Below are 72,089 nucleotides of genomic sequence, written 5' to 3'. Positions count from 1 at the left end.
AGGATATTGGTGAATTCTACACTTGAGTTTCATTCTATTTCCTATTAATATTTTACATTGAAGTATATAATGCTGAAATTGTACTAACTTGCTCTTTGAGAGAGTATACTTGTACGCAGATTTTATCTTGTGTTTCTTGTAGTTCATTGATATTCCAAGGTATTTGGATCATTGGCTAAGCAAGGGGATATTGCTTAGAGAGGCGGACTCTAGCCTATGTAAGGAGTGATCGAACGAGGGAATATTGTTTGGAGAAGGCGCGCTCTAGCCTTAACCAAGGAATGTTGTAATTGGTTTTGTTCCACCCGTCAATGGAACAGGTTTAGTGAATCCTTTGGTGGTTTGCTAAAGGCGAGGACATAGGCTGGGTATAAGCTGAACCTCGTAAAAATCTCCGTCTCACTCTCTCTTTCCCTATTCTTTATTTTCAGTTCATATACAACTGCGTGGATGATTTAAATATCTAAATTATACATACTACGCATATTTGGAAATCAAGTAAACTTAAAGTCTAATTTTGATTTGGGTTGCAGAAACTGAAAGGGAGTACGTTGGTTACACCATATCTTGCGAAAACCATACAGGAGTACGTTACTTGGTTAACACCCTAAAGATAAATTTACCAAGAGTTTATTTGAATTCTAAATATTTGGAAAGAGTGATTGGATTTATTTATACAGGTCTTTACTTCAGCAAGCATAAATTATAATTCATAATCACAGGGCTTATATAAACAAACAAACTATCTTAAGATCTTATATTACCAAAGTGCTGAATACTTTATATCTTGGTTTGGTTGTTTGTTGTTTAACTTATACTTGGCAAATAAATTGATTGTTTGAAGATTGTGTTTAATTGATTGGATAAAAGAACTAAGTTCTTGATTGATTAAAGAATTAAAAAAAAAATAAGTCAAGAATTGGTTAAAAGAAATAAAAGAAGTTTAAGGTATTTTAAAAGGAACCAAAAGAAATTTTTAGAATCCAATTCACCCCCCCCTCTTGGGAAGCTATTCCTAATTTCACCATCCACACTATATATGAGCCGTGTGGTTGCACCCCTACATACATATAGTTACGGTATCGTGCACTAACCATGAGATCATCATAACAAGGCTCTCTAGGATTTCAGGCCGGATTCTTGCCGGTTCGACGATCCAAGGCCACCACGACACTCCTAGGAGAGTTCTCTTCAAATCTGCTGGAGTAGATCTGTAATGACCCAGATAAATTATGGTATTTTAAATAATGATGAAGAGGGGGAAAAATAGAAGTTGGAAGGGAAAACAAAGGGGCAGCAGACTTCGTCGACGAATGCGAAGTTACAATTAGGCTCGTCGACGAGGACATGTATCGTCGATGAAAAAATACCGAGAGAGAGTTTTGGGTGACTCTGAATTTCTTCAATAAGGAGAGAGTAAGTCGAAGAGTTGTCTTCATGACCTCGTCGACGAGGTGACGTGGCTCATCGAGAAATTCCATAGTATAAATAGTGCTAAACGCCAATTTTTGGCAAACTTCACGCGAACAGACTCTCTCTCTCTTCTCCATTCGGTTTTCCACTCTTCTGTCTTAGTTTTTGGACCGAATTTCTTCCGGTTCAATGATCTAAAGCCACCACGATACTCCTGAGAGAATTCTCTTTAAATCTGATAGAGTGGATCGTCAGTGGGGCTGAGTTGGAAACCATCCCAAATTCAGGGTAAGGTTTTCTACTCAATATTTGGTTTTACTATAGTTGTAAAAAATGTTATATATGATGAAACACTGAAGTTTAGTTCTGGAAAATATTATTTTCAAGGTGTTGAGCGGGGAACCCTGCGGGTGCAGGGCGGATTATTTTAGGGGCTTTTCAAGAATCAGGTAAGGGAATAAACTAAACCAGTAATTTTATGAAAATGTATGTGTAATCTTATAATATTTGGTTTTAGGAAAATGAATATATATATATATGTATATTTTATGTTGGGAAATACTATGATAAATGTCGATGTGTTTAAATATACCTAATACCCATTCTGTGTGGCATGAGTAAGATTTATAATGAAATACTATTTTCTAAGAAAATGTAGAGTTTTACAATGGTAAAACCGGTGTATGGGTCGAGAATATTTTTATATGATATGCCGGCGTATGGGCCGAGCTACTGATATGATATACCAATGTACGGGCCGAGCTATTGAGGTGATTGAGCCGGCGTATGGGCCGAGTCTCTTATTTGTTATGTGATGCGGTGTATGGGCTATGATTGATAAATTATGAAATGCAGATGTACGGGCCGATGATTTTTCACTTTGTATATGAAATGTGATATGATGATGGTGAATTGACAATTATTACTATGGAATAATGATGTATCACGATTTGGAATATGATATATAGTATCAGAACCTAGTTGGCTTGGTTTAGGCTTACACTAGACATGGTACCGTAGCTATGTGGTCACGTTTATCGTGATATTTGTGTTATTGTTGTCGTACGAGACAGCGTGAGGATGGATAGTCGATGTGGTTATTAAAGTGTTGGTGCCCTGGTGTACGGACCAATTTGGCAAACCCATCGTACTTACAGACATTATTTTGACTTGGCAGTGGTCGGCCAGCCATTGTCAGGTCTCGCCTTCGGGCCACACAACCCAGTCATGTGGGGGTAATACATGACATTAGTCAGCTAACCTACTAGTGTTGTTTTCGTACTATTATCATTATAAAAGACAGATTATGTTTATGGAAACTTAGTATGTTTGGTTATGCTATGATTATACATGTTTTCCTAGAAATAATGTTGACAATTTTACTAAATATGTTTATGTATGCTCTTATATATAACACGGAATACTCATGTTGCCACACAGTGGTATTAGTTTATTTTCCCTTACTGAGAGGTGTCTCACCCCGAAATTTCATGAACTTTTCAGGAGCCCCGGATAGGAGAGCGGATAAAGCTCCGCTGAGGTAGATACAATTGACCTGCCCTTTCTGAAGGGTAAATCGTTTGCTAAAGTTCGATGGTGGTTTTGGGTGTTGACCCTAAGGCTGGTTTTTGGTTATTTTGGGATGTGTATTATGGATATAGTAAACTCTGGTATTGTATTAAGTGATATTAAGTTATGTATATGATTTTATGTTTTCCTGCTGCTTAGGCTTCCATACTGTATTTTTGATATATCCCTGGTACCCACGAGTACAGGTGGATATGATCTGCAAGATTTATTATTTTGGGTTTTATTATATAAAAAAAAATTATAAAATAGGCAGGTCGTTACAGTTTAATATCAAAGCCTAAGTTGTTAGGTTCTATAGACTTTAGAGTGTAGCGGAAACAATACCAGAGTATAGGAAAAGATTTGGGGTTTTGTTCTACAGTCTAAAGGTAGGACTCCCGTGGTAGTTTCTATGTTTTTCCTGGGGTGACGATTTTAGGAAAACCATAGTAAGCTATTGTCGGGTTGTGTTCCTAGAATGTAGAACTGGATTTAGGAATAGGATGGGGTTATTAAAATAATGGACTATGTAGGGTGAGTGAAATATAGGGAATATGTATCTAAATCATGTTTATTGTTTTTCAAGATGGACCCTGGAGGAGGTAGAGCCCACGCGAGTGGTAGTGATGGAGCAGGGCCCTCGACTGCAGGAAGGGCTGATTTTGACGCAGTTTTATGCGGCGTGGCTTAGCAGATTATGGCTGAGATTGCTATAAGCTCTAAAGAGCAGGGAGGTCCATCTGTAGGGCATGGGTGCACTATAGAGAAGTTTACGAAGATGAATCCTTCGACATTTTCAGGAGGGGTCGATCTTGCAACCGCTGAGAATTGGATGCAAGAAATTGAGAAGATCTTGGCTGTGTTGCAGTGTGCGAAAGAACAGAGGATCATATTCGCCACCTATAAACTAGCAGGAGAGGCTGAGAAGTGGTGGACTGTAGTGAAGCTTCTAGAGCAGCAGAGGACGACGCCAATAGTAATGACTTGGGACAGGTTTAAAGAGTTATTCTTTGAAAGATATTTCCTAGCCACGGTCAGGGAAGCTAAAGTGGAAGAGTTCCTAAATCTGAAACAGGGACAGCTGTCGGTAGAGTAGTATGCGGCGCGGTTTATAGAGCTCGCACGATTTGCTTCGTATATTGTTCCTGATGAGATTAAGAAGATGAGACAGTTTGAGAGAGGTTTGAGGCAAGGTATATTTAAGCAGGTGGTGGTGCTGAAGATACAGGACTTTGCTGAGTTGGTCGATAGAGCAGCTTTGGCTGAGATTAGCGAGCATATGGACGTAGAGGAGCAGGGACAGAAGAAGAGATCTACGTCATTAGGCTTTTAGCAGGGTCCTAAGTAGGGTCAGTGGAGGAGAGGAAACTATGGTAGAGGACAGAGGTAGGTGTTTGGGGGTCATGAGGTGTAGGCAGTGCAGAATCCTCCTGTCTGTCAGACTTGTGGGAGGAGGCACTGGGGAGAGTGTCGACTGGGACGAGTTGTCTGCTATCGCTGCGGTAGACAAAGGCACTTGATGCATGATTGCCCTACACCACCAGATGGTGCTCCAGCTCCCAAATCACACCGGGGAGGCTATTAGGCGCCACATGGAGGCCAACAGCAGAATATGGCCCCAGCTAGGGTTTTTGCTCTGATGCCGGGTGATGCTGAGACAGCCAGCAATGCTGTGACAGGTACGGTTAATATTTTTTCATTTAAATTTATTGCACTATTTGATTAAGGTGCTACACACTCGTTTGTATCTTTAGGGTGTGTTAAATTGTGTGGGGCTAAAACACAATCACTAGATGTTGAATTCTTAGTAGCTACACCGACCAGGTCAGTAGTGAGATGTGGTAGGGTGCTTCATGGTTGTCCAGTTGATGTTCAGGGGAGGATTCTATCTGTTAATTTGGTAGTGCTAAACATGCATGGGTTTAATATTATTTTCGGCATGGATTGGGTAGCAACTAATTTTTCCAGTATAAACTGTCATGCGAGAGAAGTAATTTTTAGACCGCTAGGAAGACCAGAATTCAGATTTACAGGGTCACGAGTGCAATCTCTACCTCAGATGATCTTAGCCATCTAGGCGAGGAGACTGCTCCTGAGTGGTTGTCAGTGATTTGTAGCCTGGATGAAAGAAATTTTAGAGAATGAATTGAAGCTTATTAACACGCCAGTAGTGAAAGAATTTATAGATGTGTCTCTAGATGAATTCTCGGGTTTGCCACCTAATCGTGAGGTTGATTTTTCCATTGATCTACTTCCAGGTACAGCGCCGATCTTTACGCCAGCAGAGTTGGTAGAATTGAAATATCAGTTACAGGATTTACTTGATAAGGGTTTCATACGACCTAGTGTAACCCTGTGGGGAGCTCTAGTATTATTTTTAAAGAAGAAGGACGGGTCTATGAGGATATGCATAGATTACAGGGAGATTAATAAAGTGACAATTAAGAACAAGTATCCTCTACCCCGTATAGATGATTTGTTTTATCAACTCTAAGGTACACGGGTATATTCTAAGATCGACCTCAGATCAGGCTACCATCAAGTAAAGGTGAGAGCAAAAGATGTATCGAAAATGGCTTTCAAGACTAGGTATGGGCATTACGAGTTCCTTGTTATACCATTTGGTCTGACGAATGTTCCTGCGATATTTATGGATTTGATGAATAGGATCTTTCATCCATATTTAGATCAGGTTGTTGTTGTTTTTATTGATGATGTACTGGTCTATTCGAGGAGCTATGAGGAGCACAAGATACATTTGAGGCAGGTTTTGCAGATGCTCAGGGAGAAGTAATATGCCAAATTCAGTAAGTGTGACTTTTGGCTCGAAAAAGTTGCGTTTTTGGGGCATGTTATCTCAGGAGACTAAATTTCTGTGGATCCCAATAAAATTGACGTGGTAGTGAATTGGGCTAGACTGAGGAACGTCCAGGAGATCGGGAGTTTCTTGGGGTTAGCTCGATATTACCGTCATTTTGTTAAGGGATTCTTAGTTTTATTAGGGCCTCTGACACGACTGACTAGGAAGAATGCCAAATTTGAATGGGATGACAGATGTGAGCAAAGTTTTCAAAAACTGAAGCAGAGGTTAGTCAAAGCGCCAGTATTGATCATCCCGTTAGGGGGTGAGGGTTATACTATCTACAGTGATGCATCCTTGAAGGGACTTGACTGTATATTGATGCAGCATGGTAGGGTGGTGGCGTATGCTTCCAGATAGTTGAAGGAGTATAAGAAGAACTACCCTACCCATGATCTTGAATTGGCTGCAGTGGTATACACATTGAAAATTTGGAGGCATTACCTATATGGTGAGCAGTGTGAGATTTTCTTCGACCACAAGAGTTTAAAGTATTTCTTTACCCAGAAGGAATTGAATATGAGACAGAGAAGATGGTTGGATCTTATTAAGGATTTCGATTGTACTATCAGTTACCATCCAGGGAAGCAAATATGGTAGCTGATGCATTGAGCAGGAAGTCTGCGAGACCAATGATGGCAGTTAGGAGATCCAGTATCCGATCATGATGAATCTGGAGAGACTCAACATAGAGTTGGTAGAGAGTAATCCTCCAGTATGTATCACTAGTTTAATAGTGTATCCTACTCTGCAGGAAAGAATTAAAGCCGCTCAGAAGGAAGACCCAGAATTAGCAGAGGTGATATATATAGTGCAGATTGGTCATAAGTTTAACGATTCCGTTCCAGATTATGTGTTCCTACTGATGCTGACATCAAGAAGACTATTTTGGAGGAGGCTCATAGATCATTGTATACAGTCCATCCCGACTATACAAAGATGTATAGGGATCTGCGAGAATCGTATTGGTGGAGTGGTATGAAGAATGAAATTGTCGAGTATGTGGTCCAGTGTTTGACGTGCCAGCAAATAAAAGCTAAGCACTAAAGGCCGGCAGGGCAGTTGTAGCCATTATTTATCCCAGAGTGGAAGTGAGATCATATATCTATGGATTTTGTGACAAGATTGCTGACGACATTACATGGTCAGAATGCTATCTAGGTGATTGTTGACCGTTTGACTAAGACCGCCTACTTCTTGCCTATCAAGATCAACTATTCCCTCAATCGTTTTGCAGAGATTTACATTTAGGAGATAGTTCATCCTCATGGGGTGCCAGTATCTATTATGTTAGATCGAGACCCGCGTTTCACGTCATGTTTTTGGAAAAGTCTACAGGAAGCACTAGGGTCTCAGTTGTCTTTTAGAATGACATTCCATCCTCAATTAGAAGGACAGATTGAGAGGACGATATAAATATTAGAGGATATGCTCCGAGCGTGTGTATTAGAATTTTGGGATAGTTGGACTCAGTTCATGCAGCTGGTGGAATTTGCGTATAATAACAGCTATCAAGCTAGCATTGACATGGTACCATTTGAGGCACTTTATGGTAGGAGATATCGTTCTCCTTTATTTTGGAATGAAGTAGGTGAGCGGCGAGTATTGGGACCAGAGCTTGTTCAGCAAGCGCATGATAAGGTTTGGCTTATCAGAGACATAATCGGTGTAGTTCAGAGCCGACAAAAGAGTTACGCAGATAACCGCCCGCAGGAATTTGGAATTTGATGTTAGTGATCATGTATTTCTAAAAATAGTTCCGTTAAAAGGGGTTATGCGATTTGGGAAGAAGGGTAAACTTAGCCCTAGGTTTATTGGTCCATTTGAGATCCTAGAGAAAATGGGACCGGTGGCCTACAGGCTAGATTTGCCACCTGGGTTATTCAAAATTCACGACGTGTTCCATGTATCTATGTTGAGGAAATAAGTCCCAGATCCTTCTCATATTATCAGTTATGGAGAGTTGGAGTTTAGCGATTCGCTAGTTTATGAGGAGGTGCTGATACAGATTCTGGATAGGAAAGTGCAAGAGTTACGTAACAAGAACATTCCCTTAGTAAAAGTTTTGTGGAGGAATCATACAGTGGAAGAGGCTTCCTGGGAGTCCGAGGAGCAGATGAAGCAGAAGTACTCGTGATTATTTCAAGAAGCTTAAGTGGTTAGGTAATATTTCTTTTTGTAGGTACATGTAATAGTTTAATTAGTAAATGTTATTTTAGTTTTGGGAGAATTTTATTTTGTTTATGTAATCTCTCAGGACTAGGAATGTAACCACGATATTCCTCCGCCATAAGTGAGGGTAGGTAATAAAATAAGTAGACCATTTTTATTTAAGGGATGATGAACTACGTGAATAGAAAATTTCGAGGGCCAAATTTTTATAAGAGGGGGAGAATGTAATGACCCAGAGAAATTATGATATTTTAAATAATGATAAAGAGAGGGGAAAATAGAAGTTGGAAGGGAAAAGAAAGGGGCAGCAGGCATTGTCTATGAACGCTTCGCGTTCGTTGACGAAGTTACAATTGGGCTCGTTGACGAAGACATGTCTCGTCGAGGAGAAAATACCGAGAGAGGGTTTTGGGTAACTCTGAATTTTGTTGACGAGGAGAGAGTTCGTCGACGAGTTGTCTTCATGACCTCGTTGACGAGGTGACGTGGCTCGTCGACAAAGTCCACAGTATAAATAGTGCTAAATGCCAAATTTTGGCAGACTTCATGCGAACAGACTCTTTCTCTCTTCTCCGTTCGATTTTCCACTCTTCTCTTTTATTTTCTGGGCTAGATTTCTGCCGGTTCAATGATTTGAAGCCACCACGACACTCCTAGGAGAATTCTCTTCAAATCTTCTGGAGTGGATCGTTGGTAGGGCTGAGTTGGAAACCATCCCAAATTCAGGATAAGACTTTCTACTCAGTATTTGGCTTTACTATAGTTGTAAGAAATGTTATATATGATGAAATACTGAAGTTTAGTTTTGGGAAATATTATTTTCAGGGTGTTGAACGAGGAACCTTGCGGGTGCAGGGCGGATTATTTTAGGGGCTTTTAAGGAATCAGGTAAGGGAATAAACTAAGCCAGTAATTTTATGAAAATGTATGTATAATCTTATAATATTTGGTTTTAGGAAAATGAATATATATGTATATTTTTTGTTGGGAAATACTATGATAAATGGCGATGTGTTTAAATATACCTAATACTCATTCTGTGTGGCATGAGTAAGATTTATAGTGAAATACTTTTTTCTGAGAAAATGTAGAGTTTTACAATGGTAAAATCGACGTACGAGCCGAGAATATTTTTATATGATATGCCAGCGTACGGGCGGAACTGATATGATATGCCGACGTATGGGCCAAGCTATTGAGGTGATTGAGCCGGCGTACGGGTCGAGTCTTTTATTTGTTATGTGATGCGGCGTACGGGCTGTGATTGATAAACTATGAAATGCCAGCGTACGGGCCGATGATTTTTCACTTTGCATATGAAATGTGATATGATGATAGTGAATTGACAATTATTACTATGGAATAATGATGTGTCACGGTTTGGAATATGATATATGGTATTAGAACCTGGTTGGCTTGATTTAGGCTTACACTAGACACGGTACCATGGCTATGTGGTCACGTTTATCATGATATTTGTGTTATCGCTGTCGTACGAGGCAGCGTAAGGATGGATAGTCGATGTGGTTATTGAAGTGTTGGCGCCCTAGTGTACGGACCAGTCTGGCAGACCCATCGTACTTATAGACATTTATTTTGACTTGACAGTGGTCGGCCAACCATTGTCAGGTCCCGCCTTTGGGCCACACAACTCAGTCATGTGGGGGTAATACATGACATTAGCCAGCTAACCTACCAGGGTTGTTTTCATATTATTATCATTATAAAAGATGAATTTTGTTTATGGAAACTCAGTATGTTCGATTATGTTATGATTATACCTATTTTTCCAGAAATAATATTGACAGTTTTACTAAATATGTTTATGTATGCTCTTATATATAACACAGAATACTCATGTTGCCACACACTGGTATTAGTTTATTTTTCCTTACTTAGAGGTGTCTCACTCCTAAATTTCATGAACTTTTCAGGAGCCTTGGATAGGAGAGCGGATAAAGTTCCGCTGAGGTAGATACAGTTGACTTGCCCTTTCTGAAGGGTAAGTCGTTTGCTAGCATTCGATGGTGGTTTTGGGTGTTGACCCTAGGGCTGGTTTTTGGTTATTTTGGGATGTGTATTATGGATATAGTAAACTCTAGTATTGTATTAAGTGATATTAAGTTATGTATATGATTTTATGTTTTCTTGCTGCTTAGGCTTCCATACTGTATTTTTGATATATCCCTAGTACCCACAAGTACAGGTGGATATAATTTGCAAGATTTATTATTTTGGGTTTTATTATAAAAAAAAATGGTAAAATATGCAGGTCGTTACAGGATCGCTGGTGGGATTAACTTGGATTTCATCCCAACTTCAAAGTAAGGTTTTTTACTCAATATTTGTCTTTCCTACAGTTGTAGAAAATATAGTACTCAAAGGAATACTGACGTTTTATTCTGGGAAATATTGTTTTCAGGGTGTTGAACGGGGAACTCTGTGAGTGTAAGATTAGATATTATAGGGGCTTTTCAGAAGGTAGGTAAGGGAGTAAGCTAAAGTAGTTATTTTCCATGAAAACTGTTATTACTTATTAGCAAAATAATTTTCAGGAAGCATGTATTATATATAAGCATATTGGTAAAAATATATATATTTGGGAAAATACTGCTGTTATATAGGAAATATGATTTCAGAATGGAATTTATGGCTTTATTCAGCATTGTGTGCCATGAATATTATTTTACTCAAATTGTATTATGTTAAATCAAGCTTATAGGAAAAACATTTTTGCAGTTATTTCAGGAATAACAATGTAACACAGTACATTATGATTTCAGAATACATGATAAATAATACATTTATTCATATCAATATGTATGACATGTTCGGCGCAAGGCTGTGGATTATGTATGTTTTCGGTGCAAGGCTGCCGTTATGAATGTTTGCGGCGTAAGGCCACAGTTATGAATGTAATTGGAACAAGGACGCATTTATTTACGTTATTATAGAAACCAAAAAATGCTATCAATCTATTTACATTAAACAGTATATTATCATGTATTATATGTTATCAGAACCTGAATGATAGTTCAGATCAGTTTCAAGAACACAATACCGTAGGTATATAGTTCAGTTTAGTTCAGACTTGTGCTAACTGCCCCTGCTAGTAGAGGGGGTGGGAGATGGATAGTCGATGTGACTTTCAGTATAGAGTTATAGATGTCCACCTAGCAGTATGGACCAGGGTGTGGCGAGCCCATTGTACTTACAGACATTTTTGACTCGGAAGTGGTTGGCCAGTCATTGTCGGGTCCCGCCTTCGGGCTACACAACCTGTCATAGGGGGTAATACATGACATCAGCTAGTTATTTATCCTAGGTAAATTTCAGAATTACTAGCTATATCAAACAATTTATGAACAGTATGATCTATTAGAATTATGAAATTATATGTTTATTCAGTTATGCTATTAACGATGTTTTCAAATATGTGACATGTACTGTATATCTATTATAGTACTAAATATTCATATTACCACACAACTATATTTAGATTATTTCCCTTACTAAGAGGTGTCTCACCCCAGCTTAAACCATTTCAGGGAACCTAGAAAGACTGGCGGACCGAGACCACCGTTGAGGTAGTGATTACCACCCAGCAAAGAGGGTGAGTCTTTTGAACTAGGGTCAGTAGGTTTTGATTTAGATCCTAAATATATTTTTTGATGATTTTGAGGAGTGTATATTTAAACAGTATATGGTGGAATATAGGTACTCTGGTATATTGTATTTTATGGTTGAGTGTATGAAATTTATATTTATTACTGCTTAGGTTTCCGTTGTGTATGACAGGTGTGCCCCCGCTACCCACGGGTTCGGGTTGACTTGATTATGTATTAAATTAATGATGATTAATATGGTTGATATGTGGTTAATTAAGCAGGTCGTTACACGTCTCATCTCATCTCTTATAGCCATCATATCTCTCATCTCGACTTGTAGCCGTTACAGTTCAGTATTACACAAAACCTGCTCATTTAATGCTAATTAAAAATATACTAATGCCACACTAGTTTTCATTTGGTAACTCATACATAACTTGTCTGCTTGAGAACATAAATACTACTGCTAAAAACAGGGGTATGAATATCTCCAGGTTATTATTTTACTAGATATAAATATATAACTAAATACGAGAAAAAAATGGAGATAATCAACCCTACCATCTTTGGTTGATATTAAAACAAGCCTATGGTTTGAAATAACAATCTTCCAACCGATGAAAACGTTCAGAAAGTCCAATACTATACTTTAAAAATATTATATTTAAATTTACACGGTTGGTTTTGGAAATAAAGTTGATTAACCAAACCCTAGGCCTGGAAACGCTAGAAAAGTCGTAACTGTTTATCTAAAAACCATTTTAATATTTAATTCTGTTAGAACTCATAAACATAGCTGACATAATATAATCCCCTTACCTATCTCCTGAAAAATACCCGAGACGCTTGAAAACCGAACCCTACCTTTTTCCCGAAATCAAGAATCCACTTTACTAGATTTGTAGATATTCGCTCCCTGATCATCGTGGTAACTTTCGATCGTTGAAACGGGCAACGAACGGCGAAGGATCGAAGAGAGAGAGAGTGTGGGCGCAGGTTCTAGAGAGAGAGAGAGAGAGAGAGAGAGAGAGAGAGAGAGAGAGAGAGAGAGAGAGAGAGAGATAGTATTTGGATTTCTTAACAATGAAGTAATTGAAAATCTATTTATAGACCCCTTGATCCGATCAAATTCGTCGACAAAATGACACCTTCATTGACGAACCGCATGAGGTCATTCATCGATGAAAGAAGAGTCTCGTTGACGAACCCTAAGCCTGATATTTTTCGGATGTTTTGGATCTCTTCGTCCACGAAGCTCTGAATTTCAGCGACGAACCTCAGAAGGGCCTTCGTCGACGAGAACATGGACCTTATTGACAAAGCCTGCTAAAATTCCCTTTTTCCTTTCTTATTTAATTTCCTTATTTTCCTAGTTCGGGTCTCTACAATCTCCCCTTCTTATAAAAATTTTGTCCTAGAAATTTGCTAACTATTTCCTATCATGTCATTGGAACTATCCCTACTCTGACTCTAGGAAGAGCCGGTGGCCACACCCACATAGCAGCCCCGTCCCAAATTTATTACCTGTCCTCACTTATGGCGAAGGAATATCATGGTTACACATAATGTCTCAGGAGATTACAATATCCACACGAAACTCTCCCAGAGACCATACTTACTCTAACATGAACAAACCTACACTACCAAACATACACATAAACCACTTACTTACCATTCTGCTTACCTATCTTGCTTTAAGTGTCTTTGAATAACTGAGGATACTTCTGACGTATCTATGACTCTATCTCCTTTGAAGCCTCCTCTATTGTGTGATTACGCCATAGTACCTTTACTAATAGAATTCTCTTAGTATGTAACTCATGCTCTCTATTATCTAGGATCTGAACTGGTATTTTCTCATATGTTAACGTGTCCTTAAGCTCCAATGACTCGTAACTCATCACATGCAAAAGATTTGGAACATACCTCCTAAGCATTGACACGTGGAACACGTCATGAATCCTAGACAATGCGGGTGGTAATGTTATCCTGTACGCCACCGAACCGACTCTCTCCAGAATCTCGAATGGCACGACGTACCTAGGGCTCAGCTTGCCTTTCCTACCAAACCTCATCACTCCTTTAATCGGAGCAATCCTAAAAAACATAGCATCACCCACCTTAAATTCTAACTTTCGTCGCCGTGTATCTACGTAGCTCATCTACTAACTCTGAGCTATTTTAATCTGTTCCCTAATAAGCTTGACCTTCTTCGAAGTCTGTTGGACCAGTTCTAGCCCCAAAATCTGACGCTCACTAACCTCATCCTAGTATAACGGAGATTGACACCTCTGACCATACGGTTCCTTATACGGTGCTATCCCAATACTGGCCTAGTAACTATTATTGTAGGTGAACTCAACTAATGCCAGATATCTGATCCAACTGCTCCCAAAATCCAATACACACGCCCTCAGCATATCTTCTAAAATCTGGATGATCCTCTTTGACTAACCATCGGTCTGTGGGTGAAATGCAGTACTGAACGTAAGTTGAGATCCCAACGCTTCTTGAAGACTCTTTTAGAATCGAGAAGTAAACCGTGGATCTTTATGTGAGACAATCGACATCGGCACCCTGTGCAATATGACTATCTCCTGAACATATAACTCTGCCAACTTCCATGGAATGACTGACTTTCACGGGGATGAAATGGGTTGTCTTCATCAATTTGTCAACCACAACCCAAATCGCATTCTGTTCGTGAAGTGTTGATGGCAATCCCATGACAAAATCCATGAAAATGTGCTCCCACTTCCACTTAGGAATGAGAAGTGGTTGCAACGGTCCCATTAGCCTCTAATGTTCGGTCTTTACCTGTTGACAAGTTAGGCACTACACTACGAAATGGGTGATCTCTCTTTTCATGTTAGACCACCAAAAGATTCTCACAAATCCCTGTACATCTTTGTACTCCCTAGAAGTACTATGTACAACGAACGATGTGCCTCCTCTAGAATGACCCGCTTGATCTCGGCGTCATTCAGTACATAGATCCTAGTATGGAATCTCAACATCCCGTCATCAGAGATATTGAAATCCGGTTTTAACCTATTCTGCACTCCCTCTACAACCTTTACCATCTTGGCATCTCTCGTCTGAGCTATTCTGATCCTCTCCCTTAAGCTCGACTGAACCACCAAGCTAGAAATGAATGCTTGGTGATTTCCTTCCACTAACTCTATGCCTAACCTTTCCAGGTCCATACTAAGCCGATGCTAAATACTCACTACTGAAACTAATGCACCGACCAAATTCTGTCTTAGAGCATCAGTTACCACATTAGCTTTTCCTAGATGGTAACTAATGATACAGTCGTAGTCTTTTATTAGCTCCAACCATCTCCTTTGCCTCATGTTTAGCTCCTTTCTGGTTGAAAAAGTACTTAAGACTTTTATGATCGGTAAAAATCTCACACCTTTCACTGTATAGGTAGTGCCTCTAGATCTTCAATACATATACTACTGCTGCCAATTCCATATCGTATGTCGGGTAGTTCTTCTCGTAGTCCTTGAGTTGACGAGAATCATAAGCAATTACCTTTCCCTGTTGCATTAGAACACACCCGAGACCCTTCTTAGAGGTGTCACTGTAGATAACAAATCCACCATCCCCCGACGGAATAGTTAGAGCTGGAGCAGTAACCAGCCACTGCTTCAGTTCCTGAAAACCCTGCTCGCATTCATCAGTCCATTCAAACTTTACGTTCTTCCTCATGAGTTGTGTCAATGGACCTGATAGCCTGGAGAACCCTACTATGAACCATTGGTAATATCCTGCAAGACCTAGAAAACTCTTGATCTCCTGCATATTCTTCGGTTTAGTCTAGTTCATTACTGTTTTATCTTACCCAGGTCCACTGATACCCTTTCTCTGGACACAACATGCCTTAGAAATGCCACCTACTCTAACCAGAACTCACATTTCTTAAATTTTGCAAACAACTTCTTCTCCTCTAGCACTCGAAGTATCGACCTCAAATGAACTGCATGCTCCTTGGGACTCCTTGAATAAACCAAGATGTTGTTAATAAAAACGACCATGAATTGATCTAGATACTCATGGAACACCCTATTCATCAAGTCCATAAATGCTGCAGGAGCATTGGTCAATCTGAAAGGCATAACCAGAAATTCATAGTGGTCATACCTAATCCGGAATGCAGTCTTCGGTACGTCCTTCGATTTCACCTTCAGCTAATGATACCCGAATCGCAGATCAATCTTAGAGAAGACTTGTGTGCCCTATAGTTGGTCAAACTGATCATTAATTTTGGGTAACGAGTATTTATTCTTCACTGTCACTTTGTTAATCTCTCCATAGTCAATGCAGATCCTCATCAACCCTTCCTTCTTCTTCATAAACAGCACTGGTGCTCCCCATGTTGAAACACTTGGTTGGATATAACCCTTATCTAGTAGCTCCTGTAGTTGCTCATTCAATTCCCTCAATTCTGCTGGAGTCATACGATACGGAGCTTTCAAAATCGGTGTCATGCCTGGAGTCAACTCTATAGCGAACTCCACTTCAAGATTATGAGGCAATCCCGGCAAGTCCTCTGGAAACACATCTAGGAACTCACTTACCACGAAAATCTCCTCCAGCTTAAGTTCTCCTCTCGGCATTTCTTTCACAACCGCCACGTACGTCTTACATCCCTCCAGAAGTAACCTCATAGCCTGAATAGCTAAAAGGATACGTGGTGCAGAATGCACACACGATCCTACAAACTTGAATTCGTCCTCCCCAGGAGGCCCGAATACCACCTCTCTCCTACGGCAATCGATGCTGGCATAATTAGCTACTAGCCAGTCCATCCCCAGAATGATATCAAAGTCATGCATATCAAACACAATCAAACTGACTAATAATACTCTCCCCTGAATCTTTACGGGGAAATCCCGAATCACCCTACTACATACGACTACTGCCCCTGATGGTGTAGCCACTGCTAATTCTACATCTAATAGTTGTGCCTTTAACCCACATGGTTTAAAGAATCTCCAGGAAATAAAGGAATGCGTTGCTCCTGAATCAAATAATACTACAACTTTATTTGAAAGCATATAAATATTACCTGTTACCACATCTCCGACGTTCTTTGCGTCGCCAGGAGTTAGGGAATACACCATCGCCTGGGCTGTTCCCCTCTGATATCCGCCACATAGTGCCTGATAGCTTCCTCGAGATGGCTGTTGTAGGGGTGCGTTGCTCCTCGGCATGCTGCACTCACGCGTCGTATGCCTTGGCTTACCACACCAATAGCAAACACCTAATCTCCACATGCACTTCCCCACATGCCGCTTGCCACAAGTAGGACAAGTAAAGGAAGATGTGGTAACAGGTAATATTTATATGCTTTCCTTCATTCATTGTGGTTGATTGTTAGTTTCTGTATTGTTTATCATTAAGTGCTTGCATTACTTGTTCCAGACTGTTTGATTCAAGTTTGCAAGGTCTTCCGTTGCGCATTTGCATCAACAATTGGTATCAGAGCACCAATTTTCAACATGTTAATACACGATTTGCGCATTTGCATCAACAATTGGTATCAGAGCACCAATTTTCAACATGTTAATGCACGATTTACCCCCTCTACCTAGAGTCTACAGTGGACAACCCCAACTGTGTAGGTTGTGTTGAACGCAACCAAAATTTCCTAACAAGGCTAAAAAAGTCATACTTACAATTATATGGCTAAATATATGCCTAGATGTCAACTAATGAATTCACCCTTCATCCCAGCCTATATGTCAACCTTACAAGGAAAACTACCAAGTAACTACCCTGCTTAGTCAACATGTCAGCATTGTAAGCATTTGACATTGACACTGCATGCTACCCATAGGTCAACACTTTGTGTCAAGCATGGTTTCCCTTTAACCATGACTTATTTCATGTCCCAACAACACCATGTGTCAATAAAACACTTGACATAGCCGAATTAACCGTCTGACTATGTCAACAAAAACCGATCACTGAAGTAACCTTGTCAAGGACCATAGCGCCAACCATGTCCATCCCATTTAGTAGGCAACTTAGTATATATGTGCTCCGTCTTTAGCAACACAAGCTAACCAACCATAGAATGTCAAGACAACCCATGACAGACTATCTTAGGCTACTGGCCTGGCACATTAGTTACCCATGTTGTGTGCCTTGGCAATGTTAAGCTAATCAAGAGTCTGACAATAACCATCATGCAAATACTAGTGTAGATTTCATTCTTTGGTAGAGGAATCTCGAAGTGAAAAGGGAGAGTATGTTAGAGTGAGGTAGCATGGAAAGCTTTTTTTTTTTTTTTTCTTTCTATGGGAGGGTGAGTGTCGATCAATATTGTAGAAGTTGCAAACAATTGTAAATGTGTGTTAGCGTATTTGCCTTCCTTACTTAACACACATTGTTTAATGAGGCATAATGAAATGAATTTGCATTGCTTTATGGTTTACTTCTTGCCTGGTGTTTACTTTCATGCTTATTGTTTCAAAAAAAAATTGTATTTGATAGATGTGAACTTGCTTATGTGGTTAATTCATGGTTTATTTTTAGCTAACTCGGTAAGCTTGTATGCAACAACTAATGTTGCAACGCTCTTCACGGGGTGCGGAGTGTTAGGATTGTCATAGAAATGCTCATCTATGTCAGCTAAATCCTTTGGTTTTTAATGGCATGGCTTCTTGGTGATAGTTTGACCTTTAGTGATGTCTTGCTAAAAGTGTCTGGGCGACACACAACAACATGGATTAGGCCTAATGATTGTCTATATCTGCCTTCTGATCTGTCCTTTGCCATAAAAGTTGAATCACCATTGAGTTCAATTTGTTTACCATGTGGTTACAATCTATAGTTTCATTTCATATTGCCATTTGCCATGCTAATTACCATTCAAATTCAACTATCATGAGAAGAGTTTGCTTTGAAGGGGTTGGGCAGACGTTTGGCAGAGACGCCGGATTTTTCCTACTCCAAAACAAACTGCTGCCTCAGTTGCCGTGGGCAGCGTGCATCTATAGCGTGCCTGGATTTTCAAAGTGTTGTTCGCTGAGATTTAAGTTTTTCTCTGGGCTCATGCATTACCTGTGTGTCTAAGAGAATGCATGGGGATTTCATCTCTCTCCAGTACTGTTCCATCATTTTTAAAAAAAAAATTAAGTCCAAATCGTGAGACTGCCTAAAGGAAATAATGCCACAGTAGGATCAACCATTATCATGCATTTAAGAGTATAACATTCAAACTTTGAATTTAAATTTGTGTAAATTTAAATAAAACATGATATGAAGTTGTATTGAATTTCTTACAAATTCGCACAAATCCAAATCGTATTTAAGAGTATAACATTCAAACCTTGAATTTGAATGAATTTCTTTCAGCACAATTCCAAATCAATACACTATCTTATTAAAGTATAATAATATCATTTCCAAATGCCAAATGATTAGAATATGATACCCCCAGACTGAGTGAACGGAATCCGTGATGAAAATGAAAATTTTCTATTATCTAGTTGGGGTCTAATGGGCCTTCCGAGAATTTTGTTTTTTTCAAATAAAGAATGTCATGATGAAGGGGCACCAATTTAAAATGGATGTCCAAAAATTCTTAGCAGGGAATTCTATCACCTGGACCATACCAAAGTGGGTTCTGCTGCACCATTTCACCGCCAGAATGGCAAAAAACCTCCACTAGAGACTTAAAATTACTCGAAAAGGTTTCAAGTGGGGTTCCGCTTAAAGTGATTCAACATTATCTTATATGGAAAATGGTGAAAAGAATATATTTTGGGGTGACTGAGACTTGCATCCATGCATTTTCCATTACTGCTAACGAGAAATAAAATGAAGGCAGCTGCATCTGAACAAAATTTTACAAGGAATTATCAATTTCCATTTAGAAAGCGGGACAAATCCAAGAAGATGCAATTGACAAATCCCCTCCCCTTCTCCTTTTTAATGACTTGACATACTGCGCAGGGATCTCTTCAATTTCTGTGAAAAATATAGGTGATGAAACTTATAAATATGAGTTAGGCTGCAGCCTGGTCAGATGCAGCTGCTGCGGCTCTTTTCCTAGCAAAGTATTCGTCTGCACGCGCAAGGTTCTTGGCGACCGATGGTTTCACCCATTTCTTCCGGCCAGGTAAAACAGTCAGGGAACAACCAGCAGCCTCAAGCTTCTGCCTTGCTGATGCAGAAAAGGCACGAGCCTTTACATTCAACTTCACATTTAGCTCCCCATCACCTAAAATCTGAAACCAAAAGAAACAAGGGTTAAATTCAGTTTGCAGAACGCCAATTCTTAGGAATAGAATGATGAAGAAATAAGATGTGAACATAATAAATGTTTTATAGAAATATAGTAAATAATTTTGAAATGAGTTACTCATGCAAAAGCTTGAGTTATTCCATAAACATGGAATAGAATAAGAATTCCCACTATAAAATTTAGTAACAGTCATCCCTTGTCTATTTCATGTTATAAATTCATAAGATGGCAACACATCTTTAATGAACTATCCAATCCTTATGTTGTGACCATTGTATTCCTAGAAATAAACATTCCACAAACCAATAGTACCCTTCAGAAACTTCACCAATGTATAACCATGAGACTTGCACAACCATCACCCATCCGCAAGAATTACCCACACAATCTCTTCTTCATCGCAAGCACATCAACCAGGGAATTTGGTGATGTTTTTTAGCAACAGCTAACTTGCAGCTAGTGAAAGCAAATCTTAAGGTTCAACAATTACATATATAAGACTGCGCAAAGCAATAAGTTGCTTTGCCATGTTGCCAACAGGGATTTTCTTTTTGACACTGAAAATAAAAGCGTATCTTAGTGTTGTAAAAACCAACTTCTTGAGCTCCAAGCCATTCCTCAATTTGCAAGGTGCAGAGATTTAGGGCTTTAGCTGAAAACAGTTTTTATTTCCCATTACTGGTTCTTCCAACAAAAAAAAAGGGGGGGGCAGCCGGTGCACAAAGCTGCCACGTATGCGCGGTCTGGGGAAGGGATGGACCACAATGGGTCTATAGTATACAACCTTACCTTGCATTTTTGCAAGAAACTGCTTCCATGCCTCAAACCGTGACCTCCAGGTCACCATTGCTGGTTTCTTCCAAAGAGATACAAAAATACCACCCTCTTTTCCAATTTTCTAACATCTATATGGAGGACTTGAGAAGTAATAAGAACTTTTTCTTCCGAGTTTCCTGTCCACATGTTGGAAAATTGGGAAAGAATGTGAAATTTTGTAATTTGTTGGAACTGAATATGCCAAATGAAAACTGTTTTCCAATCCTAAAAAAGCCCTTAAGTTCTGCCACTCCAATTGCCCAGAAAAATTGGATCGATCTGTCATATCTACATCATACATAGAATAAACAATATATTATATTTAAAAGCAGGTGGTCAGCTTTTTTTAGCCTCTAAAAGGCCAATTCTAATTTCCAGTAGATGTGAATTCAAATTGTTAAAAGTGATAGCATGTTATACTTTGGTTATTTGAGTTTTATTGTGTTTGAGGGTAACTTTAGCCATGAGGAAATATTTTAATAAAACATGCATCACGTCTGGAGGGTTTTCTCTGGCCGATTGCGCTGGCTCATCTATTCTTCTTCCTCTTCTTCTCATTCTTCTTTCTCCAACTCTAATTTTAATTGTTCATTGGCTAATCAACTAGATTTCTCAAGCTTGTAACATCGTATCAGAGCACCAAAGTCATTCAAGCCTGATTGATCTGCTAGTTTCTTAGCCTCTCGTCTCTCCTTTTCCCTTTCCTTCTAGACATCTCTTGAACCAATAATCTTTCTCCAGTCATGTGCATCCTGTTTTGGATACATTGTGTCCTTGTGACATACTCTGGATGTTAAGTTCTTCCTTATTCCCAGGATTGCTGGAGCTGTATGTGGTGTACCACTGTTGGTTTGATTGTGGCTGATCTTCTGAAGTTTTAGCAAGGTTTTCTGCATGTCTGCAAGGCTTCTTAGGCTGTTGTGGATGCCAATTGTGACTGTTGCAGCTCCACTGAGATCGTACTAGTGTGTAGTTTCTTTTAGGCCCGTGCTTCCTCCCAAGTTGGTGCGGCCACTGCTCTGTGACAGCTGCTGTCTTCAGGCAGTCATGACGGATTATTGCAGCCCCAACATATGCCTTTTACCATGCCTGTGACATCTCTAAAGTGCTGGTTTGTGTTATGCTTTGCACTGCAATGAAATATGTTCGCTACTGTTTTGGTATAGTGTGAGCTGTTTTATTGGTCTGGAATTATCTGTTTCTGGGTAAGCTTTCATTGGGATAATAGTGGATTTTTTTTTTTCCCAGTATCTTCTTTGTGTTTTGTATTGTTTTAAGGGATGTCCTTCTGGCTTCTACGAAGAAATTCTATGCGGTTAATGTAAATGTGCATGTTACAACCATTGAGTAGGTTGGATATTCCAATTATTCATTATGGTCTCCAGTTGTGAAGGTCTACATCAATGCCAAAAGCAAAACTAGGTACTTGCTTCACTATTCATTGGTTCACTCAAAAGTTTATGATGAAAGGATAACAGAAAATTATATGCAGCTTGTGTGGTAATGGAATAGCATAGAACCAAGATTGCAACCAATGTGATGTTTCAAAATATTGCCAAAGTTGCTTGGATTGATTTTAATGAGTGTTCATCACAAGGATAGAATTAGACTGAGATCTTTGACTTGTATGACGAGGTCTTCAACTTCGACCAACATGTCCATCAATGAATATTATAATACTTAAAAAGGTACATGGGAGGAATTAAATCTCCAATTGATATGCATTGACGTAGATCTCCAATTGATATGCATTGAAGTTGATTTACCACCAAGTTGTTGACTCCTAAGTACTGTCTATAACTAGAACCATTGCAAAAATGGATTTTTGTTTTTTACCACCAAGTCATTCACTCCTGAGCTTTAGACAATCTAATGATAATCTTCTTGACGTCTATAACGAGAATCCAATGGATTACCACATGTTTGAAGCTTCTCCCAAGGAGAGATGAGGTTGGTGCTACACCTGGCTATGGGAAATGTGGTACCAATGGGAGAAGCTAATGTTCAAAGGAAGATCATGGAAGAAGTGTGATGTAGGAAAAGAAGCGCCTATTTGGATGGATCATTTCGACCCATTTAGGAGGCCTATGTCAAATAATAGAGTGAATGGTTTATTGGGTCCAAAACCCAAACGTGCTTAGTTATTTAGTTATTTAAGTATATGTGTGTAGTTTGCTTGTATTAGGATTATTTATGTTGGGGGCTTGTTTGTAGTAAATGTATATTCTAGGCATATGTTTGTAATGTAGTGTAGTTTTAGGGGTATGTGTGTAATTTCATATGTCTAGTGGATTTCTTATAAATAGTGTGTGAAAGCCATGATGTAGGCAGTTGTTGATGAATTTGAATTGAAGTGAACATGAGTTTTCCCCCTGGTATCTCCTCTCTCCTCCCTTCCCCTTCTCTTCTAATTTCTCCATGGCTGCAGAACCTTGATGCTGCCCCTGCATCATTTGGCATTAGAGCCCAACTTCGATCTCCATTCTTCCATTTCAGTCCACCCATGCTCCCTCACTCTTCTTTTCTGTTCCTCTTCTTCCTTCTCTTCTTCTTTCTTCTCTGTTTCTGAATTCCTGTTCTGTCCATAATTCCCTGCTGCCCAGCAGCAGTCTGCCCTCTTCTTCTTTTTCTTCTTCTTCTTCTTCTCTTAATTCTCTCCCATAATTCTCTCTACTCTCTGATTTCTAAATTCTGTTGTTGTCTCCTCTACTTACAACAGTCTCTGTCCAGCAATTAATCTCTCTGTTTCTTCCATCTTCTTCTTCTTCTTCTTCTTCTTCTTCCACTTCCAGTCCCTCCATTAATCACTTCTTTTCTGTTACTCTCTCATCGTCTAATCTTTCAGAAATTACAGTTAAAAATAAAAAGACGAAAGCAGTTCTGCAGTTTCAGAAATTTTCAGAAAATTCCAGCCGTGTCCCCATTTCTTCAAACACCACTTTACAGCCAACATCCTGCAACACCACCCATACCACCAAAAACAAACCCCCCCAATAACCTTTCCCCTCAAAATTTCATCACCAACCAACCAGCTGTGAAGCCCCATGCGCCACCTAAAGTTCTCCAGCCGCCACCCCCTTCAAAATCCACCATTGCTGGAATTTTTCTAGACACACCACCACCACCATTCAATTCACCACCCTTTGATCTACCACTCACCAGAAAACCATTGCCGGAAATCGGCGACTCATGTGCCCCACGTGCTGGTGACTGTGAAGGGATTCTGCTGGGCTTCCCTCCTGCTGCCAGAATCACGAGAAATTGGTTCCCAGCCACAATTGGTGTTTTCTCATGATATTTTGATTTGCAGCATGATATTTTGGTTCCTAACTTGAAACTGTGTAAGCAAGCGTGATAATTTGGCTGAAACCTTAGGAATTGTTGCGGCCAGCATCAAAAGTCAGGTTTTATTGCTGCTATTTGTGAGTTTTTTTAGTGAATTTGTTTCATTTTTGCTTGATACTCAAGATGCAAAGTGACTTGAAGATTGTTCATAAATAATTGAACATGAAATTTGTGATTTGCTTCATATAAGTGCATCATGGTGACCAATGTTGAATTGTTTGCTAAGGTGGAGTTGTTATCCGGTAGGATTCAAAATATGGAAACTGCTTTGGAGACTATTATTGGTGCTTTGAATAGGCTAGCAACCGAAGTTGCAGCCTTAAGTAAAAGGCCCATGAAATTTCCTACCAAACAAGATGGTGAAACAACAGCTGTCCCTCATGCTTTTGAATTGTGTGAAAGGCCGAAATAATCATTCGAGTAAGGGGATTAAACTAGAAGTCTCATATTTTAATGGTGAAGGTTCTCTACATGAATTTGATGATAGGGTGTATTCTTTGGAGTACTATTTCTGAAGGCATGACATTAATGAGGCTAGAAAGTTGTCCTTTGCTGAATCAAAATTGAAAAGAACTGCTTGAATTTGGTGGATTAAACAAAGGGAAATCTTTAGAAGGAGATTTGGTGAGATTACAAGGTATGAGATGAAGTGAGCCATGCAAGAGCAATTTGTGCCTCCCAATTATCAGCAACATGTTCATCTCCAGCTCTTTGATTTGAAGCAAGAAAAGACAGTAATGGAGTACACTAGTAGATTCTATCATTTGGCTACTCGTGCTGATATAGAATGGAAAGAAGACGTTGTGATAGTTCTGCATAGAAAAGGGTTGAAGCCAGCTATTGCCTCCAAACTTGCTGCATGTCGTCTCATCACAACTGGGGATGCAGCACAGGTCGTCACTCAGATTGAGGAGGACATGCAATGCAATCCTCCTAGAGCTACATCAGCCCTTCGGTTTGAGAAGAGTACTAGTGGAATGGTATGAGAGTAGACAGTTAGCAATTGGGTAAAGGTGTTCAGACGAATACCTCTTGGACGACTTCTAAGCATTTTGGAACAACTTCTAAGAGCCAACCATCACTCAAATGCTTTACATGTCAAGGTTTTGAACATCGAGCTGCATATTGTCCTAACCAATTCATGTATGTTGCAGAAAATGAAGAAGAAGATCATGATGATACTCAAATAGTTGAAGCTGAAACAAAAATTCCAAATCACTTAGACGATGATGGCAATTTGAGAACCTGTTTAGAGCTTTGACATATGCTCTCTTCCCACAAGGTTAAAGAGATGGAAGATTGGAGGCAGACCAACATCTTTCAAACTCATTTGATATGCCAAAAACAACTTTGTACTTTGGTTATTGATCCTGGTAGTCGCACAAATGTAGTTTTTGAAGAAGCTGTGAAGAAGTTAAATTTGGAAGTTGAGCCTCATCCCGAACCATACAAAATTGCTTGGGTGAATAATACCAACTTAAAGGTCCATGATCGCTGCTTACTTACCTTCAAGATTGGTTCCATTATGGAGATAGTGCAATGTGTCTTTTGAACTGACCATGGTTATTTGATACAAAGGTGAAGCATGATGGATATGAGAATTCTTATTCTCTCTCCATTGACAAAAAGAAGTATAAATTGATGTCATCACGAATTCTTCCACTCATCAAGTTGAAGCCCGGTTCCTTTCTTATAAAACAAGATGGCTCTATTCATGGTGATGAACTCCTTGGTACTTTCCCCAACTTGACAGAGTCGAGTTCTTTCCGAAAGGAGGGAATTGATGGAGAAGTGGCTATTTGGATGGATCACTTCAACCCAATTAGGAGGCCTATGTCAAAGAATAGAGTGAATCGTTCATTGGGTCCGAAACCCAAATGTGCTTAATTATTTAGTTGCTTAAGTATATGTGTAGTTTGCTTGTATTAAGATTATTTATGTTGGGGGCTTGTATGTAGTAATTGTGCATTCTAAGGATATGTTTGTAACGTAATGTAGTTTTAGGGGGATGTGTGTAATTTCATATGGTTAGAGGCTTTCTTATAAATAGTGTGTGAAAGCCATGATGTAGGCAGTTGTTGATGAATTTGAATTGAAGTGAACGTGATTTTCCCCCCTAGTATCTCCTTTCTCCTCCCTTCCCCATCCTCCTCTTCTAATTTCTCCATGGCTGCAGAACCTTGATGCTACCCCTGCATCAATGTGGTTGCTTTGGTAAAGGTATTGGTCATGGAGGTATCATGTTTGCATTTAGTACTGGAAGGAAAACCATAATATTAATAAGCTTTTTGGCATATCCATAGGAAACCAACTTAGGCTAACAAGCATGATGCTAATAATAATGCTGAAGTGGATCCTTCGAGCATGCCTAACCATTCTATTGGGAGATTAGTACATCATCCACTCTGTCTGAGAGTATAACAAACTAGTCTGTATGGTCTAGCAATCAAGGTCTTAAATTTCGATTTCAACTCAAATTTTGAAGCTCCAAAAGTTCGAAAATTTCCATTTTGATGTCAATTTCAATTTCGATTTGAAAAAATAACAGAAATTGGTAGTAAAGCATGGAATTCTTTGTGAAACTTTAGAAATGGTTAACAAACATAATAATATAAGTTTTAGGACTAATATATAACAAATTAAATACATCTATGTTTTGTATGAGATGGAAAAGTTGTAAAATAGTATGTGTATCAAACATATTTGTGAGATAATGTACATTAAACATATTTAGTTAATACAAATAAAATTCATAAATCATTTAAATATTATTTATTATACAAATACGGAAAATTTAGACATGAATGGTTAAATAAAACGTTACTATAAGTTTATTTTTTTCATATAATTTCAAAAGCACTTGTAATAATATTTTGTTTCGGAAAAATAAATTAATTAATTAAAAGAGAAATTTCACTTCACTCCTAAATCTCTCATTTGATTTCCGACAAAATTTCATTAAATAGTTAAAATTTCGACAAGTTTCGCTAAAATTTCGAGATTTCGATAAATTTTGGATGATTTGTTGAGATTTAGACAGAAATTATGGAAGACGGAAATTGACTACCATTTCAATTTTGAGGGTGACGGAAATTTCGACAATTTTGTGGAAAATTAAGACCAATGCTAGCAACTCCAATTTCAGCCTTCTACTGCATCTAATGCTACTGTGATCTGTTTAGATACATGCTTCCAAGATTAATTGGGTTTCTCAATTTCAATCCTTAATATTTAGTACTTTACAATCCAAAATTTCACTTGTTGATGGTTTGATTACTATTGTTTCATATCATTGAGATATTCTCCTTATTTTCTCATCTTGAGGCTCTCACTAACTTGGATGGAAGCACATAATGGATGCAAAAATGGAGGCCTTTCCTTCTTGAGAGAGATGGGATTCATGAATCTTCTACCTAGCAAGAAGTTGGTCCAGCATCACTAGGAGTTCCTTAGAAAGGCGGAAAGCTTGATTGGAAAAATACACCCAGATATGGTGTTGATTACTTTTGAGGTTCAATGTGGCATGCAAGCAAGAAGTATTCTACTTTTCTAATTTTCATTGTATATATATTTTTTAATTTAGAATATTTTAAAATTAGAATCATATCTTTAAGATTCCATAATATTTTTATTCAGAAAATTAGTATTTTAGATTATTTAGGTTTCTAAATTTATTTATTATTGGTATTTTTATAGGGATCATATCTTTAAGATTCAAAGAATTTTATTTGAGTTCTGATTTTAGTTTACTTAGGTTCTAAAATTAGTTTCCTTATCCCTCAAGCACTGTAAATCTGGCAGTGCATCCGTTTCGCAAGTTAAGGGTTCCTAGGCTTGCCTAAGCTATTTATAGCCTATGTTTGGTGCAACCAAATTATGGGATAGGAGAAGCTAAGAGGATCTCCATAAACTATGCACATGACCTAAAGCCGGCTGATCCCAAACCTCCTCCACCACCCAAGCCCACCACCCAAAAAAAAAATTTCCACTCATGTCATTATCTTGTCCTTTATAGATGGCAGATAAATGCAGTTTAGCACAACTCAATACAGCCCAATCATGTGAAACCATCCCCTGGGAAACAAACGATCTCTAAATGGCCTTCCTATGCAGTAGGTTTACTCAAAATTGCATAACATTTTTTTTTTTGGTGTGTTTGTTGTGCAAATCAACGCACAGCGGAAAATCAAATCACACAATGCAACAACCAATGATGAAATATACAGAAAATACAATCACGCAGATTATATGAAAGCAATAAAACAATGACACGAAAAATTACGTAGTTCGGCAATGCCCACATCCACAAGAGCAAATGACAGTGATTTTCACTATCTTGTGTCAAAAGACATGAATTACAATATACAACATGTATATATAACCCTCCCGGAGGTTTTCCGCCTGAAACCCAACCTATACAACTTCCCAATTCAAAATTCGAAAACCAGCGCTGGGTAACCGAACAAAACCGTCAACGGTTTCAGAAATACCGTGACGGTTTAATGCCGACACCAAACAGTTGATATAACACTACAAATCCATCGACTGTTTCTTTTGCACCTGAACAAAACCGTTGACGGCTTCAGGCAAACCGTCACCGGTTTCTTCCTGCAAGCCAACTTCTCTGTTTTTCTATCATGTTTTCTTCGTACATGCATTCCCCTCAACATATGAGAAACATATTACAATAATCTCCACCTTGGAAAATATACACCCTTTAGGAGAAAATTGAAAACACAACCCATTGCTACACTTGGGACTATAGGTTGTGATCGCCTCCCATCTAGTAACTAGAGACATTAAACAAGTCTAAGCAATGCTTGAACTTATCCGTGGTAATAGGCTTTGTTAAGATATTTGCTGCATTCTCAGAAGTGTGAACTTTCTCAAGTACAAGTTTACTAGAAGAAACCAACTCTTGGATCTTGTGAAACCTCACATTTATGTGCTCGATTTTCACATGATATACTTGGTTCTTCACCAAATAGATGGCACTCTGACTATCACAATGCAACTAAACTCCACCTTACTGAATACCCAGCTCCTTGACCAATTTTGTAAGCCACAATGATTCCTTGGCAGCTTTGGCAACTGGCATATACTCTGACTCAATTGTTGATAGTGTAACCAGAGACTGTAGCATGAACCTCCAACAAATAGGCCATATCACAAGAGCAAACGCATACCCTGTTGTAAACCTCCTATCATTCAAGTCCCCTGCATAGTCTACATCCACAAATCCCATAACTGACAGATCACTCTATTGCCTGCCGAACATGATGCCATAGTGTGAAGTACCCCATAAGTATATGACAATCCACTTGACTGCATCCCAATGTCGTCTACCCAGATTTGAAAGAAACTTACCACATTGACAGCTTGTGCCAGATCCGGTCTTGTACACATCATAGCATACATTAAACACCCCACTGCACTAGCATAGGGGACCTTTGACATGTCACGAATATCATCTTTCATCTTTGGGCACTGGGCGATAGACCATCTAAAATGATTCACCAACGATGTACACACTAGTTTTGTATTAATCATGCTAAACCTCTCCAACACCCTCTCAACATAACCACCCTGAGATAACCACAATCTCCCTGTAACTCTGTTCTTACAAATCTCCATCCCAAGAATCTTCTTGGTCACAGCCAAATCTTTCATGTCAAACTCTTTACTCAACAGAATCTTCAACTGATTTACCTCAGTCATATCTTTCACAGCAATCAGCATGTCATCAACATAAAGCAACAAAAAAAATGAGTGAACCATCCTCAAGACTCTTCGCATAAACGCAACAATCATACTCACACCTCTTGTAGCCAATCCAGATCATATAGGAGTCAAAACATTTGTAACACTACCTCGGAGACTGCTTTCGCCCATAAAGTGATTTCCTCAATTTACAAACCAAGTACACCTGTCCAAGTTGACTAAACCCTCCTAGTTGTACCATGTAAATCAGCTCCTCCAAATCATCATGGAGAAACGCTGTCTTTACGTCCATTTGCTCCAAATGCATATCGTAATGTACTACCAATCCCAACACTATCCTGATGGAAGTGTGTCTGACCATAGGGGAGAAGATCTCATCATAATCAACTTCCTTTTTTTGTGACTAACCCTTTGCTATTAACCAAGCCTTGAACTTCTTTCCTTCCTTTTTTGCTACTGCTTCTTTCTTCCTATACACCCACTTACATCCTATCACCCTTTTCCTTTCTGGAAGCTCCACAAACTCCTATGTCCGGTTCTTATGCAATGACTCCATCTCCTCCACCATAGCACTCAACCATCTACTTTTCTCTTGGTTGTGCACCGCCTATTGAAAAGTAATAGGATTCACGCCTACTAGTAATGAGTGTGTAAGATATCAAATCATCAAATCCATACTTGGGTGGTGGCCTGATAGTGCGTTTGGGTCTATGTATAGCTACACTGTGATCCTATTGGTCTCTCGAGCTAGAACTCCCTACATTCTGAACAATGTCATCTTAGCTCTGAGTCTCTAACTCCACCTGCACCACATGCTCATTTCTGCTGCAGTTTTCTGGCATTTGTTTCTCTTCTTCTTCCTCCTGAGTATGCTGCAACATGGCCTTCTCATCAAAAATCACGTCTCTACTGATCACCCCCTTGTTTGCCTTTGGATCCCACAGCTTAAACCCTTTCACACCTTCTGATACCCTAGAAAAATGCAACGTCTAGACTTTGCATCAAGTTAAGATCTCTCCTCACTAGAAATGTGTACATAGGCTGGACATCCAAACACTCTCAAACCAGAGTAGTCTACCGCATTACCTGTCCACACCTCCTCTACAACTTTCCCATCTATTGATGCCCTTGGTGATCGGTTAACGAAGAAACACATCATACAAACTACCTTGGCCCAGAAGTTCTTAACAAGCCCTGCACTCAACCTGAGACATCAAACCCTTTCAGTTAGAGTTTGGTTCATCCTTTCCGCCACACCATTCTGTTGTGGTGTTTTGCGCACTGTAAAATGTCTCCTTATGCCATGCTGCTCGCACAACTCTATGAAGCTCAAATCAGTGTACTTAGTTCTATTGTCTAACCTAAGGCACTTAATCTTTCTCCCGGTTTGGTTTTTCACTTCTGCTTTCCGCAATTTAAACCTGCCATAAGTCTTCGACTTGTGTTGCATGAAGTACACCCAGACCTTTCATGAGTAATCATCAAAAAAATTCACGAAGTACATATGTCCACCCCGTGATGCTACCCTCACCGACCCCCAAACATTTGAATGAATGTAGTCAAGGATACCCTCCGTCTTGTGTGTGGCTGTTTTGAACTGTATCCTATTCTGTTTCCCAAGAACACAACACCTACAGAAATTCATCCAGCATGTTTTGACACCCTTTAAAAGATTTCTCTTATGAAACTCCATCATTCCACACTCACCCATATGCCCTAACCGCATATGCCACAACTGAATTATCTGACTCAAAATCTGCAGCTGCAGCTCCACCTACAAATATGGTCCTCAACAGTGTATAGATATTCTCTGCTAACTTCTGTCCCTTCATCACTATTAAAACATCTTTACACACCTTCATTACCCCAATTTTAGACGTGTAACTAAACTCATTACAATCCAAAGTGCATAATGAAATTAAATTCTTCCGTAGTTCCGGTATGTGCCTAACATCACATAATGTTCTCACAACACCATCAAACATCTTAGTTCTAACATTTCCTATTCCAAAAATTTTGCATGAAGCATCATTTCCCATTAGATCAGAACCAAAAATTATTGACATGTAGGTGTTGAACCAATCTTTATTTGGTTTCATGTGATAAAAGCATGCCGAATCTAGGATCCAAGAATCCGTGAGGCGATATGAACCCAATGAAACAGAAAGCATATCACCATCACTGCTCCCTGAGTCTCATTCTTACACTACATTCGCCAATTTTGATGAATTCCCTTTCTTCCTCTCCGGACACTTCAATTTTATGTGCCCCTTTTTCCCGCACTTAAAACACCGAATATCCTTCTTCCTAGGCTACAATCAAGATTTATAATTACTTGATCTGCTTCAGAACTTGCTTCTCCCACGCTACTAATTACTCTTCACCACAAGCCCTTCACCTTGTGAAATCTCATCACTGGCTTTCTTCCTCTGATGAAAACTTAGCAGAGCACTTAAAACCTCTTCCAAATTCAAGGTTTCTTTTCCTCATGTCGGAGTAGTAACCAGATTTTCAAATGTATAAGACACAGGTAGGGAATTCAGCAACATCAACGTCTTGTCTTCTTCCTCGAACTTAACATCAACCCGCATCAAATTACTTATTATCTAATTGAATACATTGATGTGTTGGTTCAAATCCGAACCCTTTGCTATCTTAAGCCAATACAATTTCTGCTTAAGATACAACTTGTTCGTTAAAGACTTGGACATATACCGAATTTCCAGTTTCTGCCAAATTGCCGCCGAAGATTCCTCATCCATGACGTGATACAACACATCATCAGCCAGACAAAGCCTAATAGTCGCAACAACCTTTGCTTCCAATTCCTTCCCACTTGTTTCATCCATGCCTTCTGGTTGACCACTCGTATAATGTCTTCACCATACCTTGCTGCACAAACAGAATTTTAACCCTCCTATGCCATAGTATAAAATTTTCCATTCCATCGAACTTGCAGAAGAAATCCTAGCCATTATAACCAAATGCTCTAATACCAATTTGTTGTGCAAATCAATGCGCAGTGGAAAACCAAATCACACAATGCAACCAATGATAAAATATACAGAAAAACACAATCACACAGATTATATGAAAGCAATAAAACAATGATATGAAGAATTACGTGGTTCGGCAATGCCTACATCCACGGGAGCAAACGGCTATGATTTTTCACTATCTTGTATTAAGAGACATATGGATTACAACATACAACATGTATATATAACCCTCATGGAGTCCCCCCCCCCCCCCCCAAAGAAACCCAACCTATACAACTTCCCAATTCAAAATTCAAGAACCAGCGCTAGATAACCGAGCAAAACCGTGGACGGTTTCAGACATACCGTCGACGATTTCAGACATACCGTCGACGATTTAATGCTGAGACCAAACAGTCGATATAACACTACACATCCGTCGACTGTTACTTTTGCACCTGAACATAATTGTCGACGATTTTAGGAAAACTGTCGCCAGTTTCTTCCTGCAAGCCAGCTTCTCTATTTTTCTACCAAGTTTTCTTTGTAAATGCATTCCACTCAACATATGAGCCACATATTACAACAATGTTTGACTTTAGACTTTCATCAAGAAATATCAAAGTAGACATTGCCAATAGTATTTTTCAGGGTTGCAATTTTAGCTAAAATTATCATGATTGTTAGTGCTCAATAAGGTAGTCTACAAATTTTAACTCAAATTTGTAGGGTTTGCGATTTCAACTTAAATCAAATTGCACTATTGCTATCTTTGCTACCATTGCTACTTCCACTGCTGCACCACCACCAATGTCCCTCTACTACCTCTAACCATCCTTAGTCACAACACAGAATTTTATTTTAAATCCAAAATTCATTAGCCATAAGCAGCAAAATCGCAGCATGAGAAAAAAAATTATGTACAGCCTCAAGTCCCTTCAAGCACTATTCAGTCCAGCCAAACCATATCAGATTTGCTCAAAATTTAAGGCCAAGATTTGTTAATTTTCGGACAAAGTTGGGAGCTAACATCAAAATAAGAACTAGGACATCCATCCACAATCCAGAGTCGACTCAAATCGCCATTGATGGACCTTCACTGGAGCTTTAGCTTTGCTGTTAAGCCACGTTGTCACCAACAATTCATTCTCACCCCTCATCAGGTCAATCTAGTGTGATAAATAAAACACAAAAGAAAACTCTGCCTCCTCCATATTTCCTTGAAGTAGGGGATTTAAAAGAATTTAGTTGCTTGATTAGGACTAGATCAACTAAACCAACTAACCAGAAAATATTAAATAAAATCATTGAGTAGAAGGGGAACGATGGTGATTGACGTCACTCCATCAAAAGCTATGGAAATTGATTCTAGGATAAGCAAGCTTGACTTGTTATTGACTTCATTTTTTTTAAATGATTGATCCTAACTAATGTAAATTAGAAGAGATGCCTTCCTTTTAGCCCATTAAAGAGGCACTAGTGGAGGAGGCTCCTGTTGAGTTTGAAGAACAGTGGAAGAAATGTGGATGCATCAAAATTGGAGCACAAGCAACAATTTGTTGAAATTCATTCCAACAAAATTTCTCAGCTACACCTCCAATGGTCCTTGTGGATGCATCAAAATTGGAGCACAAGCCACAATTTTCTGAAATTTATTCCAACAAAATTTGTTAGATGCACATCCAACGGCTCTTCCAGAACACAATCCTACATTTTGACGCCAACAAGTTGCATTAGTCTCCTTCAAGATTCAGGATTGCCCTGTCCTTTTTCTTCATCCTTTGGATATTTAAAATTTGAGGTTGAATTCTATCTAGGGAGAATGATGCCACATGCAAGCAATAGCTATTATGCGATCTCGCCTGGGCCATCCAAGTTGGTCTCCCAAGGATCTGAATCCCGAATCATCTTCCTCTTCCTCTTCCTTCTTCTATATCCTCTTTTGGATCGGAATCCATAGTCAAGGTGGTGGTTCCTCCCCCATCTTCAGATGTCTTTTGCTTTGGCATCATTCTTAGGGCTGAACCTCTTTATGGTGAGGCCTATTAAAATTGAGGAACCAACTCAGGTTGCTCAGTCTTCTACACCTTGCACTACTATAATCTATCATCTTGAGGATAATGTGTATTAGCGACAAAAGCCCTATAACCTACTAGAGTGTTCCCCAATGGAGGACTTCCATAATTCAAGGGAGAGAGAGAGAGAGTTTGTTCTTGTTTGAAATGGCTTTTCTGTGTCTGGGGATGCCTTGGAGGCAGTTTTCATTCTATAGACATGCTAAAAATTTATAACCTTACTCCCATCATCTCACTCCCACCTCTTGGCGAAGTGTTCCAAGTTGTTCCATCCATGTCCAAGACTGAGATGACCCCCACCATTAGGCTGTGGAGATCCAAGGTTATATTGGAAAACCATCTCCATCAACCACACAAATTCATAGCTCACCAGGCCATGAATTGCTTAGAGCAAACAACCTTTATGGATCTCTTTTATTGTTTCTATTGTTGTGACAGTAGGTTGTCCAAGAGGATAGCAACTTAGCTACTTTGAGTCAACCTCTTTTCCAAAAATTTGCGTCATGTTTTTTTTAGGCAAAAGAAAGGCATCAAGGATTAAATATAAATTTGGAAAGAACAAAAGCAATTCTTATGAATTCAGGAGTGTTTGAATTCTAAATAATCACATATTGATCAGCTCTAAATTTGGCAAAACGAATTCTATCTTTGTCCTTGAAGGATCCAGAAGCAACAAGTGGTCACGATATGGGGAAGAATTTGTTGCTTTAGTGAGACTTTTTCTTTCTGGCATTGATGGAATAGGTAGTAAAAAGATTACTAAGAATTGTTCCTGGGGTCAGGCAGTTTCAGGGAGAATTGATGCTTTTGGAGTTTTTTCAACTTCTAAGGGTGTGTTGAAGGTAGTGTGTGTTTGTTGTTGGGGGGGGGGGAGGAGAAGATGCAAAAGGAAATCCCTCGGTATGCTTTGCACAATCAACTGACGTTGCTAAGGGCAAGGATTCCAGCTGGGGAGTTGAGTCTAGAGGCGGCTAGGGTTTCCTGCATGGACGAAGGGTTGATAAGGGCTGGGTGGGTTGGACCTGGGTTTTTTATGTTACTATAGACCTTGGCCAGTTGTTTGAAAGCAATAAAGGGATATTAAAACCTTTTATGGGCCTGTTGGTTAAGGAGCCCAAGAATAGATTTATGATTCTATGTTAGGCTTGGTTAGTGAGAAAGAAAATCATTTGGGTAATTCATTGTTGGGCCAACTGAATGGGCATGCCCAAAAGCTTATCTAGGTCCCCAGTCAAAAATGAAGCCCTTTCTTTTAAAACACGTGAGATGATGGGACTTCATCTTCCTTCAGAGTAGAAGCAAGTTGCGATCATTTTAGTGCTTTACCCATCTTCAAATCAAATTCATGGATGTCATGAGAGAAGTAGATGTTCCAAAAACATAAAAGAGAAGGTGGAATTAGAAAGGTGGGTTTCTAAAAATCCAACTAATATTTTAGAGGGTGATTTTCCTCCTTTTCAGGAGAAGAATGTTAGTGGGTGGGTGGGGCTTCAGGGATGAAATGGGGGATCTTTTTCTATGAATATTAATTCTAGTGACGTTGAAATTCAGGACTTTATTGTTGATTCGAAGGGAAATTCCGCTCATAAGGGAGTAAATTCAAATAATTTGAGGAGTCAGAAAGTTTACGTTGTCGTATGGAAGTGCAAATGGGTTTTAAAAGGAGGAAACATATTGAAGAAAAGCGAGATTCATCTAGTGAGAGAACAAAAAAAAAAAATCTTGAGGGATTCAAAACGTGTTTTAAGTATAGTGGAGGAGCCAATTAGTGAAAGGGCTAATACAAGCAAGGATAGTAAGAGATGAGGCGATGTTTTGGATGATGACAGTGTAGGCAGTGGTGATTGTTGAATGTGACGGCTTATTTTTGGATCAAATTCGGGATCAGCATGGATATTCATCCAACTTGGACTTATCTTATGAGCCACCTGCTCTTCTAGAAGGTTTAGATGGAATTAGTATTTCTGAGGATGATGTTTCTAAGGAAGAGCAAAAGGTAAAAGATGGAATTCTGCCAACTCCAGTTCAAGAAATATCTGTGAAGACCTTCAAACTCCAAGTTTGTTGGATAACTTGGGCCTCAATTTTTCTGATCATGGAGGAAATGATGTTAGTCTTGATGATGGTATATCTAAGGTGAAGAGGGGGCAGGAGGGATTAGCTAATTTGAAGTGTTCGATGAACTATTATTGGAAGGGATTAAAGAGGGGTTTTCTCAGCTGATTTTAGTTTTTATTTTTATTTGTTATTTGTTATTTTTATTTTTCTTTTTTGCTTTTTTTTTTTTCCATTTTCTTTTTGAGGATTTAGTATCCTCACTCTGATTGACAAAGCTAATATATCCTATATATCTTTTTTCATTAAAAAAAATGCTGACAAAGCTTGACAAAACTCAAAGATGTGGCCTTAGGTGCTGATGACTAGTTGGGTGAGCTTGCCATCCATGGCATTCAGAGAAAAACAAAGAACGAGGATGGATGAAGACCTGTCTCATCCAGACCACGTCAACGAATTTTATCAGGTCCAGATCCACAATGAAAATTAGCACAAAAAAATTACATATCTGCAATTCATATATCTGCTTCTTCTTCCTTGTACAGATTTACATTTTTATCCTAGGACTCTGAGAGCAGACAGAGGAAGAGTTTGGGCAGCAAGACATTAGATAGAGAGAGAGAGAGAGAGAGAAAGAGAGGGAGGGAGAGAGGGAGGGAGAGATGCGATGAGGGGAAAGGGAGTGTAGTTGCAACAACCCAACTCTAAATTTTATTAAGATATGCATGCAAGTCTGACTGCATAAGACCCATTCAGATGCAATTAAGATATCTTTCTCAAATGAATTGAAGTGAACCCAGTTCACTGAAATGGTTGACCATCCAGATTTAGCCTATATTTAAGAGGCAAATAAGAGTAAATGAAAATCCCAGAAATGCTAAGAGGCCCTAGGAGTTCTTTAATTGTACTTGGTTTATAAATAATGGAATAGTCTACAATAACTGGGTGGAATGACAGCTTAACAGTACCCTGGAAGGGGTACATCAACATGCATAGGAAAGTTCAAATCAAAAAGCTGGTAAATCACCCATATCTTTTATGCCCCGTAAAGATGGAAGAACGACAAGATCGTACAGGTGACCATTTTTTATTAAATAGCTATGCCTAACAATCATTTTCAAATGCAAGTCAGGAAAAAAAAATCCAACATTAGGTGGATTTTGTCATGTCTTTGGAAGTAAGTGTGAGTACAATCTTTATGATTTACACTCGAATATCTAATTCTCTCCAAACTTCTCCCAAATATGATAGTTAAATTATGGAATAAATGAGATGTTCCATGATGGTGGATAATAGCAGATGATATAAGTGCTAGTCTGCTGTCCTAGTTGCAGAAATAAGAATGATTACTTGAAAAGCAATCTCCATATGAAAGGAGTGTGCTACAGGGCCACTCTGCCATTTATGTTATTTGCTCATACACAACAATCCTAACAGAATGACATTTATTTTTGCATTGCCCTGTAGCTAGGTGTCTACGTGACAAAGTTTTTGGCTTGTTGAGATAGCGTTGGGTGTGCCATATTCTTTGGAGGCTTTCTTGATGGTTGATTTTAGAGGTTTTGGAAGAAGTAAAACTGTCAGAACTTGTGGTGGTGTGCTATTTTCGCTGTTATTAGGTTATTTGGTTGGAGAGAAATGCCCAGATTTTTCAAGATTGTGGGTCTTTTATGGATTTGATTTGGGATTGTTTTTTAACATCCTTGTGAGTGTCCAGTACAAGGTGTTTTGGCAATACAATGTTTGCTGATACTCTACGATATTGGCTGGCTCTTTTAACTTTTAACCTAGTCTTGTTTTAAAATTTTCAGTTGCTTTTATTCTTTTCGAGGATTTCTCAACCTCTTTGTTCATTCTTCTTTCTTAACATATTTCATTTTCTATCCCCCAAAAAAAAAAAAAAGAACTAAAAAAACAATCCTAACAAGTAGAGATATATCAGTACTTGGGTAGATAAATTATGCTAATAACAAAGGAGGAGAAATACTTGATAGCATAGTTGCCAAATTGAGAAATGAGAATCGAATCGTAAGATTCGGTGCAAAATTTGAAAAATTGATTCCAAATGACTTGCATATATGTAAAACAAGTAACATAATAAAAAATGTTGAAATTTCAACAAATATGGATCATCCATGTTGATAATTGGAATGGCATGTGCCTTCAAAGCAAGTTTTGCAGGTCTAAATCCTAGCATGATCTATTTAACAGACGCATATATTGATATAAAAGGAAAACTAGCCATATAAGCAAGATATACCATGATCTAACCATTCCAGGTTTACAAAGTATCAAGTTAAGCTAGATTCTATGAAACTATAACACTTGTTATGCGACTCAAAACTAAAGCACTAAAAGTTCAAGATATACAGAAAAGCAAGATGAGGGCACACAAGAAAATTTAAAAAATTGAACTTCATGCTAATGGTGTAAGTGTAAGTTTACATGTTTAAGTTTTTAACAATTAAAAATTCATGTGCATGCTTTCTTTTAAAAGAACAAGGAAAGGGAACAAGAAAAACTAGATGAAAATTTGATCTTATGGTTTTTACGGGAAAGAATCAATGAAAAATAATAAAAATTTGAACTTAATGGTGTTTAATAAGAAGAGTAATTTTTAATGCATGGGCTTGCCTAATGACGAAAACAAGAAGAGAGAGTGAATAAAAAACATAAAAAAAACCAACTAAAATATAAAAAAAAATATTGAAAATCAGAAGTTTAAATCCATAGGAGTGGAGAGGGCAACACTACAACCAAAAGCCCACCCACCTAGTTGACTTTGGTTTTCATCTCAAGACAGGTCTCCTTCTCTTATTCTGATTTTCTTCTAAACTTATCTAATGGCAGAAATAAGAGGTGCATAATGAGAGGGCCAACAGACTTCTTTCTTCCCTCTTGGAGGACAAAACTCACGTAAATAGAAAATAGAAGGTCTCCATGAAAAAAGAAAAAAAAAGGTTTAAAAATTTTAAGTTGGGTTTTAGAGGAGTTGCATCTGAATCTTACAATATGAAAGATTCGATTCGATTCATCGATTCACCTCAATTCACTGCCTTCTGTGATTCTCCCATGTGATTCGAACCGATTTATGCCTTTCTTGATAAATCATACAATTTAACTTGAGAACCATACGATTCTAACAACTATGCTTTGATAGATGGAGCACATCCATGCTTTATATATATATAGGAAAAGAAGATATATTGAGAGAAAGAGTGAATATACAATCAGTGGGAGGATATGAAATACTCAAAAAGAAAACCGAAAGAAATAAAAAAGAATTAGAAAGAAAAAGAGAAAAAAAACTAAAATTAAAAAGAAAAGCCCTTTTAAGCCCTTCCCATCATAATTCAGCAAACACTTCAAGTTAGCCGATTCCCTCTGACGTCCATGCTGTACTCCATCTCTATTCTCTTTCTTGTCAGCTCACTTTCCTTTAGTCTTCTTCCTACTTAATAGATTGTCATATTTTCCATGTCATGTGTCACTAAATGGCCAGAGCTGCTGGACGCATCTTGGTTTTCTTTCTTATAATTTGTAAGTATACTGGTTTTCCTTCTTGCTAGAAAAAAGCATTATCACCTTCAAGCTCCAACTACAAGTTGGTACCATTCTGCCCATTTTCAGTATTATTGGACGCTTGGCAAAATGGAAACAAGCATTTTACATCATTTCTAGAAACCTTAAAGCAGCACATCCAAGCTGCTAAAAATGCCCGCATTAATACATCAGAGACTAATTTGTGTTTTATGCAGTTTCGTTAGAAACAAAAATGACAGATTAGGATACAGAATTCTGTTTTGCACATGTTAAAGCTAAAAACATACTTTGAAACATGAATGGTTGATTAATGACTTCACATACACCTTTACTTCACTTACGGACCACCCCACTCCCACCAGCCCAAAAATAAACATACAAACAAACAAACAAACAAACAGCCAAAAAAAAACAAAAAAGGAGAAAAACACTAAGAATCAATATTTCATACCTTTAAGGGGAGTCTCCTTTCCCTTCCTGACGGGTTGATCAAACCCTTTTTTTTCAATGACTCCAGGGATACTTCATCCCCTTCTAGAAATCCCGCATCTTCTATGTCTTTAAGGTTCACCGGAACAAACTTGGGTAAACCCGCATGCATGCCTTGTAAACACAAAGATAAGGAAAAACAATAATTAACATATTTAGTCTACAAACCCTCCCACACACCAATAAACAGATTTTAATGCTGGACAGGAAGGGAGATAGGAGAGAAAGAAGTCGAGAAAAGAAATCAAGTGATGGGAAAGTTTTCTCAATAATTCAATTCAATTCATCAAAAGCTGCCTTCCATTACAAAGGAACCTGTATTTTTACTAAAACTTGCAAACTCAAGAAAACTAAATATGGAAACCAAACTATACTAAAATACAATTTTCCTAACTATAAAAATCCTACCATTTATGCATTTATTGCATAATCAAATACTGCCACAAAAATGTTACAATTTAAAAAAAAAAAAAAAACCAAGGAAAATAAAATTTACAAAAATTTCTCGAATGTTTAAACATTCCAAATATTTATAATAATTCAATAAATTGACCTATTGGTAAGATACTGTTTTAGATTGTCCCTGGCTTCTCTCCTTATCAGGGGCTTCTCTCCTTATCAGACCATTGGTCTTATCCCTCCTGATGCACATCCCTGTGTTTCAGACAGTGTTTTGCCAAATATTTCCATTACTTTCATGTTGATACTAGGCAAAACACTGGCTTGGGTACTGCACAATATAAACATGACATTGATGCTTGACATAGGTGCAAGGAATTTATTTAGGTGACTCTGCAATGGTACCCCTCTGTCCTGAGACTTATCCCATAGAAGTTCACCTTTAAGAAATCGCATGCCCCAGATACTGATCCTCTTTGCATCATTTATAGGCATCGTAATAATAGTTATGTACTTCGATTACCCATTTGTGCATAAATAAACTTCTACTAGTGGGCCTTCAACAGCACTGGTTTCTGTTCTTCCTGCTCTTTTTCTATCATCCATAGATCATGTTGCCAAAATCTTAGGGGGAGAGATAATCCCTTCTTCACATCATGGTTGCAGATGATTTCTTGTGAAGTGGAATGACTGCCTTGCTCGACCCTGTACAGGGGGGACAAGTTATGTTGCATTGATCCATACCTATTGGAGCATCAATCATTCCATGCCAGAGGTGAATTTTCCTCAGGTGAAAATTATGAGAATCATGATGGCAGGATTTTCTTGTTAATGTTTAGGTTGTGAGAAAATTACCGAAAAACCGAAAACCAGACCAAACTGAACCATTTGTCATTTCGGTTCTGTTTTTCAGTTATGGTTCTTGGGTTCAGTCCTTCATTATATTAAAAATTAGTTTTTAATTTCAGTTTCAGTTTGAAAAGAGAATCAAACCCAAAAACCATATTAAATATTATAAATGCTCTGGCCTGAACATTTAACCCACTAATTTTCATTCATTACACTTAAATAATAATGCCATATTCTCATAAATGTTTACTGTAAATACAAGGAACAATAGGACAAAATTATCAAATCTGACTATATGGTTGCAGCAAAAAAGGGACTGTATATAATGAAGGCAAACCCCCTCCCTTTTTCACCCACATTTGATGTGGGATGATGTGAACCTGCTCTCACTGCAAGACATAAACTGCTTTCTGTGAGTCTGGTGGAGGCGAGTACTTTGGGCATTCTTTTGCAAACTCAAATCCCACATCAGTTTTGACATAAGTGGTGACATCCCCTCCATCTATAAAATCAATTAAACACCACATCCCATCCCCACTTGTATACCCACTCTGGGGCTTGTGTACTTGATATTGGAGAGCTCATTTTACTCACAGAATTCCTCTAATGGGCCATGTATCATTTGTTTTGGCTGCATAAATTTTGACTTGGAAGTAATGAAACTTTTGGATGGTTAACTAAAAACTGAGAAAAACCAAACAACCAAGAGTTGATTGTTTTAACAACTGATCGACTATTGGCTCAGGATTGGTTTTAAATTTTTAAGACCAATTAGTTCAGTTAGGTTTTCAGTTTTTGGCCAAAACCAAACAGAAATGAACCAAGTACATCCTATTTACGGTAGGTGCCTCCTGCAAAAGGAAAAGATATTTGCAGTTATTTGGATTTGATATTTTTCCCCTTTTCCAAATAGAAAAATAAATTTATTAAGGAAGAAGAATGAACAGAGAGGATAAGAAAGCCTTAGAAAAACAAAGGAAAAGAATCAAAACAAAAGGTAAGATGGGATAAAGCTTATATAAAGGCTTCATAATGTAATTTTGAAGGTTTCTTAGCACTGGCAAATGGCAATTGAAAATACCAATTGTCTTTTAATTTTTTTTATTTTATCTTTCTTTCAACTTCTATTTTCTGTTTATCTTCCCTCATTTTCGTTGTTCTCTCTCTTGCCATATGATCTTGGATCAGATTTGCAGTGGGCATTTTATCTACACAGTCACACCTAAGAATGAAAATGCATCTTTTAGCATGCTTGCAAAATTCATGCCTATGCATGTGATTGTTGTAACAAGTCATGTTGGAAGGTAAACCAACTGATGCAGTGATGCTTATAGAATTCTGTATTCTCCTCTCCAATCTAAGTATCATCACTAATCCTAATCTTGAATTTAATTCCAACTCCTTACTGACATTCTTCCTCTTCCCACCCCTAGCTATTCTATGAAAGAAGCCTGATTTGCAATCACCTTCTCTAACCCACTTCGCCCTTGATTTCTGATGCCAACCCATGTCCTCCTAAGTAACAACACCTCCAGGTCATTGCAAAGACTAGACCTTCTACCCCCTCATTTAGCAAACGACACTCCTCCAACCCATCCAATCCAACAATTTCAGCAAGGATGTTACTTTTAGCATCTTTGACATTCCCAAACACCTTTGAATTCCATTGTTTCAACTTCATCTTGACAAACTTCAATTTTCTCACTATTTTGAACCCCTCCAAACCTTGAACATGACACCCCCGCCCCCCCAAACCAATCCTTACAGTCACTAAACAAGGGGTGCGTCAACCACATGTTTTCAACCCTAAAAGGGGTAGGACCCATTGCATTGGGTTGGAATCTATAAGCATGGGACGCCTTGCAAGGGTTTTCCTACTACATATGGAAAAATGACTTCCCACACATTGGTGAATAGGAATCAAACAATATGTGAACCTGCCTGTCTCTCAGGAATATCCTTGAGCCCATAGTTATATATGAAGTCAAACCTCCTCATGCTACTAGTGACCCTTGAGCCTCCCAATTTGTCCTTGGATCTGCATGTAACATTAATTCACCCCCGACCACCCATTGTGGATTACACAAACCAAAGACAGTAGATAACTCATTAAAATAGGAATTCCCCAAGGATGAAGAGTTTGGGCCATAGATAGGCAGGAACCCTCACTCTCCATAACCTTTAAGGTCAAAATCAACAGAGAAAAGGACCCTAACAAACACTCCTTAAGAGAAGTGGGCCTCCTGTTCTATGCACCCAAAGAGGGTAGAACTGCCCAGTCTCTCCCCTTGGAGCCCCAAATGCTTCTAATCAAGAAGGCATCAACTATTTCAAGCTTGGTCTCCTGCAAGAACAAAATAACAAGTTAACCATTCTCTGTTTTTCTACTCCCGCTTAAACCTCTGACATTTCAAGATAAAATCTTCATTCAACACACTTTGGAGTCCCCAAGGACATGCCTCCTTTATCATAATAAGCGATGAGGCTAACCTTAACAGCTCACTCCTTAATTTCTTAACTTTTTTTCCTTAGCTCCAAGCTCCTTTACCCTCAATCTAACTTTCTCACCACTAGAGTTCACCAAAGACCAACTCAATTCATCTAGGAGATCTGAAGCATCTCGGTTATCACTCTCATCCTCTAAGAGCCCAATCGATTAACTCCTTATGGCACAGTGTTTACATGATGTTCACACGAGATACCATCAATTCTGGGAGAACATAATCAAAAGAAATAATATTTACCTGGTGGCCCTCTGGTTGTTCATTTCCAAGGCGCATTGTTGATGGAGAATGATTGGAGTTGGGCACAGTAAAGGTATCAGAAAATGGTTGGACTTCAAGCTATATTCCCAATAGGGAATGGTCAAGGTCGTCTCAATTTGGGACAGCATCTACACTTGTGTCTCTCTAGCGGGTAATATTTTGAGCAAGATGCTCTTGCATGCTCAAAAGTTGGGGGTGGTGAAGGATCTTTTTATTGGCAGGGAGGTGGTGGAGGTCTCTCATCTCCAGTTCACAGATGATACGATGTTGTTCCTCAAGGACAACGTTATGAAGTTCCAAAAGGAAATTATTAAACTAAAAATTTTCGAAAATATTTAGGGAGTAAAGATAAACTTGTCCAAGAGTGGAGTGACAAGTAGTAATGTGGATGACAGGGTTTTATAAAGGTTACAATACCCTAGTAAGTTGCTTCCACGCTGTGGCCGCTCTCTTATATCTTGGTCTCCTACTTGAGGGCAATCCTATTTCAATAGGTTCTAGGATCTTGAGATTAATAGGATCGGTAGGAGGTTGTGGAGGTGGAAAAAGATGCATTTATCTTTCAGAGTTCATACCACTTATTATGTTCTATCCCTTTTTAGAATGCCCAAGTGCGTTGCATGGACCCTTGAGAAGATTATGCATGACTTTCTCTAGTTTAGCTTTAGGGAGACTAAGAAAGAACATCTAGTTAGTTGGGAGGTGGTGAGTAGACCGAAATTGGAAGGATAATTAGGGCATAGTACATGGTTTTTAAGAACATCTACCTTACTTGTAAAAATGGTTTATGACATAAAGTGATTTAAAGTAAGAGGGCTCATCGGAATGGGCGAGACTCTTCAGGAAGTTACAATATCACTTACGCAAGCCTTTGGAAGTTTGTGTCCCAAGTTGCTTGTCCTTTCTTTCCCTTACCGATTTCAAAGTTGAAATGGCAATGTTGTTATATCAGGGTGAATGTGTGGGTGGGCGAGAGTTATGTGGAGCTTAAGGTAGCGCACTTGTTCAAACTTTTCACCCTACACAACGCACATATCTACGCTTTTTTTTTTCTTTTTCAGGATTTCCATATTTTCAAGAATCTCAATGAAAGAGAGGTCAATGACCTTTCAATCTTACTGACCTATTTAGACCACTTAGTTTCGATCAACAAGGGAGATGAGAGGGCTTGTGAAGGTGAATCTTCAGGCATCTTTTCAACTAAATATTTCTTCCTTCATCTCCTTAAATCTCTTTACCCAAGCCTTTTCCCTTGGAGCCACATCATTTAGCAGGCTAAGGTTCATTTCAAGGTTTAGGCTTTCAAGATGGTGATACTAAACATGATTATTACACACGATTTGTTTCAGAGAAAATGGCCCTTAATAGGATGTGTGTGATGTGTCAACAATCCAGCGAAACAAATGATCACCTCTTCCTTTGTTGCAAGGTGGCATCTCATCTTTGGAATGCTTTATTTTCTTGTTTTGGTGAAGCTTGGGTGTCTCTACAGCAAGTGGGTGATTTCCTTTTAGTGAGATACTGGGGTTCATGCAAGAGTAGGGAGGGATGAGTTCTTTTATGCAACACGGTTTTCGTTGTCATGTGGACCTCATGACTAGAGAGGAATGCAAGGATTTTCAAGGATCAAACTACCTCTCCTTGTGTGTTGTGGGATTGGGCTATGTACTCAGCCTTGTTTTGGGCTTATTCCTTCAGACTTTTTTTTGGGGGGAGCGTCATTACCTAACTTGGTTAGGTATTGGAAGGCAACATTAATGTAATTCTTTGGTTTTATTTTTTGTCTTTGTTTTCTTTTGTTTGCTCTTGTACTTTGGAGGACTTCTTGTCCGCCTTGTTGTACCCTTTTTGTTGCTATTAATACATTTTTCTTAACCTTAAAAAAGAAAAAGAAAAAGGAAGATTAGAACCAAAAGGCATTGAATAATTACTAAAAGAATCCAAGGATGTTCATCTTCGGTTATAATATTTCTAATATTTCCAAGAAATGAATGACCATATTTTGCTCACGCTCCATATTTTGCTCATACTCATGTAGGTTGTTTGACAATAAAATGACGGATTAAATTGCCATCATCTTTAGCAATACAACATGAAAGCATAAAATGGTGGGAAATTGTCACAACCTTTGGCAAAACATAATAAGAAAGCAAATTATGTGAGAAACTTAAATTAAATGTGAAAATGATCTACCATGCACCAGTCTATTTTATGCATCCAAATTCTAACAAGTCAACAAACCTCAACATGGTCTTTTGCCCTTTCTTTACACTTTTCAGACCAAACCCTTGTTTTGGATAAGGTGATTATGGAACCCATCCCTCTTGCATAAGGAATGGAAAAGGTAACCTCGAATTTTTTTTTTAATATGCAAAACAAGAGTTTGGTGGATTGTTGTCTTGACTTATGAGTGCCTTATTAAAGATAGTTGCCCCTTTTATAAGAACTAGATGTCCTAATAAAAATATGGTTTTAGATAGTGGTCACAAGTATCGTTGCTAATGGTCACAAGAAGTGAGGTAAGAGGATGTTGCGCAACGTGAAGCAGTCACAATGGCTGTGAATTTTTTTCACACATGCACAACCATTACCAAAATTAAAGAATAAGCATGGAATCTTCTAGGGAAAAAAAAAACCATAGTTTTTAATGAATTTTGGCTACTTTTATTCAACCTACCTGCACTCTTTAATAGAATGATTTTTATATCAATTTAGTGCATCATTTTCAAAAAAGCTGTATTTATTGTGCTTCTCACAACTCTAATGACTAAAATTATTTAGAAATATAATTGAAACTAACAACCAATAAATTAGAGACATAATAAAACTTACTACAATATGACAAACCACAGTCCACTGTACAAAATGACATGGAGGCCCTTCATAGTTTTCATTTCTAGTGTCACTTTGAGTTTGAGATAAAGACTCATCTTCCCACCAAGGAAATGCATAACTAAATAAACCCATCATCATTTCTTTGTTGCTTTTGTGGCAAAAAATCCAACTGATAAAGGAGGTGCATAATCCTGTCCTTGACCATATTTTGGATATCCATACCCATAGCTTGGGGTTAGGGCTGGCCTTGGGTAATGCCACTCAAATATGAGGGTAAGAATATTTTATTAGGGAAAGAGTTTTGGCAAAAGGCCTTAGATATAATTAAGGTGCAGGAATCGTTAGTAAAAGTTCTAAAATTGATTGATGGGAATTGGAAGGACAAAGCTTGAAATTCGAAAGGATTGGTGGTCTTACAAGGACTATTGGAAACTAATTGATAATTGGTGGAGTCTTCAATTGCATCAAGACTTGCACGTAGCTCGTAAATGTTAATAAATAGACTTACTTTATCATTTTTAACTTTTATCCATGCAATACTACAATGCTACATGCTTGTATTACAGCATCATTAGTCATTAATATGTTTATGAATCTAACTTCAAGCCCAATCCCCAATTCCTATACAGTGCCCCACCCTATCATCAAATAGCAAAAGAAGTCATGCATAGAGTGAAAAAGTGATAACTAAATTGGTGCTCGAAATATATACTCAAATTTGGGCAATTAATCAAGTATTCAGTATTTAGTAATAATTTATGGAGGGAATGGCTTTTAAGTTTTAAAGTTTAAAGTATATAATATGCTATAATCTATATTAAATTAATTAATTATCCTTTACACAATCATCCATTTGTAGTCGTTGCTATGTCAAGACATGTAGGAGACATGGTACCCCATTGGCTCAAAGAGCAATTAAACAAACAAATCTTCGTAATTTAAGGATGTTTAACAGCTAGTTTTATTTTGTTTTTAAAATTTGCTTTTTCAAAACTAATAAAATATACTGAGACTTGGTTTTCTTTGGTTATTTAATGCAGTCAAATGGTGGATTTGTTATGGTACGTGGCCCTTGAGCTTCAACAAATAACAATTAAAGTTCTCAGCCAAACCACGTCCTTTGAAACATGGATGTAATTTGAGCACATTGAACCTCATACACAGAAAAATAAGGAATAGGTAGCAATACATAAGGTTATATAAAACTTGTTTCCATGCATTATAACATGAGGCTTAAGTTGAGAAGAGGAATGAGGAAAATCCAATAGGATATAGAAAATTTTAACCCAATTAACTTGGATTACATCTTTGAAGAAGATGATACATTAAGTCCATGGCAAGAGGACAGAGAAAAACCATTCCTCAAAGTCAAGATAATTTGAATGGTAGTACTACAAAAGCATGTGACCAACCACCAATAAATGTGCATGATTCAAGTTCAAATCTTAAATATACACAAAGGTTTGAGCCCATCAAGTGATGATGATAATGATGATGCTACTGGCGGTAGCAGTGCTACGTGTGATGGTGGTGTTGGTGAAGGTGCAATGTATGATTTTGGGCAAAGGCAAACAAGAGGCTATGGGTATGACATAGGGACATCATTTACAAGGGACATATCATTTTAGTCATTATGGATTACAAGATGCACTTGAAAATTATGATATGGCGTCTCCTCCTAAGTACCAATCATTATAAAAAAGCCGCTGACACTAGGATATTATGGCTCTTCTGAAGATTCTTTTTTTTTTTTTTAATAGAAAAAAGAAATTCATTGATAGGTTCAGAATATACAAATAGGAGAATAAGACATCTGCTTGACAAAATCTGAGATAACCCAGAAAAAACCAAAAGGATAACAAGATCCACATGGTGTGGTTTGTAGTTTTGGAAACTTCGAACCACATGATCCACTATTGTAATATGGATATCATGATAGCAATTATTATCCACCCCCACCACTTCAAAATTATTATGGCCCACATCTTGCATATCCTTATCCCAGTGGATCAAGTGACTCTTCTAGTCACTACTCGGAGTTAGCTGCAGCCCCAATATAGGGTACGGATATGGTCCAAAATATGGTCAAGGAGGAGATTATGCACCTCCTTTATTAGTTTGATTTTTTCACCCTAATGGATGTTCAGTTGCAATAGAGGAATGCTGTGAACATGGATTTATAAATTAATTATGCATTTCCACAAGGGTGGAGAGATGATTTAGAGTCTTAAACACAAAGTAACAATAAAGATGGAGACTATGAAGAGACTCCACATCATTTTGCATGGTGGTGACTTGTGAAATTGTAATAAATTTCATGTACATGTATATAGATTCATTTTATGTCTCTAATTTATTGGTTTTTAATTTCAATTATACTTCTAAATTTTTTTAGTCATTAAAGTAGTGAAAAGTTAAAAAGAAAAAATGATTTGTTTTTGAAAACAACACATAAATTAATATAAAAATCATGTTGCCTATTAAAAAGTGCATGTAAGCTCAATAAAAGTAGCCAAAATTCATTAAAAATCATGTTTTAGAAGATTCCATGCTTATTCTTGAATTTGGGCATGGTTGTCCATGTGTGAAGTTGTCATTGCTTCCCACTACGTAACATCCATTTTTCTCGCATCCTGTGACAACCATGACCATTATGTGATATTACCCATAACTGCTACTTAAAACCATGTTGTCCAATCTCTTACAGATTGTAGTGCTATTTTCTTCCAGTTTAGAAAGTGCTACTCTCTACTAGTCTATGTTGACAGCTTTAAAACAAAAAGATTTGTTAGTCAACATCACTCAAATTTCTTCCTTGTAAGCCCAATGGAAGATAAGAGATACAAATGTAAATACGAAAAATGATACTAGTTTTTCATGGTAGATTAATTGTAAACTCATTTTTAAGATAAGAAATGGGTTAAGAAAATTTGAGAAAAGTTCCTATTTTTTCACAATGGGTTATTCATTGTCTAAAAATTCTCCTCCTTATGTTAACCCCAAAAAATTTCTATGTTGGGACGCCAATGATAGCCAAAGGCTAATATTTATTGCTTGAATTGACATTGATATAATACACACGCATTTTAGATGATAGTATTTCATTTCTAATCGGTTGTATGATACCTTGTATGTCAAACAAAAGTGATATGGAGCAATGCTTCTAGAATGAACATGGTGGCCCAAGACATAATATTAGTTATCCTAAATAGAGCATGTGGTCTTAACTTTCAAACAAATGAATAAGTTCACAAGCAGCCCAAAGCTGCTCAAGCTCATTCATGTGTGCAGAAGCCATACTCAAAAGTCAAAACAGCAAAATCTAATATATGCTTAGGATCAAATTGCTAACTTCAGTCCTATTAAAGCCATGCTTTATCATAACATGGTTCATGAAAATGACTCGAGCATAGGTTTGAGCACAGGCTTGAGATTGGCATATTTTGTCAAGCAAGTACAGCAAATTTGAGCTAATTATCTTTTAATAGATAACAAGCTAGGCCTGGATAGGGCTATCTTTCAGCTTTGCTCTACTCATTTGCACCAAATATAGAAAACAGAAAACAAGGATAAAGGCTAGCTTAAAAAAAAAAAAAGGCAGCCCAGTGCACAAAGCTCCTGCGTATGTGGGGTCTAGGGAAGAGGCAGACTACAATGGGTCTATAGTATGCAGGCTTACCTTGCATTTTTGCAAGAGCCTATTTCCACGCCTCGAACCCGTGACCTCCAGGTCATACGGTGACAACCTTACCGTTGCGCCTAAGCTCCCCTTCAAGGATAAGGCTAGCTGCTCTTTTGCAAAAGGCTTACCGCTCAAATAATCATAATAAGTAGTTCGCGAGTTAAACCTATGGTATATAGCAAATGCACTCTATATTGGTTTGCTAAAAGACCGAAAATATATACTTTTTTTTTTTTTTGTTGAAATAAAACTTATTAAAAGAGTAAAAAAAAATACAAGTGGGACAAGGGATCCTAGAAAAAACATTAAAAAAGATAACAGTATAAGCTACAAATCAGTCAAAGAAATACTTCCAAAGAACACCTGAAGGACAAACCCAAAACAAAGTGGAGAAAACAATCTTATCCAAAATCAAAGGTGAGGCTAACCAAACCCAAGAAATCCTGTCATTCCTTTCAATTCATACCACACAAAGAATTGCAAACCAAGCATAACACCAAAATAACTTTCCTTTCTTTCTTACCAAAACCCCAAAACTTTTATCATTTTGGACCCTCCCACAGTAGCTGGACAAACATGCAGGTCTCCGAAAAAACATCAAATAGTTCAACCCACAACCATTTATTAGTCAGATAATGAAGAAAGAAGTGTCCACTAGTCTCCATCAAAGACTTGCACATAGAATAAATATTCTGGAGTCTAGACTATGCACTTCATAAAGCCTCATCAATTGTAACAAATCAATGGTATTGACTCTATTAAGAATCACAGTCCAAGTGAAGGGCCTCTTTTTGTTGGAAGTCATTGGTACAAAAAAGTGTCAATAGAAGGCCATAAATTATGCCTTGTTAATAGCTATTAATATAGGCAGAATATACTTTCATAAATAGGAGATGAGATTTAGTTTACCATGTATAGCTTCCTAAAATCACTCTATGTAAATTAGCTGGCTTACCATATATAGCTTCCTAAGATCACTATGTGTAAATAACACGTACAGATTTAAGTTTCTTTGTATAACTGGCAGTCTTGCCTATATAATGAAAGACCTTCTCAACAGAGAGGACAATTCAAACCATTCTGTTATGGTATCAAAGCCATTCTCTAAGCAATCTCACACCTAGTTTTCTTAGTCATAGCCTCAGTACTTATGGAGAAGTCAGATGATGTTAGTGTTGATTCACTAGAAAAAATTATGCTGCTTGGGAGTTTCAATTGGAGACCTTTCTCAAGAATAAAGAGCTGTGGGGACATATAGACGGCAGCAACAAAGGGGGATCTACTGTGGAAAGGTCTGTGGCTGACAATGCATCTTGGGATGCCAAAGATAATCAAATCATGTCCTGGATTCTTGGTTCTATGGAGCCACTCTGATTCTGATCGAGTCGTAATCTCACCATTGTTCGAGACTCTTGCAGCCGTCACAGTTGTTGTCTTCGAACTCTTGCAAACATCGTCTTTGTCTTCGAACTCTTGCAGACGTCATCTTCGTCTTCTTCAACAGATCTTCATCTTCTTCTACAATTCTTCTTCTAGTTCTCTCTAATTCTGATCGAGTCGTAACCTTAATTTATGATGAAGGCTGTCACACGGCAACGGCATAATCTTCTTACAAACAAATTGATGCTTATGGATAACCCGCATCAATTTGAGGGGGGATGTCAATAGAAGGCCATAAATTATGCCTTGTTAATAGCTATTAATCTAGGCTGAACATACTTTCATAAATAGGAGAGGAGATTTAGCTTACCATGTATAGCTTCCCAAAATCACTCTATGTAAATTAGCTGGTTTACCATATACAGCTTCCTAAGATCTCTCTGTGTAACTAGCATGTACAGATTTAAGTTTCCTTGTGTAACTGACAGTCTTGCCTATATGATGAAAAACCTTCTCAAAAGAGAGGACAATTCAAACCATTCTATTAAAAAGATCCTCAACTCATATTTACTACCCTGTATCCGCCACAATGGCTATCACCATATTTTGCAATAATTCTTGATGACAAATTCATTCATCAAACACCACAACTCCAATATCATCCCCACTTAAGCATAACAACTGATGGAATTTTTATGTTCAAAATAAGAGAACAAATGGCAACCAATGCTCAGCATTCACGTGGGTGAGTGTTTCAGATATCAATGCCCACACTTCTAAACTCAACTTGCTCGAAAGTTATTTCCCACTTGCCAAATCCCGACTAAATTTTGTTGGGACTGTTTGCCAGCTCATACACCCATAATTAGGTAGAAATACAGGCATCAATTAAAAACAAAATAAAGTATAACTTCAAATTATCCTTCTTAAATTAGTTATTAATAGGGTACCATGAATTTAGTTGGTGAAAATTTTACGCGGAAAATTTGCTCAAATAAGGAAATTTTTTGTCAACATGAAACTTCAACTCCTAATCATTGTGTATGATCTACGAAGATCATCAACTTGCCATCAAGTCGCAGAGACACTGACTCCCATACACACAGAAAGTACTAACACACAAAGAGAAAGAAGAGGTGGTTAAGGCATGTTAGTGCTGCATTGAGTTTACTTTTAGCCACAACACATGAAATATAACAAATGAAACATTTTCTCAAACAACTGTTGAACACATATTTCAACTTAAACAAGCAACACATCATCCCACACAAGTAAATAATTCAAAGTAACACAAAAATGCAAATATATAATTCAGCACATTCAAAGTTTGACTTTTGAAAAAGAAACTCAACATGCGACCATGCAATTAGAGCCATTAAACACCTTTTTTGGTTTGAAAAAGAAACTTTATTAAGAGGAGAAAATAAAATATGAGAGAGAAATCCTCTAAAAAAAACTAGAAAAATACAAGAAAAAAGAAAGAAAAATCAGGCTAAAAAGAGCCGCCACTCAAAGAAGCATAGATTGTCAAAAAAAAAAATGGCAGCCCGGTGCACAAAGCTCCCACGTATGTGGGGTCCAAGGAAGGGGCGAACCACAATGGGTTTATAGTACATAGCCTTACTTTGTATTTTTGCAAGAGGTTGTTTCCACGCCTCGAACTCATGACCTCCAGGTCACATGGCAACAACCTTACCGCTACACCTAAGCATCCATGAAACAGTAAAAACTGCACAACAACACAAAGTCTTGCATTCTTATTCCCCCCCCCCCCCCCCCTAAAACTTGAAAAGTCATTCAGAAAAAAGCCTCCAAAGAGTCTGGGCATACTCAACACTCTCTGTACAAGCTAAAAAGCCTGTTACATAAGCTCCAGGTCAAAGCAATGAAGAAAAAAAAAAATGAGCGTGATCCTCACTATTGGCATAACAATAACACACACTTTAGGATATAAAGACATAGAAAGCCTTCTAAACTGCAATAGATTGTTGGTGATAACTCTATTAAGGATAGTGGTGCATACAAATGCCTAATTTGTGAAGGAATCTAAATTTTCCAAATTACTAACAAGGGGGAAAGAAATAAGAAGAATAAAATAGATGAAAACAAAAGAGATTTACATGAGAACATCCTAACATCAGACCCTCACATAACCATCCATAATATGAATAAAGACAAGATTCCAACAAACCGTGAAGTGAAGAAAGCTCCTCAACCTCCTTATTATTAAGGTTCTCATGAAAATAAAATGTTAAAAAACATCATCATTGTGAATAATCAAAAACAACGAAATAAGTGCCTCAAGATGCTAAGGTGAAAGAGAGAAAGAAAGGCAACCCAAAAAAAAAAAATGCTCCCCAAGCCAAAGATCCCTGAAAAATGTACCTGATAGCTATCTTCCACATTATACTTGTACAGGGAAGATACCTATGAAATGAATTTCTAAGGATTTCCATGAGACACTCTAGCTCAAATATTAGCGCCCCCTATTCTTTTGCAAACCAAATTTACTCTTCATAACCATAAGCCAAAACGAATTACTCTCCAATGGAAAATGCAATAACCATTTCCCCGCAAGGACAATATTTGTAGACACCAAATTACTCAAGCTCAAGTTTCATCATCCTTCCAACTCAAAAAATTATCCCTCCCTCTCACCCACACCTAACTAGAGAAAATATCTCATAATCTTCTCCAATTTAGCTGCAACCACTATTGCAGCCTAAAAAAATATCAAACATAGAGGAAAATTGAGGAAGGACAAGCATGGGCCCAAGTGAAACAACCTCTCAAAGAAAAAAGACCACCCTTCCGCCATCGAGGCATTTGGAAACCTTCGCAACAACTAGGTATCAATACTTCACTGAATCACCAAGCAAGGGCTACCAAGTAAAGGAACTCCTAGATAAGCAAAAGATTACTATAGAATTCGGCAACCTAATATTTATCCAAATTAATCTTATGCATTGAAAGCAACTCAAAAACATGTAAAACAATTAAAATATTACATAATAAAGTCCTACCATTAGACAAAAAATAAAAGGGTAAATGACACTAACCTCAACTAAGGTTTGGGGAAAAGACATGGACCTCACATAAGATTTCAAAATTTTCAAAAACCTCTTGGTTTACCAGAAAGACACTGAATTCCCCTTACTTATATTTAGTAAAAAGACAAACTTTTAGAGAGGTGTAAGTGTCTAATGCCAGGAGAGGTCTATGGGTGTTTGAAACCTCAAGAGGTACAAGTATTTTTGTCAAACCTCAGGAGGTCAATGTCTTTACCCAAAATAAAAAAAGTATCATTGATCATCAGCAAAACTGCAAAGCCTAATAAGCATAGCATTCCTACCCCACCCCACACCACCCTCAACCTACAAAACAAAAAATTACCCTAAATAAAACCCTCGTTAAAAGCCCTCTCAATCATCCTACTCAAAACATCCGCAATCAAAATAGAGAAAAGAAGAGAACACATTATGCAATCAAAAGCAAGAGACATTATGCAATCAAGACATGAACAAACGAGGGACAGAAGAAGTGAATTACCTCCTGCAATTCCCTTCAATTTTGGGATTCGACGGTAAAGTGGCATTTGCCCACCTTCGAAACCCTTTCGAATTCCTGGACCGGACCTCGACTTCTGCCCCCTCATCCCAAACCCACAGCTGTTTCCTTGGCCAGCAGCTATACCCCTACCCTTTCTCTTGGCCCTCTTTCGGGACCCGGGTTGAGGCGCAAGATTGTCAAGACGGAATCTAACTTGTGAAGCAGCAGCAATGTCAGTAGTAGCAGTAGCAGCTGCTGATGAATTGAGAACCACAAATGACCTTCTCGGTTCTCTAACCTTGAGGCGGAGTTTGGGAGTTGGGAGATTACTTGGGGTTGCCTTAAGATTGTTTGCACTTCCCTGCAGCGGAGGAAAACGAAATGACTATGGTGTTGAAGGTGTAGCATGGAACAGAGAAAACGGGCTAGTCACGGCAGTAGTCATTCGCTAGAGAGAGAGGGAGAGAGAAAATTACCTTGAATGGAGAACAAAGAGGATGAAGGGCTACTGTGATTCTGGTTGAAGTGGCCGAGGAGAGTGAAGGAAGAGCTGCCATGGCGATGAGCCGCGGAGCATGCGTCCACTGTCCAAGCAATATTAACGGATAGAGATTGGGTTTGCAAATTGCATCCTCGTCCTCGGTGAAAACTATTACTACCCCTTCACCCCCATCCAATAGGAAGCCCACACGTTTATGCAATTCTCCATGCCATAAACTTCTTAAATTTTAGAATATTTATAATACCATAAATTCTTAAAATTTTTAATGTCTTCAAAATATCTCTAAGCGAAGAAATCATAAGTAATGAAATTTAGGCTATCTTTTGTCCTTTGAAAATCAAGTCAATAATGTTTGAATGTAAATTAGGCTAAACCTAAACTTTTTTTATAAAATGATAAACAATAACAGATATTAAGATGAATCTTGACGATGGAGATAAGTAATCATATTAGCACTTACGCTATATTTGAAAGTATGAATTTTGAACTTTAGATTTAAAGTTAGATGGATTTGAATAAAAGATACGATAATTTTATATTATAATTTGCCTAAATCCACACAACTCAAGATTAGAGACGGTTGTGCTTCTAGAACCATTTGAGTTATATGAACGAAAACCATTTGGATATGATATACAACCAAGCCTCCTAGATGTAAGAGACTAAAGAGAACTAGAAGACTAGATGTTAGAAGAATTTATAAATGAAAGACTGAAGTTATAGTAATTCCAAATCCCTATATTACTTGGAAAAAGATATCAAGGGAAGAACAAAAATCAATCAAATTTGAGCACATGAATCTAGACGTAGAAACAATATTTTTCTCTTACAATCAAAATAAATGAAAATAAGTTATACTGAAATTGCTTTCTAGTTTTTAAACTATAAACCATATAGTCTACATGCTTTTAACTGATTGATGCTACAACATCAATATGCCAACCAAATGATATTCTAATAGAATTACGACAAAACTTGAAAACCCCAATAATTGCAAATAATTCAAATAATGCTACAAGCTTAATAGAATAAAAAAAATATTACTCTCACCGTTATGAATTCTAAAAGCATGAGAATCTTTAGAATGCCTAAGGTCCTATATTTTCCATACATGCATGGAGATATAAGTTTAGACAATAACTTCCTAATGCAATATTATCGAAGGTGTCATTATATGTCATGAACCCAAACCCATAATTCTATTTGCAATAAAAGATTTGGACCAGTTAAGAGGAGAGAATCAAACCCAGTTTTAGGGGGGGGAAAACCTAAAGAAGATAAACTAATAAAAGAAATACAAGGAGTTCCATTAGGTCCACAAGACATGAAAACCCATTTTCTCATAAAATCCTCGATGAATGAAAAATAGTGAGATTCAAACTAATTCTCTACATTAAGCAAAAGTATCAATGAATTCCAAATTCAAATTAAAGATTGACTAGATAAAGGCCTTATGAAACAAAGTATGAGCCCTTATTGTAGCCCAGCATTTCTTGCTAAACATGGCGAAATTAAAAGAGGAAATCAAGTATGGTGATTAATTATAAAAAAAAAAAAAAAAATTAAAAGTAAAAGGAACCTTGTGTTTCATGGATGTTTCATACCAAGAAATGATGTTTTGGTTAATCAAATAAGAGGAGGAAGAGTTCTTACTAAATCTGAAATGTAAATCAAGTTGTTAACAAATAAAATCATTAAATGAATCAAAACTGCAAACTGCTTTTTCAGTGCCTCATGGAAACTATTAGTAGACAACATGTCTTTTGCAATGCTTGATAAATATTCCAAAGATGGGTGGATGGAATCTTTAAAGACTTTAAGAATTTTTTGTTTAGTTAATATTGAAAATGTTTAAAGTTTTCTAAAAATAGAAAGAACACTAAAGGCATCTAAACATATATAGTTTGTAAAAAAAATTAAGGATAATGGAATAATCATAAGTCCTAAAAGGATAAAGGTTGAACAGGAAGAAATTGATTATTTAGCAATAATCTCAAGTTCTTAAAAAGTTTATGTTACAATCTCATATCACTAAAAAAATTAAATAGTTTTAAGAAAAACTACAAACCCTTAAAGAACTATAAGCTCTTTTAGAATGACTTAATTATTGAAGACAATTTCTCAAAGATTTGTCTAGGTCAAGAAGGTCATTTTTAGAAAAAAAAAAAAAACTAAAACAAAGCTTAGAAAGATGACAAAAAATCATAAGATGCAAATGCAAGATTAAATGAGAAGATTCTGGTACAAACAAATTTTCTAAAACCAAATTTAAGAATTTATTTCCCACTTGAGATTTATTTTGGGATTGGTCCTAAAGTCAATACCCAAAGCATTAGAAGGAGAAGGAAAAACCTTTTTAAGTTTCAAAAGAACAAAAGTGTTCTAAGCATCTAATATGTGGATATAATTATAGAAAATTTAAGTTAAGACCACCCACTATTTGCCCCTCTCTCAAACATTACTAATATTTTAATTTTAAATTTTTTAAGAAAAAAATTGGGGGTGAGGGGACACTGCACAAAAGAAACATCTTTTATATATTTTCGTACCTTCCCCCCTTTTTTTGCACTCCTAATTATTGTTGATTTAAAATTTAACGACATGGGTATTACACAAATTTAGTTGAAGTGTGTATCATAATAATTTTTTTTCTTATTGACCACTGCTCTTAGCATTTTAAGATGGAGTTTTTTATGTGCATATGTAAACTAAAAGAAAAATTTATCATGTGATGATTTTATCAGTTAGTGTGAGGAGATTATCTGAATTTTAGGAAACTAGCACATGCCACGTGCACAACTTAATTTAAATAAAAATTATAATAAAATGATAATTTATATAAATTGTTGTTGCCTAAAAATCGAATGCCTTCACGAATCATCCCTTGATCACGACCACCTGAAAAAGATCAAACAAGAATGGCTTGGAGGACCCAAGGTGTACCCCAGGGGATCACTCTGATGTTTAAGTAAGTGACTAATGAGAGATTTTGAATTGCAATAGTAGACAGACTGAGTATGAGAATGAGATGCTTACCGCCTCCTAGAATCCCTTTTTTATAGTGGTGGAGGCAAACTCTCCTTCAGTTTGACATTCATGAGGTAACTTTATCTCCAAGGGGATAAAAGCAACTCATAGGTTGCAAGTAACTCATGGGGAGTTATGTAAGCCATCAACTACTGTCTCTATAACAGCACCAGGGATTATTTATTGTTTAGTGGGATTTATGCATGACATCAATAGTATCTCTTTTGTAACTATACCATTAAGCTTAGGGGGGTTATAGGTAACTTAAGGGTAGTTACGTGAGACATCAAACGTTCGTTTTATAACTTTCTAACCCTGTGAGAGTTCCTATCAATTTTGGGTGTCTCAATTATCCCTCCCAACACTCTCGAATATTTGAAATAAATTTCTTTTATTCAAGAGTTGTAATTCGAATTAGGCCCCGAGTGATTTAGCTCAACCAACTCAATCCGAGTCGTTGCGCTTACTTTTGGGCTCACTTCAAGTCAACGTCTACATTACTCGGCTCAATCCAAGCCGAAAAGTATGTTCTAAAAAGTGTATTATGACTAGTATGGCCTTATCCAAGCAGTGCTCGTTAAATGGGGCATTATAGGTGAGTCGTGCTCTCCTTTGTGCCCCATGAGCTGTGCTCATCAAGTGGGCAGGTCTTCAGGGCCACATGAGTTGTATTCAATCCGAACTGGTTTCACTTACAATTGGCTCAATCCAATAAGCCAGTTCTTACATTAATTGGCTCCATCCTAGCCGATATATTAAACACCAACTCCATTTAAGCTGAGTCTAGCACGATCATCAACTCAATCTGAGCCAGTTTCTCCCCGAATTGGCTTAGTCCAAGCTTATCAGTGCTTTTATTACCTGATATATTTTATACCTCTGCTCAATTCAAGCAGGATGCTTTACAATTTCTTGGATTAAACTTTATATGTCTTATGAGTTGTGCTTATCAGTTCAAGCTAGTCTTTGGGGCTCATAAGTTGTGCTTATCAGTTGGGCCAATTTTTTGGGCCTTATGAGTCATGCCCACTAGTTCGGCCAGTTTTCGGGTCTCATGAGCTATGCTTATCAGTTGGGTTAGTTTTCAGGCCTTGTGAGTGGTACTCATTTGTTGGGCTAATCTTTAGGTCTCATGAGTTGTGCTCATCAATTGGGCCACTCTACTGAGCAGTGCTCAATCTTTTTTTGCCTCATAAGCTATGCTAATCATGCGGGCTAGTTTTCGGGCCTCATGAGCGGTGCTCATCTGTTGGGTCATTCTTCAGTCCTCATGAGCTCTGCTTATTAAATGGGTTGAACTTTGAGCCTTATAAGTGGTGCTCATCTGTTGGGCCAATCTTCAGGCCTCATGAGTTATGCTCATCAGTTAGGTCACTCTACTGAGCAGTGCTCAATCTTTGTTTTGTCTCATGAGTTGTGCTTATCAAGTGGGTTGGTCTTTGGGCCTCATGAGCAGTGCTCATCTATTGGGCCAATCTTTAGGCCTTATAAGTTGTGCTCATCAGTTGGGCCACTTTGTTGAGTAATGCTTAGTTTTTTTTTTTTTTTGCCTCATGAGTTGTACTCATCAAGTGGGTTGGTCTTTAGGCCTCATGAGCAATGCTTATCTATTGGGCCAGTCGTCAGGCCTTAAGAGTTACGCTCATTAAATGGGCCACTATGTTGATCAATGCTCAATCTTTGTTTTGCCTCATGATCTATGCTCATCAAGTGGCCTGGTCTTCGAGCCTCATGAGCGGTGCTCATTTGTTGGGCCCTTCCTTTTGAAGTCAATTCAACTCTTTCTTGTGGTCATAACCTCTTCAATGTTGATGTATTTTTAGGCACGTGTCATCAGTTCTCCCATGTTAACCAAGGGCTTCTTCCCTAGTGAATTTAGAAAATCCCCTAATTGGAGAGCTATTGTTAGAGCTGCTACTGCCACTCCATGATCTAAGTTTCGAATATGCAAGGTTGCGTCGACGAAACGATGCATGAATTTCTTTAACGTTTCCCTTTCTCCTTGAGCAAGGCTTATTAAATGAGCTGAAGTTTTTGCTATCTTCTGACTACTGATGAAGTTTCTAGCGAACTGCTGCTCCATTTCGGAAAAAGATCTAATGGAACCAGGCATCAAGGTTCGATACCACACATTGACATTCCCTTTTAAAGTGGCTGCAAATGATCGGCACATGATTGCATCTAGTGCACCTTGCAATTGCATTAGGACTCTAAAGGTGTCGAAGTGATCAATAGGATTGGACAAGCCATCATACCCACCCTTCTTTATTTGGCATTTTAAACTTGCTAGATAGGGAGATATCCATTGTGATACCCCATGGAAGAAAGGCTTAAAAGGATTAGATGTTACTATGCATATCAACAAGGTGTCGGGAGCCTTTCCATAAGAACTCCATGGTTAAGCATGCTTGGCTAGGATTAATCTTGGGATGGGTGACCTTCTAGGAAATTTTCTCAAGAAGTGAGTGAGGAGAAAACACACTAAAAAGGACACGTGTTGGTCTATAGGGCCAGTCATCAGTCCAATAAGGCCCGGCCCCTGTGTTCTAGTCCAAGTGGAGGAGGAGAGACGCAGTTCTCCCTGACAGACCCAGGTTGGAGCATTACAAAATGGTATCAGAGCAATTACCCAACCAGAAGTGTGATGAAATTCACATCGCCTAGGTTTGGAAATGTGGGTTCATAATGAGGACGTTGTGCTCTGTAAGTGGGGGAGAATATGATACCCCATGGAAGAAAGGCTTAAAAGGATTAGATGTTACTACCCATATCAACAAGGTGCACATTTCTTTTTGGGGGCCTTCTCATAAGAACTCCACTGTTAAGCATACTTGGCTAGGAGTAATCTTGGGATGGGTGATTTTTTGGGAAGTTTTCTCAAGAAGTGTGTGGGTGAGGACAAAATACACTAAAAATGACACGTGTTGGTCTATGGGACCAGTCATCAGTCTGATAAGGCCCGCTCCCCTATGTTCTAGTCTAGGTGGAGGAGGAGAGACGCAGTGCTCCCTCTTTAGTGAAAGGTGGATCTAAGGATTTGATTGAGGACTCCCTGGTGGAAGGATTGTTGCGAGTTTCCTTCATCATTTTCTCCAACAGATCATTTTTTTTTTAATTTTTCTTCTAATTCATGTGAATGTTGTTCATAAATGCCCATGCTATTCATGTCCTCCAACTTCTTTACTGGATTAGAAGTCCTATCAGCAACTTCTACCGAAACTGCAACTTTCTTATTTGACTCAGGTTCTACTCAGTTAGGATGAGGAGTAGTTTCCTTATGATCTCTTTTCTATAGTAGGATCATAGCAAAAATGTCCTACATCCCTTTTCCGAAATGCAAGGAATTCACTTCTCGTTACGCGGGAATTATCACCTAGTGCAGAATGTATGGATTGTGGTGATTGGTTACCCATTGCCATTTTTGACTTTGAATTGTGCGCTGTAGCCATGATCTAGGATAAAAAAAAAAACCTTTCAAAAGAATTCCCACTAACGCTGCCAACTGTTGCTGCCTGAAAATCAAATGACTTTTACGAATCATCCCTTGATCACAACCATTTGAAAAAGATCAAACAAGAATGGCTGGGAGGACCCAAGGTGTACCCCGGGGGATCACTTTGATGTCTAAGTAAAGGACTAATAAGAGGTTTTGAATTGCAACAGTAGAAAGAGTGAGTATGAGAATGAAATGCTTACCTTCTCCTAGGATTCTATTTATAGTGGTGGAGGCAAACCCTTCTTCAGCTTGACATTCATGAGGTACCTTTATGTATAAGGGGTTACAAGCAACTCATGGGTTGAAATTAATGTTCGCTTTTCTGGGTTTCATCCCATTTTTATAATGACAAACCAAAACATCGAATTGTGCTATTGAATGTTGGCCTAATAAGGCGTAATCTCGTTTTGATGATAACAAATCAAGGTTACTTAACATGGTTGCTTAAGTTAAGTTTTAGGGGTGAAGTGATTTTATGAAAGTATACTTGAAGAACTTGAATGGCATCTACGATTAATACTATGAGACATGATGAATGGAGCATATTGAAGAATTGGTTAAAGCTTGGACAAAGCGTGGAAGCTATAAGACATGAAGACTTAGGCTCTTTGATAGTTTTTATTTTATTAAAGTCTCATGTAAGTACTTCAAAATTTCAATATTGGTGATTGAAGCTCTTAGGATATATTGTGAACTTAGAGACCTATTTTTATCACAGAAAATATTTTCATGAAGTCTAAAATAAGTTTTCCAAGTTATAAGTTAAGTTTTGGAACCAAACTTTAAAAAACAAAGAGTGGCCAGGTGGTTAGGCGACTGATGTACTACTGATTTTGTAAATGAGCAAACAGAATAGGAACAGGTAACTAACCTATCATGTCCAGTCGACTGACCCAGTATTAACTCTCAAATGCACTATTTTTAAAAGAGTTAGGCGATTAACCCACGGGCTTAGTCGATTGATATCTATGTTTAAAACATTTAATAGCGTTGATATTGTTTCCAAATTTGATTTCTTAGTTTCCAAACTCAGAGAAAACTTGGGGAAAACGGTAAGAAACCTTTTTGCACAATATATACTTTATATTTTTGCAAATTAGGTTAACACACAATATACATACAACTCAAATTTTTGAATTATACTACTAAAAGTTCTTCTGAAAGAATTGGCGTGTTCTTGCTGAAATTACTCACAAATTTCTAATTCAAAGTCTCAAAATCTAAAATCTTTAATCAAAATACTAGTGCTATAATCCTAGGTTCATCTTCTTTATTAGCCCTAGTGGCTAAGGGTTCTCATTCTAGCTTGTTTTGATGACAACAACCCATTAGTGCTGATGAACACAGAAGATTTGTCGATGGATGCATGTGTAAGACTCGTCGACGAGGTCATGGAATCATCGACGAGTGTCAAGCGGCAGAACACATTTAATGCGCAATAACGACTAGTTTTCAAATTGTCTTTTCTCCATTAATGCCCAATGACTATCCAGCGAGCTGCTCATCCCTTTGCCCTTTAATATGAGTCTTGTGCATTCATTTTACATTAGTTGAACACTTGGTTGTTAAGCACATTGATTGAGCATTCATTTCAAGGTTTTCATATTTGCTCATACTCTCTTGCTCTTTACTTTTGTTTTACACATCATTTACAAAGAGAGTAGTGGGAGTTTTGATTTGTATTATCAGCTCAAGAAGGAGCACTTTGAAGTTGCATCTAGTTGTTTTGATTTGTTGTATTAAGGGGTTCTTTGTGAGCCTTTGTAAGGTGGCTCTTGGTGAGCAGCTGGGTTGTGTACCCAAGATTGTAAAGGCTTCTCCATCTTGAAGGAGGATATCCTAGTGGATTTGGGGAATCCTTGAGTTGGTCTCAAGGCGTGGACGTAGGCTTGGTGCTGAACCATGCTAATATCACCATGTAAAGCTTTTCTCACCCTACCTCTTTTATATTGCTTACTTGTTAGTATTTGCTTTGAATATAAATTGTGATATAATACTCTTGCATCTTGCCAAGATAATTTTGTGATTATAGAAAAAGTCATATATCCACGAAAGACGTCTATTCACCCCTGCTCTAGATGCACACCAGGGCCGAAAAGTGGTATTAGAGCTAGTCGCTAAACTTTCGAAGTAATTTCTAGAGTGCAAAGATTAAATGGTGGATATGTTTTCCCAAGGACAATCGGTTGACCATCCACTAAAGTTCAATGGAAGTAACTACCCTACATGGAAGGACTAAATGTCAATCCTCAATTAGTCATACAACTTGAAAATGTGGAATGTAATCACTGATGGAGTTTATGTTTTCAAGGATGAAAGTGGTGAGATCATACCTAACAAGAAGTTGTCGGAAGCCGATGCAAGGTCAGTTCAACTAAACTTCAAAACTAAAAATTTTCTCTATTGTGTTGTGAGCGATGAAGAATACAACCAAATTTGTGGATGCAACACTGCAAAGGAAATGTGGAAGAAGCTCCAGGTAACGTATGAAGGTACGTCTCAAGTTAAAAAGTCAAAAGTCTATATGTTGGTGAAAGAATATGAGATGCTCAAAATGGAAGAAGGTGAGTCAATTACTTCTATATTTACATGCTTTACACATATTACAAATGGATTGAAAGCACTTGGAAGGGAATACTCTATGGAAGACAACGTGCAGAAGGTGCTTCGCTCATTTCCAGAATCATGGCACGCAAAGTCTACTGCAATTGAAGAAGCAAATGACCTATCCAAGGTCACTCTTGATGAGCTGATTGGGTCTCTCATGACCTATGAGATCAAGAAGAAGAACGCTTAAACTAAAGTAGATAAGCCCAAAAGGACAATGGACATAGCTCTAAAGACGGGAAGCAAGAAGGAAATTATTGAAGAAGAAGAAGAAGAGTGTGACAATGAGGAAGAGATTGCTCTTATCACTAGGAGAATCATAAACTTCATACTAAACAAGAAGGGTAAGCAAAAGAGTAAGGGAGATTCAAGCATGAAGTGCTACAATTGTAAGAAGCTCGGTTATTGAATGGCTAAATGTCCCCTATTAATAAAAAAAAAGGCAGTAGTCAGCAAGGGGATAAGAAGAAATACAAAGCCATGAATGCAACCAAACAGGATGAGCTCGATGGACTTTCAACCGACAGAGAAAACGAAGAAGAAGTTGCAAACTTTTGCTTCATGGCGGATGAGCAAGATAAGGTTTGCTTGAAGACCTCTTTGATGAAAAGCAAATGGATCCTTGATAGTGGGTGCTCAAGACACATGACGGGGGAAGCCAGAAAATTCCTCTCACTCATCTACAAGAGAGAAAGGCTCGTGACATTCGGAGACAATGTTAAGGGAAGAATCATAGGTAAATGTAAAATAGGTAATTCCTCTCTCTTTATTGAAAATGTTGCACTTGTAGATACGCTTAAGCATAATTTGTTGAGTATTAGTCAGCTATGTAACAAAGGACTAAATGTTTTATATCAATCCTCACAATGCTCAATAACTGAATTACATGGAAATACTATATTAGTAGGCAATCGCAAATCAAACATATACACCATTTACTAGTAAATGGCTCACCTAAAGATAACTATATTAAAGATAAAGTTTGTGATACTTGCCAATATGGAAAACAGAATAAATCATCTTTTAAAACTAAGAAAGTGATTTCCACATCAAGACCATTAAAGTTAATTCACCTTGATTTGTTTGGGCCAAATGATGTTGCAAGCATAACTGGAAAATTGTATGCATTTGTTATTGTTGATGACTTTTCTAGATTTTTCATGGGTTATCATTTTAGCAAACAAAAGTGACACATGCAGTGCTTTCATTCACTTGTATGGAAAAGTACAAAATGAAAAGGGTATGCCCATTGTTCACATTAGGAGTGATAGGGGAAGAGAATTTAAAAACCAAGAGTTAGAAGATTTTTTAATGAAAATGGTTATTCACACAATTTCTCGGCACCTAAAACTCCACAACAAAACGGAGTAGTTGAAAGAAAAAACCAAATGCTCCAAGAAATGGCTAGGAAAATGCTCAATGAACATAAACTTCCAAAATATTTTTGGGCAGAAGCCATTAGTACAACTTGCTACGTTAGCAACCGTGTCATTATCATATCTAAGATAGGAAAAACTCCATATGAGATTTGGAAGGGTAGAAAACCAAACATCTCACACTTCAAAGTTTTTGGATGCAAATGTTTTATTCTAAATGATAGAGATCACTTAGCAAAATTTGATTCAAAATCCGATGAAGGGATCTTTCTATGGTATGTAATGAACAGTAAAGCCTATAAAGTATTTAATAGAAGGACTCAAATTGTTCAAGAATCAATACATGTTGTTTTTTATGAAACTAACCCAAATGCACCCAAAGAAATAGTTGACTTGGATGATCAAGTGACTACCATGAGAATTGAGAGGGAACTTGAGCAACTTAAGGTAAACAATGAACAAAATGAAAATTCCCAAGAAATCAAAAATGATCATCAAGAGTCATCACCTAAGAAAGATTCTACAAGACCCAAAGAAGAAAATCAGGAACTCCCTAGAGCATGGAAATTCATTAGAAACCACCCAACTAATCTCATCATAGGTAATCCATCCCAAAGAGTTAGCACTAGATCTTACCTGAGAAGTGGATGTAACCATATAGCCTTCACATCCTAACTAGAACCTAAGAACTTTGAGGAAACTGAAAATGATGAGAATTGAATTTTTGCCATGTAAGAAGAACTTGACCAATTCAAAAGGAACAAAGTATGGGAATTGGTTCCTAAACCCAAAAACACTACAATAATAGGAACAAAATGGGTGTTTAGAAATAAGAAAGATGAAGATGGTGACATTGCAAGAAACAAAGCTAGGTTGGTTGCACAAGGGTATAACCAACAAGAAGGAATTGACTATGATGCAACTTTTGCCCTTGTAGCAAGACTAGAAGCCATCCGGATGCTATTAGCCTTCGCTTGCTATAAAGACTTCAAATTATTCCAAATGGATGTAAAGAGTGCCTTTTTAAATGGATACATAAATGAGGAAGTCTATGTTAAGCAACCCCCAGGTTTTGAGAGTCATACACTCCCTGAATATGTATTTAAACTCTCAAAAGCTCTTTACAGACTTAAGCAAGCACTAAGAGAATGGTATGAATGACTAAGTAAGTTTCTCTTGGAAGATGGCTTCACAAGAGGAAACTTTGACACTACCTTGTTCTTGAAACATATAGGAAATGATATGCTAGTCACATAGATTTACGTAGATGATATCATTTTCGGTGCCACTAATGAGAATATGTGTAAAGAATTTGCCCAAACTATGCAAGAAACATTTGAGATGAGTATGATGGGCAAATTAACTTTCTTCCTTGGGTTGCAAATAAAACAAATGAAGAATGGAATTTTCATTAATCAAGCTAAATATGTCAAGGACATGCTTAAAAAATTTGGGCTTGAAATAGGAAAATCAAAAGCAACCCCTACGAGCATAACAACGAAACTTGATAGTGATGAAAAAGGGAAGAATGTTGACCAAAAACTATATAGAGGGATGATTGATAGTCTGTTGCACCTCACTTCTAGAAGACCTGATATTATGTTGAGCATTTGCTTATGTGCTAGATTCCAATCATGTCCCAAAGAGTCACATCTCAATGTCGTCAAGAGAATTTTTAGGTACTTAGTAGGAACACATGTCTTTGGGCTCTTTTACCCTAAGAATACTCCTTTTGACCTCACCTACTATTCAGGCGTTGACTATGGGAGATGCAAAACTGAAAGGAAAAGCACCAATGGTACTTGTCACTTTCTAGGACACTCTCTTGTCTCATGGTTTTGCAATAAGCAAACTTCACGACAACGAGATTGCTAATCATGTGTGTGTGTGCTTGTATAGGAACTGTTGTGAAATTAGTACTGGACTGCATTTAACTGTGTGTATGTTGCATCATGATAACACTCAAATGCCACACACCGATATAACATGTGTTCTTTCTTACTAAGAGGTGTTGCACCCCTGCTGTATGTACATTTTTACAAGTCCTTCAAGTAACCGGAACTAGCATCCTGGTAGCGTCCTGGTGTAGGGAGTGTAGTGGCCAGTGTACTGCTGTTAGCGCTTGGGTAAGTGCTAGGACTGTATTTTGGTGGGTTGCCTTTTTGGGATGTGTTGGGCACCCAGTTGTACGTTGTGTATTAGAGTCTGTTTCTACTTTTGTATAGACTCTGGTATGGTACTGCATATATATATAGATTGACCTTTTTTCGCTGCGTATATGATTGTGTTTGGATGAGTTTCGGGTGCCTGGGAACCCCACGGAGTCGGACCTTCATCCTTTCTCCTATATCTTTGGTCATTTTATATGGTACAAGGATAAGTTAGATTATATTTTTCACCCCTGGGTCCCATTTCCGGGTTCGGGGCGTGACAGCTTGGTATCAAAGCTAACCAGATTGTTAGGTCTTGTAGACTTGGTTAGGCTTAGCTGTGAGTACATACCAGAGTATAGGATGTTGGATATGGGTAGAGTTGGTTAAGGGTTGTTCGGTTGATAGACCAAGATTTGTGGATGGTATTCCGTGTTTTTCCTAGGATGACGATTCTAGTAAAAGTAAGGCAGTTCATTGATCATGACTTTTGTGTCAGTGTGATAGGACAGACCTGGACTTGACAGGGAGTAGTTAACACGATTAGTGTAGATCATTGTGTTAACTGTATGTGATGTAGGGATACTGATAGATTCCTATTGTGATGCAGAATGGAGCCCAAGGATAATGACTTGGGAAGTGGCTTCGAGGAGACTGCGAGTGATGAGTCTCCTTCTGTGCCTCAAGGTTTGACGAGGCAGGTATTGCAGGAGATTGGGCGGAGTGTGAGGAGACGCAAGCGCTCTCCTACAGCTATGGGATGCACCATTGAGAGGTTCACACGCATGCATCCTCTGACGTTCTCTGGAGGACCTAACCCAACGATAGCAGAGGATTGGGTGAAGAAGACTGAGAGGATTCTGGAAGTCCAGCACTGCACGGATAGGCAACGAGTCCTCTATGCTACCTTCTAGCTATCTGGGGAGGTGGGTCGATGGTGGACTGCGGTAAATCTGCTGGAGAAGCAGACGAGTGGTCTTGAGGAGATGTCATGGAGCCATTTCAAGGAGGTGTTCTTTGACAGATACTTCCCGGCTTCTGTGCGTGGTGCGAAGGCGAATAAGTTTTCTGCTGTGACTCAGGGGAGTATGATGATGCAGGGGTATACGACTCGGTATATAGACTTGTCCCGGTTTGTGCCGTGTTTGATCTCGAGCGAGTACGAGAAGACTCATAGGTTTGAGAAGGGTTTGAGGAAGGATATCCGCAGACTAGTGGGTATGCTTTAGATTTGCAAGTTCTCGGTATTGGTGGATAAAGCTACGGTGATTGAGACCGGTATTTGAGAGGACGAAGTGGATCAAGAATCGAGGAAGGGGACAGTACCTTCTGATTCTCAGACAGGATCTCGTCAGGGATCGTGGAAGAAGAGGAGCAAGGGCTCGGGTTACTATCAGAATACCGAGCGCCAGGATTTTCAGATAAGCCAGACTAGTGGTCGTTGTACCAGATATCACAGGTGGCACGAGGGTGAGTGCCGGACAATTGGAGGTAACTACTACAACTGTGGTCAACTAGGCCACATGCTTCGTGATTGCCGTGCACCGAAATAAGATGTGCTTGCATTCAGTGGGAACCGAGGGAGCAACCAGATACCTAGGGGAACCGTTCAGATGAATACAACTCCGACCAGAGTATATTCTCTTACTCCAGCGGATGCTGAGCATGTAGGGAACATGGTGACAAGTACCTTATTATTGCTTTCGAATAAAGCTTCTGTTTTGTTTGATTCGGGTGCAACCCATTCTTTTATATCTGTGAATTTTGTGGGATGGTGTGGGGTTGAGACCTAAGTCATGAATGAGGTGTTATCTATTACTACGCCATTTGGGAGTGTATCTTTCTATAGGAAGATGTTGGAAGACTGCCTAGTGGTAATTCAGGGGAAGCTGCTACCGGCGAATCTTGTGGTATACGACATGTCGGGGTTCGTTATCATTTTGGGGATGGATTAGTTGTTCTCCAGTTATGCGATGATCGACTGTCGTAGGAAGGTAGTAGTGTTTAGACCTCCTAGGGAGCAAGAATATGAATTTGTGGGATCGTGTGTGCATTCGATGCCACAGATTCTATCAGCATTACAGGCGAGGAGGCTACTCTTAGACGGATGTTAGGGGTACTTAGCTTGTATGAAGGAACTACTGCGGGATGAGTTGAGGCTCGAGGATATTCAGGTAGCTAGTAAGTTCTCGAATGTATTTCCAAATGATTTACCTGGTTTACCTTCGGATCGTGAAGTGAAGTTTGCGATAAAGTTGCTTCCTGGCAAGGCACCGATATCTAAAGCTCCGTACCGGATGGCTCTAGCAGAACTTCAGGAATTGAAGGAGCAGCTGCAGGAATTACTGGAAAGGGCTTTCATTCGACCTAGTGTTTCACCCTAGGGAGCTTTAGTATTGTTTGTGAAGAAAAAGGACGGGTTAATGTGGATGTGCATTGATTACCGTGAGATCAACAAAGTGACGAAGAAGAACTGTTACCCTTTACCTCGTATAAATGATCTATTTGACCAGTTCCAAGGGACGCGGGTCTTTCGAAGATCGACTTGCGGTTAGGATATCATCA

At 38.2% G+C, this 72,089-nt stretch overlaps 1 protein-coding gene across 1 annotated transcript; it reads right to left on the bottom strand.

Annotated features, from left to right (window-relative positions):
* Positions 1-19,399: 19,399 nt before the first annotated feature.
* LOC131154568 (large ribosomal subunit protein uL15c) lies at positions 19,400-57,030 on the bottom strand. Its single transcript, XM_058107409.1, has 4 exons — positions 56,843-57,030; positions 56,367-56,727; positions 40,870-41,021; positions 19,400-19,868 (listed from the first exon to the last, which is right to left on the bottom strand). The coding sequence occupies exons 1-4, from the start codon at positions 56,921-56,923 to the stop codon at positions 19,647-19,649; spliced, it is 816 nt and encodes a 271-aa protein (XP_057963392.1). The 5' UTR covers positions 56,924-57,030; the 3' UTR covers positions 19,400-19,646.
* Positions 57,031-72,089: the final 15,059 nt, after the last annotated feature.

Source organism: Malania oleifera, chromosome 4 (assembly GCF_029873635.1).
Source record: "Malania oleifera isolate guangnan ecotype guangnan chromosome 4, ASM2987363v1, whole genome shotgun sequence".
NCBI lineage: Eukaryota > Viridiplantae > Streptophyta > Magnoliopsida > Santalales > Ximeniaceae > Malania > Malania oleifera.
The sequence above is the reverse complement of the archived record's forward strand: the minus strand, read 5'-3'. Positions and strand labels throughout refer to the sequence as shown.

What these genes read in the sequence shown, in the direction of transcription:
- LOC131154568 (XM_058107409.1), bottom strand. Translation starts at nt 56,923, where the DNA reads ATGGCAGCTCTTCCTTCACTCTCCTCGGCCACTTCAACCAGAATCACA. An exon ending in ATTGAAGGGAATTGCAGGAG is followed by an intron (nt 41,022 to 56,366) that starts GTAATTCACTTC and finishes TGTGTTTACAAG; the next exon opens with GCATGCATGCGGGTTTACCC. An exon ending in AAAGGAGACTCCCCTTAAAG is followed by an intron (nt 19,869 to 40,869) that starts GTATGAAATATT and finishes TTTTGGTTTCAG; the next exon opens with ATTTTAGGTGATGGGGAGCT.